The sequence below is a fragment of the Somniosus microcephalus genome, chromosome 5 (genome assembly GCF_052327205.1).
Source record: "Somniosus microcephalus isolate GS21.2 chromosome 5, FLI_Smic_1.0, whole genome shotgun sequence".
In the NCBI taxonomy this organism is placed as follows: domain Eukaryota; kingdom Metazoa; phylum Chordata; class Chondrichthyes; order Squaliformes; family Somniosidae; genus Somniosus; species Somniosus microcephalus.
In genome coordinates this window covers 224,449,628-224,521,147 of record NC_140991.1, presented here as the reverse complement: position 1 = coordinate 224,521,147, position 71,520 = coordinate 224,449,628, and positions in this window count along the sequence as shown.

Below are 71,520 nucleotides of genomic sequence, written 5' to 3'. Positions count from 1 at the left end.
AGGTAGAGTGGGACGTGTGAGGAGAATTAGAATGGGACGTGTGAGGAGAGGGAGAATGGGACATGTGAGGAGAGGTAGAATGGGACATGTGAGGAGAGGTAGAATGGAACATGTGAGGAGATGTAGAATGGGACGTGTGAGGAGAGGTAGAATGGGACGTGTGAGGAGAGGTAGAATGGGACGTGTGAGGAGAGGTTGAATGGGACGTGTGAGGAGAGGTAGAATGGGACATGTGTGGAGAGGTAGAGTGGGACGTGTGAGGAGAGGTAGAATGGGACATGTGAGGAGAGGTAGAGTGGGACGTGTGAGGAGAGGTAGAATGGGACCTGTGAGGAGAGGTAGAATGGGACATGTGAGGAGAGGTAGAATGGGATGTGTGAGGAGAGGTAGAATGGAACGTGTGAGGAGAGGTAGAATGGGACGTGTGAGGAGAGGTAGAATGGGACATGTGAGGAGAGGTTAAATGGGACATGTGAGGAGAGGTAGAATGGGACATGTGAGCAGATGTAGAATGGGCCCTCTGAGGAGAGGTAGAATGGGACATGTGAGGAGAGGTAGAATGGGACATGTGAGGAGAGGTAGAATGGGACCTGTGAGGAGAGGTAGAATGGGACGTGTGAGGAGAGGTAGAATGGGACATGTGAGGAGAGGTAGAATGGGACGTGTGAGGAGAGGTAGAATGGGACGTGTGAGGAGAGGTAGAATGGGACCTGTGAGGAGAGGTACAATGGGACATGTGAGGAGAGGTAGAATGGGACGTGTGAGGAGAGGTAGAATGGGACATGTGAGGAGAGGTAGAATGGGACGTGTGAGGAGAGGTAGAATGGGACGTGTGAGGAGAGGTAGAATGGGACCTGTGAGGAGAGGTAGAATCGGACGTGTGAGGAGAGGTAGAATGGGACGTGGGAGGAGAGGTAGAATGGGACGTGGGAGGAGAGGTAGAATGGGACATGTGAGCAGATGTAGAATGGGACCTCTGAGGAGAGGTAGAATGGGACATGTGAGGAGAGGTAGAGTGGGACATGTGAGGAGAGGTAGAATGGGACCTGTGAGGAGAGGTAGAATGGGACGTGTGAGGAGAGGTAGAATGGGACATGTGAGGAGAGGTAGAATGGGACTTGTGAGGAGAGGTAGAATGGGATGTGTGAGGAGAGGTAGAATGGGACCTGTGAGGAGAGGTAGAATGGGACATGTGAGGAGAGGTAGAATGGGACGTGTGAGGAGAGATAGAATGGGACGTGTGAGGAGAGGTAGAATCGGACGTGTGAGGAGAGGTAGAATGGGACGTGTGAGGAGAGGTAGAATGGGACGTGTGAGGAGAGGTAGAATGGGACGTGTGAGGAGAGGTAGAATGGGACTTGTGAGAAGAGGTAGAATGGGACGTGTGAGGAGAGGTAGAATGGGAGGTGTGAGGAGAGGTAGAATGGGACGTGTGAGGAGAGGTAGAATGGGACGTGTGAGGAGAGGTAGAATGGGACGTGTGAGGAGAGGTTGAATGGGACGTGTGAGGAGAGGTAGAATGGGACGTGTGAGGAGAGGTAGAATGGGACGTGTGAGGAGAGGTAGAATGGGACGTGTGAGGAGAGGTAGAATGGGACGTGTGAGGAGAGGTAGAATGGGACGTGTGAGGAGAGGTAGAATGGGACGTGTGAGGAGAGGTAGAATGGGACGTGTGAGGAGAGCTGGAATGGGACGTGTGAGGAGAGGTAAAATGGGACGTGTGAGGAGAGGTAGAATGGGACGTGTGAGGAGAGGTAGAATGGGACGTGTGAGGGGAGGTAGAATGGGACGTGTGAGGAGATGTAGAATGGGACGTGTGAGGAGAGGTAGAATGGGACGTGTGAGGAGATGTAGAATGGGACGTGTGAGGAGAGGTAGAATGGGACGTGTGAGGAGAAGTAGAATGGGACGTGTGAGGAGAAGTAGAATGGGACGTGTGAGGAGAGGTAGAATGGGACGTGTGAGGAGAGGTAGAATGGGACGTGTGAGGAGAGGTGGAATTGGATGTGTGAGGAGAGGTAGAATAGGACGTGTGAGGAGAGGTAGAATGGGACGTGTGAGGAGAGGTAGAATGGAACGTGTGAGGAGAGGTAGAATGGGACGTGTGAGGAGAGGTAGAATGGGACATGTGAGGAGAAGTAGAATGGGACATGTGAGGAGAGGTTGATTGGGCCGAGTGAGGAGAGGTAGAATGGGACATGTGAGGAGAGTTTGATTGGGACGTGTGAGGAGAGGTAGAATGGGACATGTGAGGAGAGGTAGAATGGGACATGTGAGGAGAGGTAGAATGGGACATGTGAGGAGAGTTAGAATGGGACTTGTGAGGAGAGGTAGAAGGGGACGTGTGAGGAGAGATAGAATGGGACGTGTGAGGAGAGGTAGAATGGGACGTGTGAGGAGAGGTAGAATGGGACGTGTGAGGAGAGGGAGAATGGAACGTGTGAGGAGACGTAGAATGGGACATGTGAGGAGAGGTAGAATGGAACATGTGAGGAGAGGTAGAATGGGACGTGTGAGGAGAGGTAGAATGGGACATGTGAGGAGAGGTAGAATGGGACGTGTGAGGAGAGGTAGAATGGGACGTGGGAGGAGAGGTAGAACGGGACATGCGAGGAGAGGTAGAATGGGACGTGTGAGGAGAGGTAGAATGGGACGTGTGAGGAGAGGTAGAATGGGACGTGTCAGGAGAGGTAGAATGGGACGTGTGAGGAGAGGTAGAATGGGACGTGTGAGGAGAGGTAGAATGGGACGTGTGAGGAGAGGTAGAATGGGACTTGTGAGGAGATGTACAATGGGACATGTGAGGAGAGGTAGAATGGGACATGTGAGGAGAGGTAGAATGGGATGTGTGAGGAGAGGTAGAATGGAACGTGTGAGGAGAGGTAGAATGGGACGTGTGAGGAGAGGTAGAATGGGACATGTGAGGAGAGGTAAAATGGGACATGTGAGGAGAGGTAGAATGGGACGTGTGAGGAGAGGTAGAATGGGACGTGGGAGGAGAGGTAGAATGGGACGTGGGAGGAGAGGTAGAATGGGACATGTGAGCAGATGTAGAATGGGACCTCTGAGGAGAGGTAGAATGGGACATGTGAGGAGAGGTAGAGTGGGACATGTGAGGAGAGGTAGAATGGGACCTGTGAGGAGAGGTAAAATGGGACGTGTGAGGAGAGGTAGAATGGGACATGTGAGGAGAGGTAGAATGGGACGTGTGAGGAGAGGTAGAATGGGATGTGTGAGGAGAGGTAGAATGGGACCTGTGAGGAGAGGTAGAATGGGACATGTGAGGAGAGGTAGAATGGGACGTGTGAGGAGAGATAGAATGGGACGTGTGAGGAGAGGTAGAATCGGACGTGTGAGGAGAGGTAGAATGGGACGTGTGAGGAGAGGTAGAATGGGACGTGTGAGGAGAGGTAGAATGGGACGTGTGAGGAGAGGTAGAATGGGACTTGTGAGGAGAGGTAGAATGGGACATGTGAGGAGAGGTAGAATGGGAGGTGTGAGGAGAGGTAGAATGGGACTTGTGAGGAGAGGTAGAATGGGACGTGTGAGGAGAGGTAGAATGGGACGTGTGAGGAGAGGTAGAATGGGACGTGTGAGGAGAGGTAGAATGGGACGTGTGAGGAGAGGTAGAATGGGACGTGTGAGGAGAGGTAGAATGGGACGTGTGAGGAGAGGTAGAATGGGACGTGTGAGGAGTGGTAGAATGGGACGTGTGAGGAGAGGTAGAATGGGACGTGTGAGGAGAGCTGGAATGGGACGTGTGAGGAGAGGTAGAATGGGACGTGTGAGGAGAGGTAGAATGGGACGTGTGAGGAGAGGTAGAATGGGACGTGTGAGGGGAGGTAGAATGGGACGTGTGAGGAGATGTAGAATGGGACGTGTGAGGAGAGGTAGAATGGGACGTGTGAGGAGATGTAGAATGGGACGTGTGAGGAGAGGTAGAATGGGACGTGTGAGGAGAAGTAGAATGGGACGTGTGAGGAGAAGTAGAATGGGACGTGTGAGGAGAGGTAGAATGGGACGTGTGAGGAGAGGTAGAATGGGACGTGTGAGGAGAGGTGGAATTGGATGTGTGAGGAGAGGTAGAATAGGACGTGTGAGGAGAGGTAGAATGGGACATGTGAGGAGAGGTAGAATGGGGCATGTGAGCAGAGGTAGAATGGGACGTGTGAGGAGAGGTAGAATGGGACAAGTGAGGAGAAGTAGAATGGGACATGTGAGGAGAGGTTGATTGGGCCGAGTGAGGAGAGGTAGAATGGGACATGTGAGGAGAGTTTGATTGGGACGTGTGAGGAGAGGTAGAATGGGACATGTGAGGAGAGGTAGAATGGGACATGTGAGGAGAGGTAGAATGGGACATGTGAGGAGAGTTAGAATGGGACTTGTGAGGAGAGGTAGAAGGGGACGTGTGAGGAGAGGTAGAATGGGACGTGTGAGGAGAGGTAGAATGGGACGTGTGAGGAGAGGTAGAATGGGACGTGTGAGGAGAGGGAGAATGGGACGTGTGAGGAGACGTAGAATGGGACATGTGAGGAGAGGTAGAATGGAACATGTGAGGAGAGGTAGAATGGGACGTGTGAGGAGAGGCAGAATGGGACATGTGAGGAGAGGTAGAATGGGACATGTGAGGAGAGGTAGAATGGGACGTGTGAGGAGAGGTAGAATGGGACGTGGGAGGAGAGGTAGAACGGGACATGCGAGGAGAGGTAGAATGGGACGTGTGAGGAGAGGTAGAATGGGACATGTGAGGAGAGGTAGAATGGGACGTGTGAGGAGAGGTAGAATGGGACATGTGAGGAGAGGTAGAATGGGACGTGTGAGGAGAGGTAGAATGGGACGTGTGAGGAAAGGTAGAATGGGACGTGTGGGAGAGGTAGAATGGAACGTGTGAGGAGAGGTTGAATGGGACGTGTGAGGAGAGGTAGAATGGGACATGTGTGGAGAGGTAGAATGGGACATGTGAGGAGAGGTAGAATGGGACGTGTGAGGAGAGGTAGAATGGGATGTGTGAGGAGAGGTAGAATGGGACATGTGAGGAGAGGTAGAATGGGACATGTGAGGAGAGGTAGAATGGGACGTGTGAGGAGAGGTAGAATGGGACGTGTGAGGAGAGCTGGAATGGGACGTGTGAGGAGAGGTAGAATGGGACGTGTGAGGAGCAGTAGAATGGGACGTGTGAGGAGAGGTAGAATGGGACGTGTGAGGAGAGGTAGAATGGGACGTGTGAGGAGATGTAGAATGGGACGTGTGAGGAGAGGTAGAATGGGACGTGTGAGGAGATGCAGAATGGGACATGTGAGGAGAGGTAGAATGGGACATGTGAGGAGAGGTAGAATGGGATGTGTGAGGAGAGGTAGAATGGAACGTGTGAGGAGAGGTAGAATGGGACGTGTGAGGAGAGGTAGAATGGGACATGTGAGGAGAGGTAAAATGGGACATGTGAGGAGAGGTAGAATGGGACGTGTGAGGAGAGGTAGAATGGGATGTGGGAGGAGAGGTAGAATGGGACGTGGGAGGAGAGGTAGAATGGGACATGTGAGCAGATGTAGAATGGGACCTCTGAGGAGAGGTAGAATGGGACATGTGAGGAGAGGTAGAATGGGACATGTGAGTAGAGGTAGAATGGGACCTGTGAGGAGAGGTAGAATGGGACGTGTGAGGAGAGGTAGAATGGGACATGTGAGGAGAGGTAGAATGGGACGTGTGAGGAGAGGTAGAATGGGACGTGTGAGGAGAGGTAGAATGGGACCTGTGAGGAGAGGTAGAATGGGACATGTGAGGAGAGGTAGAATGGGACGTGTGAGGAGAGATAGAATGGGACGTGTGAGGAGAGGTAGAATCGGACGTGTGAGGAGAGGTAGAATGGGACGTGTGAGGAGAGGTAGAATGGGACGTGTGAGGAGAGGTAGAATGGGACGTGTGAGGAGAGGTAGAATGGGACTTGTGAGGAGAGGTAGAATGGGACATGTGAGGAGAGGTAGAATGGGACGTGTGAGGAGAGGTAGAATGGGACGTGTGAGGAGAGGTAGAATGGGACGTGTGAGGAGAGCTGGAATGGGACGTGTGAGGAGAGGTAGAATGGGACGTGTGAGGAGAGGTAGAATGGGACGTGTGAGGAGAGGTAGAATGGGACGTGTGAGGAGAGGTAGAATGGGACGTGTGAGGAGATGTAGAATGGGACGTGTGAGGAGAGGTAGAATGGGACGTGTGAGGAGATGTAGAATGGGACATGTGAGGAAAGGTAGAATGGGACATGTGAGGAGAGGTAGAATGGGATGTGTGATGAGAGGTAGAATGGAACGTGTGAGGAGAGGTAGAATGGGACGTGTGAGGAGAGGTAGAATGGGACATGTGAGGAGAGGTAAAATGGGACATGTGAGGAGAGGTAGAATGGGACGTGTGAGGAGAGGTAGAATGGGATGTGGGAGGAGAGGTAGAATGGGACGTGGGAGGAGAGGTAGAATGGGACATGTGAGCAGATGTAGAATGGGACCTCTGAGGAGAGGTAGAATGGGACATGTGAGGAGAGGTAGAATGGGACATGTGAGGAGAGGTAGAATGGGACATGTGAGCAGATGTAGAATGGGACCTCTGAGGAGAGGTAGAATGGGACATGTGAGGAGAGGTAGAATGGGACATGTGAGGAGAGGTAGAATGGGACCTGTGAGGAGAGGTAGAATGGGACATGTGAGGAGAGGTAGAATGGGACCTGTGAGGAGAGGTAGAATGGGACGTGTGAGGAGAGGTAGAATGGGACATGTGAGGAGAGGTAGAATGGGACGTGTGAGGAGAGGTAGAATGGGACGTGTGAGGAGAGGTAGAATGGGACCTGTGAGGAGAGGTAGAATGGGACATGTGAGGAGAGGTAGAATGGGACGTGTGAGGAGAGATAGAATGGGACGTGTGAGGAGAGGTAGAATCGGACGTGTGAGGAGAGGTAGAATGGGACGTGTGAGGAGAGGTAGAATGGGACGTGTGAGGAGAGGTAGAATGGGACGTGTGAGGAGAGGTAGAATGGGACTTGTGAGGAGAGGTAGAATGGGACATGTGAGGAGAGGTAGAATGGGAGGTGTGAGGAGTGGTAGAATGGGACGTGTGAGGAGAGGTAGAATGGGACGTGTGAGGAGAGGTAGAATGGGACGTGTGAGGAGAGGTAGAATGGGACGTGTGAGGAGAGGTAGAATGGGACGTGTGAGGAGAGGTAGAATGGGACGTGTGAGGAGAGGTAGAATGGGACATGTGAGGAGAGGTAGAATGGGACGTGTGAGGAGAGGTAGAATGGGACGTGTGAGGAGAGGTAGAATGGGACGTGTGAGGAGAGCTGGAATGGGACGTGTGAGGAGAGGTAGAATGGGACGTGTGAGGAGAGGTAGAATGGGACGTGTGAGGAGAGGTAGAATGGGACGTGTGAGGAGAGGTAGAATGGGACGTGTGAGGAGATGTAGAATGGGACGTGTGAGGAGAGGTAGAATGGGACGTGTGAGGAGATGTAGAATGGGACATGTGAGGAGAGGTAGAATGGGACATGTGAGGAGAGGTAGAATGGGATGTGTGAGGAGAGGTAGAATGGAACGTGTGAGGAGAGGTAGAATGGGACGTGTGAGGAGAGGTAGAATGGGACATGTGAGGAGAGCTAAAATGGAACATGTGAGGAGAGGTAGAATGGGACGTGTGAGGAGAGGTAGAATGGGATGTGGGAGGAGAGGTAGAATGGGACGTGGGAGGAGAGGTAGAATGGGACATGTGAGCAGATGTAGAATGGGACCTCTGAGGAGAGGTAGAATGGGACATGTGAGGAGAGGTAGAATGGGACATGTGAGGAGAGGTAGAATGGGACCTGTGAGGAGAGGTAGAATGGGACGTGTGAGGAGAGGTAGAATGGGACATGTGAGGAGAGGTAGAATGGGACGTGTGAGGAGAGGTAGAATGGGACGTGTGAGGAGAGGTAGAATGGGACCTGTGAGGAGAGGTACAATGGGACATGTGAGGAGAGGTAGAATGGGACGTGTGAGGAGAGATAGAATGGGACGTGTGAGGAGAGGTAGAATCGGACGTGTGAGGAGAGGTAGAATGGGACGTGTGAGGAGAGGTAGAATGGGACGTGTGAGGAGAGGTAGAATGGGACGTGTGAGGAGAGGTAGAATGGGACTTGTGAGGAGAGGTAGAATGGGACATGTGAGGAGAGGTAGAATGGGAGGTGTGAGGAGAGGTAGAATGGGACGTGTGAGGAGAGGTAGAATGGGACGTGTGAGGAGAGGTAGAATGGGACGTGTGAGGAGAGGTAGAATGGGACGTGTGAGGAGAGGTAGAATGGGACGTGTGAGGAGAGGTAGAATGGGACGTGTGAGGAGAGGTAGAATGGGACCTGTGAGGAGAGGTAGAATGGGACGTGTGAGGAGAGATAGAATGGGACGTGTGAGGAGAGGTAGAATGGGACGTGTGAGGAGAGCTGGAATGGGACGTGTGAGGAGAGGTAGAATGGGACGTGTGAGGAGAGGTAGAATGGGACGTGTGAGGAGAGGTAGAATGGGACGTGTGAGGGGAGGTAGAATGGGACGTGTGAGGAGATGTAGAATGGGACGTGAGAGGAGAAGTAGAATGGGACGTGTGAGGAGAAGTAGAATGGGACGTGTGAGGAGAGGTAGAATGGGACGTGTGAGGAGAGGTAGAATGGGACGTGTGAGGAGAGGTGGAATTGGATGTGTGAGGAGAGGTAGAATAGGACGTGTGAGGTGAGGTAGAATGGGACATGTGAGGAGAGGTAGAATGGGGCATGTGAGCAGAGGTAGAATGGGACGTGTGAGGAGAGGTAGAATGGGACATGTGAGGAGAAGTAGAATGGGACATGTGAGGAGAGGTTGATTGGGCCGAGTGAGGAGAGGTAGAATGGGACATGTGAGGAGAGTTTGATTGGGACGTGTGAGGAGAGGTAGAATGGGACATGTGAGGAGAGGTAGAATGGGACATGTGAGGAGAGGTAGAATGGGACATGTGAGGAGAGTTAGAATGGGACTTGTGAGGAGAGGTAGTAGGGGACGTGTGAGGAGAGGTAGAATGGGACGTGTGAGGAGAGGTAGAATGGGACGTGTGAGGAGAGGTAGAATGGGACGTGTGAGGAGAGGGAGAATGGGACGTGTGAGGAGACGTAGAATGGGACATGTGAGGAGAGGTAGAATGGAACATGTGAGGAGAGGTAGAATGGGACGTGTGAGGAGAGGTAGAATGGGACATGTGAGGAGAGGTAGAATGGGACATGTGAGGAGAGGTAGAATGGGACGTGTGAGGAGAGCTAGAATGGGACGTGGGAGGAGAGGTAGAACGGGACATGCGAGGAGAGGTAGAATGGGACGTGTGAGGAGAGGTAGAATGGGACGTGTGAGGAGAGGTAGAATGGGACGTGTGAGGAGAGGTAGAATGGGACGTGTGAGGAGAGGTAGAATGGGACGTCTGAGGAAAGGTAGAATGGGACGTGTGGGAGAGGTAGAATGGGACGTGTGAGGAGAGATTGAATGGGACGTGTGAGGAGAGGTAGAATGGGACGTGTGAGGAGAGGTAGAATGGGACGTGTGAGGAGAGGTAGAATGGGACATGTGAGGAGAGGTAGAATGGGACGTGTGAGGAGAGGTAGAATGGGACGTGTGAGGAGAGGTAGAATGGGACGTGTGAGGAGAGGTAGAATGGGACGTGTGAGGAGAGGTAGAATGGGACGTGTGAGGAGAGGTAGAATGGGACGTGTGAGGAGAGGTAAATGGGACGTGTGAGGAGAGGTAGAATGGGACGTGTGAGGAGAGGTAGAATGGGACGTGTGAGGAGAGGTAGAATGGGACGTGTGAGGAGAGCTGGAATGGGACGTGTGAGGAGAGGTAGAATGGGACGTGTGAGGAGAGGTAGAATGGGACGTGTGAGGAGAGGTAGAATGGGACGTGTGAGGGGAGGTAGAATGGGACGTGTGAGGAGATGTAGAATGGGACGTGTGAGGAGAGGTAGAATGGGACGTGTGAGGAGATGTAGAATGGGACGTGTGAGGAGAGGTAGAATGGGACGTGTGAGGAGAAGTAGAATGGGACGTGTGAGGAGAAGTAGAATGGGACGTGTGAGGAGAGGTAGAATGGGACGTGTGAGGAGAGGTAGAATGGGACGTGTGAGGAGAGGTGGAATTGGATGTGTGAGGAGAGGTAGAATAGGACGTGTGAGGAGAGGTAGAATGGGACATGTGAGGAGAGGTAGAATGGGGCATGTGAGCAGAGGTAGAATGGGACGTGTGAGGAGAGGTCGAATGGGACATGTGAGGAGAAGTAGAATGGGACATGTGAGGAGAGGTTGATTGGGCCGAGTGAGGAGAGGTAGAATGGGACATGTGAGGAGAGTTTGATTGGGACGTGTGAGGAGAGGTAGAATGGGACATGTGAGGAGAGGTAGAATGGGACATGTGAGGAGAGGTAGAATGGAACATGTGAGGAGAGGTAGAATGGGACATGTGAGGAGAGGTAGAATGGGACATGTGAGGAGAGGTAGAATGGGACATGTGAGGAGAGGTAGAATGGGACGTGTGAGGAGAGGTAGAATGGGACGTGGGAGGAGAGGTTGAATGGGACGTGTGAGGAGAGGTAGAATGGGACATGTGTGGAGAGGTAGAGTGGGACGTGTGAGGAGAGGTAGAATGGGACATGTGAGGAGAGGTAGAGTGGGACGTGTGAGGAGAATTAGAATGGGACGTGTGAGGAGAGGGAGAATGGGACATGTGAGGAGAGGTAGAATGGGACATGTGAGGAGAGGTAGAATGGAACATGTGAGGAGATGTAGAATGGGACGTGTGAGGAGAGGTAGAATGGGACGTGTGAGGAGAGGTAGAATGGGACGTGTGAGGAGAGGTTGAATGGGACGTGTGAGGAGAGGTAGAATGGGACATGTGTGGAGAGGTAGAGTGGGACGTGTGAGGAGAGGTAGAATGGGACATGTGAGGAGAGGTAGAGTGGGACGTGTGAGGAGAGGTAGAATGGGACCTGTGAGGAGAGGTAGAATGGGACATGTGAGGAGAGGTAGAATGGGATGTGTGAGGAGAGGTAGAATGGAACGTGTGAGGAGAGGTAGAATGGGACGTGTGAGGAGAGGTAGAATGGGACATGTGAGGAGAGGTTAAATGGGACATGTGAGGAGAGGTAGAATGGGACATGTGAGCAGATGTAGAATGGGCCCTCTGAGGAGAGGTAGAATGGGACATGTGAGGAGAGGTAGAATGGGACATGTGAGGAGAGGTAGAATGGGACCTGTGAGGAGAGGTAGAATGGGACGTGTGAGGAGAGGTAGAATGGGACATGTGAGGAGAGGTAGAATGGGACGTGTGAGGAGAGGTAGAATGGGACGTGTGAGGAGAGGTAGAATGGGACCTGTGAGGAGAGGTACAATGGGACATGTGAGGAGAGGTAGAATGGGACGTGTGAGGAGAGATAGAATGGGACGTGTGAGGAGAGGTAGAATCGGACGTGTGAGGAGAGGTAGAATGGGACGTGTGAGAGGTAGAATGGGACGTGTGAGGAGAGGTAGAATGGGACGTGTGAGGAGAGGTAGAATGGGACTTGTGAGGAGAGGTAGAATGGGACATGTGAGGAGAGGTAGAATGGGAGGTGTGAGGAGAGGTAGAATGGGACGTGTGAGGAGAGGTAGAATGGGACGTGTGAGGAGAGGTAGAATGGGACGTGTGAGGAGAGGTAGAATGGGACGTGTGAAGAGAGGTAGAATGGGACGTGTGAGGAGAGGTAGAATGGGACGTGTGAGGAGAGGTAGAATGGGACCTGTGAGGAGAGGTAGAATGGGACGTGTGAGGAGAGGTAGAATGGGACGTGTGAGGAGAGGTAGAATGGGACGTGTGAGGAGAGCTGGAATGGGACGTGTGAGGAGAGGTAGAATGGGACGTGTGAGGAGAGGTAGAATGGGACGTGTGAGGAGAGGTAGAATGGGACGTGTGAGGGGAGGTAGAATGGGACGTGTGAGGAGATGTAGAATGGGACGTGAGAGGAGAAGTAGAATGGGACGTGTGAGGAGAAGTAGAATGGGACGTGTGAGGAGAGGTAGAATGGGACGTGTGAGGAGAGGTAGAATGGGACGTGTGAGGAGAGGTGGAATTGGATGTGTGAGGAGAGGTAGAATAGGACGTGTGAGGTGAGGTAGAATGGGACATGTGAGGAGAGGTAGAATGGGGCATGTGAGCAGAGGTAGAATGGGACGTGTGAGGAGAGGTAGAATGGGACATGTGAGGAGAAGTAGAATGGGACATGTGAGGAGAGGTTGATTGGGCCGAGTGAGGAGAGGTAGAATGGGACATGTGAGGAGAGTTTGATTGGGACGTGTGAGGAGAGGTAGAATGGGACATGTGAGGAGAGGTAGAATGGGACATGTGAGGAGAGGTAGAATGGGACATGTGAGGAGAGTTAGAATGGGACTTGTGAGGAGAGGTAGTAGGGGACGTGTGAGGAGAGGTAGAATGGGACGTGTGAGGAGAGGTAGAATGGGACGTGTGAGGAGAGGTAGAATGGGACGTGTGAGGAGAGGGAGAATGGGACGTGTGAGGAGAGGTAGAATGGGACGTGTGAGGAGAGGTAGAATGGAACATGTGAGGAGAGGTAGAATGGGACGTGTGAGGAGAGGTAGAATGGGACATGTGAGGAGAGGTAGAATGGGACATGTGAGGAGAGGTAGAATGGGACGTGTGAGGAGAGCTAGAATGGGACGTGGGAGGAGAGGTAGAACGGGACATGCGAGGAGAGGTAGAATGGGACGTGTGAGGAGAGGTAGAATGGGACGTGTGAGGAGAGGTAGAATGGGACGTGTGAGGAGAGGTAGAATGGGACGTGTGAGGAGAGGTAGAATGGGACGTCTGAGGAAAGGTAGAATGGGACGTGTGGGAGAGGTAGAATGGGACGTGTGAGGAGAGATTGAATGGGACGTGTGAGGAGAGGTAGAATGGGACGTGTGAGGAGAGGTAGAATGGGACGTGTGAGGAGAGGTAGAATGGGACTTGTGAGGAGAGGTAGAATGGGACGTGTGAGGAGAGGTAGAATGGGACGTGTGAGGAGAGGTAGAATGGGACGTGTGAGGAGAGGTAGAATGGGACGTGTGAGGAGAGGTAGAATGGGACGTGTGAGGAGAGGTAGAATGGGACGTGTGAGGAGAGGTAGAATGGGACATGTGAGGAGAGGTAGAATGGGACGTGTGAGGAGAGGTAGAATGGGACGTGTGAGGAGAGGTAGAATGGGACGTGTGAGGAGAGCTGGAATGGGACGTGTGAGGAGAGGTAGAATGGGACGTGTGAGGAGAGGTAGAATGGGACGTGTGAGGAGAGGTAGAATGGGACGTGTGAGGGGAGGTAGAATGGGACGTGTGAGGAGATGTAGAATGGGACGTGTGAGGAGAGGTAGAATGGGACGTGTGAGGAGATGTAGAATGGGACGTGTGAGGAGAGGTAGAATGGGACGTGTGAGGAGAAGTAGAATGGGACGTGTGAGGAGAAGTAGAATGGGACGTGTGAGGAGAGGTAGAATGGGACGTGTGAGGAGAGGTAGAATGGGACGTGTGAGGAGAGGTGGAATTGGATGTGTGAGGAGAAGTAGAATAGGACGTGTGAGGAGAGGTAGAATGGGACATGTGAGGAGAGGTAGAATGGGGCATGTGAGCAGAGGTAGAATGGGACGTGTGAGGAGAGGTAGAATGGGACATGTGAGGAGAAGTAGAATGGGACATGTGAGGAGAGGTTGATTGGGCCGAGTGAGGAGAGGTAGAATGGGACATGTGAGGAGAGTTTGATTGGGACGTGTGAGGAGAGGTAGAATGGGACATGTGAGGAGAGGTAGAATGGGACATGTGAGGAGAGGTAGAATGGAACATGTGAGGAGAGGTAGAATGGGACATGTGAGGAGAGGTAGAATGGGACATGTGAGGAGAGGTAGAATGGGACATGTGAGGAGAGGTAGAATGGGACGTGTGAGGAGAGGTAGAATGGGACGTGGGAGGAGAGGTTGAATGGGACGTGTGAGGAGAGGTAGAATGGAACATGTGTGGAGAGGTAGAGTGGGACGTGTGAGGAGAGGTAGAATGGGACATGTGAGGAGAGGTAGAGTGGGACGTGTGAGGAGAATTAGAATGGGACGAGTGAGGCGAGGGAGAATGGGACATGTGAGGAGAGGTAGAATGGGACATGTGAGGAGAGGTAGAATGGAACATGTGAGGAGATGTAGAATGGGACGTGTGAGGAGAGGTAGAATGGGACATGTGAGGAGAGGTAGAATGGGACATGTGAGGAGAGGTAGAATGGGACGTGTGAGGAGAGGTTGAATGGGACGTGTGAGGAGAGGTAGAATGGGACATGTGTGGAGAGGTAGAGTGGGACGTGTGAGGAGAGGTAGAATGGGACATGTGAGGAGAGGTAGAGTGGGACGTGTGAGGAGAGGTAGAATGGGACGTGTGAGGAGAGGTAGAATGGAACAAGTGAGGAGAGGTAGAATGGGACGTGTGAGGAGAGGTAGAATGGGACATGTGAGGAGAGGTAGAATGGAACTTGTGAGGAGATGTAGAATGGGACGTGTGAGGAGAGGTAGAATGGGACGTGTGATGAGATGTAGAATGGGACGTGTGAGGAGAGGTAGAATGGGACGTGTGAGGAGAAGTAGAATGGGACGTGTGAGGAGAAGTAGAATGGGACGTGTGAGGAGAGGTAGAATGGGACGGGTGAGGAGAGGTAGAATGGGACGTGTGAGGAGAGGTGGAATTGGACGTGTGAGGAGAGGTAGAATGGGACGTGTGAGGAGAGGTAGAATGGGACATGTGAGCAGAGGTAGAATGGGACATGTGAGCAGAGGTAGAATGGGACATGTGAGGAGAGGTAGAATGGGACATGTGAGGAGAAGTAGAATGGGACATGTGAGGAGAGGTTGATTGGGCCGTGTGAGGAGAGTTAGAATGGGACATGTGAGGAGAGGTTGATTGGGACGTGTGAGGAGAGGTAGAATGGAACATGTGAGGAGAGGTAGAATGGGACATGTGAGGAGAGGTAGAATGGGACATGTGAGGAGAGGTAGAATGGGACTTGTGAGGAGAGGTAGAAGGGGACGTGTGAGGAGAGGTAGAATGGGACGTGTGAGGAGAGGTAGAATGGGACGTGTGAGGAGAGGTAGAATGGGACGTGTGAGGAGAGGTAGAATGGGACATGTGAGGAGAGGTAGAATGGAACATGCGAGGAGAGGTAGAATGGGACGTGTGAGGAGAGGTAGAATGGGACATGGGAGGAGAGGTAGAACGGGACATGCGAGGAGAGGTAGAATGGGACGTGTGAGGAGAGGTAGAATGGGACATGTGAGGAGAGGTAGAATGGGACGTGTGAGGAGAGGTAGAATGGGACGTGTGAGGAGAGGTAGAATGGGACATGTGAGGAGAGGTAGAATGGGACATGTGAGGAGAGGTAGAATGGGACGTGTGAGGAGAGGTAGAATGCGACGTGTGAGGAGACGTAGAATGGGACGTGTGAGGAGAGGTAGAATGGGACGTGTGAGGAGAGGTAGAATGGGATGTGTGAGGAGAGGTAGAATGGGACGTGTGAGGAGAGGTAGAATGGGACATGTGAGGAGAGGTAGATTGGGACGTGTGAGGAGAGGTAGAATGGGACGTGTGAGGAGAGCTGGAATGGGACGTGTGAGGAGAGGTAGAATGGGACGTGTGAGGAGAAGTAGAATGGGACGTGTGAGGAGAGGTAGAATGGGACGTGTGAGGAGAGGTAGAATGGGACGTGTGAGGAGATGTAGAATGGGACGTGTGAGGAGAGGTCGAATGGGACGTGTGAGGAGATGTACAATGGGACATGTGAGGAGAGGTAGAATGGGACATGTGAGGAGAGGTAGAATGGGATGTGTGAGGAGAGGTAGAATGGAACATGTGAGGAGAGGTAGAATGGGACGTGTGAGGAGAGGTAGAATGGGACATGTGAGGAGAGGTAAAATGGGACATGTGAGGAGAGGTGGAATGGGACGTGTGAGGAGAGGTAGAATGGGACGTGGGAGGAGAGGTAGAATGGGACGTGGGAGGAGATGTAGAATGGGACATTTGAGCAGATGTAGAATGGGACCTCTGAGGAGAGGTAGAATGGGACATGTGAGGAGAGGTAGAATGGGACATGTGAGGAGAGGTAGAATGGGACCTGTGAGGAGAGGTAGAATGGGACGTGTGAGGAGAGGTAGAATGGGACATGTGAGGAGAGGTAGAATGGGACGTGTGAGGAGAGGTAGAATGGGATGTGTGAGGAGAGGTAGAATGGGACCTGTGAGGAGAGGTAGAATGGGACATGTGAGGAGAGGTAGAATGGGACGTGTGAGGAGAGATAGAATGGGACGTGTGAGGAGAGGTAGAATCGGACGTGTGAGGAGAGGTAGAATGGGACGTGTGAGGAGAGGTAGAATGGGACGTGTGAGGAGAGGTAGAATGGGACGTGTGAGGAGAGGTAGAATGGGACTTGTGAGGAGAGGTAGAATGGGACATGTGAGGAGAGGTAGAATGGGAGGTGTGAGGAGAGGTAGAATGGGACGTGTGAGGAGAGGTAGAATGGGACGTGTGAGGAGAGGTAGAATGGGACGTGTGAGGAGAGGTAGAATGGGACGTGTGAGGAGAGGTAGAATGGGACGTGTGAGGAGAGGTAGAATTGGACGTGTGAGGAGAGGTAGAATGGGACGTGTGAGGAGAGGTAGAATGGGACGTGTGAGGAGAGGTAGAATGGGACGTGTGAGGAGAGGTAGAATGGGACGTGTGAGGAGAGCTGGAATGGGACGTGTGAGGAGAGGTAGAATGGGACGTGTGAGGAGAGGTAGAATGGGATGTGTGAGGAGAGGTAGAATGGGACGTGTGAGGGGAGGTAGAATGGGACGTGTGAGGAGATGTAGAATGGGACGTGTGAGGAGAGGTAGAATGGGACGTGTGAGGAGATGTAGAATGGGACGTGTGAGGAGAGGTAGAATGGGACGTGTGAGGAGAAGTAGAATGGGACGTGTGAGGAGAAGTAGAATGGGACGTGTGAGGAGAGGTAGAATGGGACGTGTGAGGAGAGGTAGAATGGGACGTGTGAGGAGAGGTGGAATTGGATGTGTGAGGAGAGGTAGAATAGGACGTGTGAGGAGAGGTAGAATGGGACATGTGAGGAGAGGTAGAATGGGGCATGTGAGCAGAGGTAGAATGGGACGTGTGAGGAGAGGTAGAATGGGACATGTGAGGAGAAGTAGAATGGGACATGTGAGGAGAGGTTGATTGGGCCGAGTGAGGAGAGGTAGAATGGGACATGTGAGGAGAGTTTGATTGGGACGTGTGAGGAGAGGTAGAATGGGACATGTGAGGAGAGGTAGAATGGGACATGTGAGGAGAGGTAGAATGGGACATGTGAGGAGAGTTAGAATGGGACTTGTGAGGAGATGTAGAAGGGGACGTGTGAGGAGAGGTAGAATGGGACGTGTGAGGAGAGGTAGAATGGGACGTGTGAGGAGAGGTAGAATGGGACGTGTGAGGAGAGGGAGAATGGGACGTGTGAGGAGACGTAGAATGGGACATGTGAGGAGAGGTAGAATGGAACATGTGAGGAGAGGTAGAATGGGACGTGTGAGGAGAGGCAGAATGGGACATGTGAGGAGAGGTAGAATGGGACATGTGAGGAGAGGTAGAATGGGACGTGTGAGGAGAGGTAGAACGGGACGTGGGTGGAGAGGTAGAACGGGACATGCGAGGAGAGGTAGAATGGGACGTGTGAGGAGAGGTAGAATGGGACGTGTGAGGAGAGGTAGAATGGGACATGTGAGGAGAGGTAGAATGGGACATGTGAGGAGAGGTAGAATGGGACGTGGGAGGAGAGGTAGAATGGGACGTGTGAGGAGAGCTGGAATGGGACGTGTGAGGAGAGGTAGAATGGGACGTGTGAGGAGCAGTAGAATGGGACGTGTGAGGAGAGGTAGAATGGGACGTGTGAGGAGAGGTAGAATGGGACGTGTGAGGAGATGTAGAATGGGACGTGTGAGGAGAGGTAGAATGGGACGTGTGAGGAGATGTAGAATGGGACATGTGAGGAGAGGTAGAATGGGACATGTGAGGAGAGGTAGAATGGGATGTGTGAGGAGAGGTAGAATAGAACGTGTGAGGAGAGGTAGAATGGGACGTGTGAGGAGAGGTAGAATGGGACATGTGAGGAGAGGTAAAATGGGACATGTGAGGAGAGGTAGAATGGGACGTGTGAGGAGAGGTAGAATGGGATGTGGGAGGAGAGGTAGAATGGGACGTGGGAGGAGAGGTAGAATGGGACATGTGAGCAGATGTAGAATGGGACCTGTGAGGAGAGGTAGAATGGGACATGTGAGGAGAGGTAGAATGGGACATGTGAGGAGAGGTAGAATGGGACCTGTGAGGAGAGGTAGAATGGGACGTGTGAGGAGAGGTAGAATGGGACATGTGAGGAGAGGTAGAATGGGACGTGTGAGGAGAGGTAGAATGGGACGTGTGAGGAGAGGTAGAATGGGACCTGTGAGGAGAGGTAGAATGGGACATGTGAGGAGAGGTAGAATGGGACGTGTGAGGAGAGATAGAATGGGACGTGTGAGGAGAGGTAGAATCGGACGTGTGAGGAGAGGTAGAATGGGACGTGTGAGGAGAGGTAGAATGGGACGTGTGAGGAGAGGTAGAATGGGACGTGTGAGGAGAGGTAGAATGGGACTTGTGAGGAGAGGTAGAATGGGACATGTGAGGAGAGGTAGAATGGGAGGTGTGAGGAGAGGTAGAATGGGACGTGTGAGGAGAGGTAGAACGGGACGTGTGAGGAGAGGTAGAATGGGACGTGTGAGGAGAGGTAGAATGGGACGTGTGAGGAGAGGTAGAATGGGACGTGTGAGGAGAGGTAGAATGGGACGTGTGAGGAGAGGTAGAATGGGACATGTGAGGAGAGGTAGAATGGGACGTGTGAGGAGAGGTAGAATGGGACGTGTGAGGAGAGGTAGAATGGGACGTGTGAGGAGAGCTGGAATGGGACGTGTGAGGAGAGGTAGAATGGGACGTGTGAGGAGAGGTAGAATGGGACGTGTGAGGAGAGGTAGAATGGGACGTGTGAGGGGAGGTAGAATGGGTCGTGTGAGGAGATGTAGAATGGGACGTGAGAGGAGAAGTAGAATGGGACGTGTGAGGAGAAGTAGAATGGGATGTGTGAGGAGAGGTAGAATGGGACGTGTGAGGAGAGGTAGAATGGGACGTGTGAGGAGAGGTGGAATTGGATGTGTGAGGAGAGGTAGAATAGGACGTGTGAGGTGAGGTAGAATGGGACATGTGAGGAGAGGTAGAATGGGGCATGTGAGCAGAGGTAGAATGGGACGTGTGAGGAGAGGTAGAATGGGACATGTGAGGAGAAGTAGAATGGGACATGTGAGGAGTGGTTGATTGGGCCGAGTGAGGAGAGGTAGAATGGGACATGTGAGGAGAGTTTGATTGGGACGTGTGAGGAGAGGTAGAATGGGACGTGTGAGGAGAGCTGGAATGGGACGTGTGAGGAGAGGTACAATGGGACATGTGAGGAGAGGTAGAATGGGACATGTGAGGAGAGGTAGAATGGGACGTGTGAGGAGAGGTAGAATGGGACGTGTGAGGAGAGGTAGAATGGGACGTGTGAGGAGAGGTAGAATGGGACGTGTGAGGAGAGGTAGAATGGGACGTGTGAGGAGAGGTAGAATGGGACGTGTGAGGAGAGGGAGAATGGGACATGTGAGGAGAGGTAGAATGGGACGTGTGAGGAGAGGTAGAATGGGACGTGTGAGGAGAGGTAGAATGGGACGTGTGAGGAGAGCTGGAATGGGACGTGTGAGGAGAGGTAGAATGGGACGTGTGAGGAGAGGTAGAATGGGACGTGTGAGGAGAGGTAGAATGGGACGTGTGAGGGGAGGTAGAATGGGACGTGTGAGGAGATGTAGAATGGGACGTGTGAGGAGAGGTAGAATGGGACGTGTGAGGAGATGTCGAATGGAACGTGTGAGGAGAGGTAGAATGGGACGTGTGAGGAGAAGTAGAATGGGACGTGTGAGGAGAAGTAGAATGGGACGTGTGAGGAGAGGTAGAATGGGACGTGTGAGGAGAGGTAGAATGGGACGTGTGAGGAGAGGTGGAATTGGATGTGTGAGGAGAGGTAGAATGGGACGTGTGAGGAGAGGTAGAATGGAACATGTGAGGAGAGGTAGAATGGGGCATGTGAGCAGAGGTAGAATGGGACGTGTGAGGAGAGGTAGAATGGGACATGTGAGGAGAAGTAGAATGGGACATGTGAGGAGAGGTTGATTGGGCCGAGTGAGGAGAGGTAGAATGGGACATGTGAGGAGAGTTTGATTGGGACGTGTGAGGAGAGGTAGAATGGGACATGTGAGGAGAGGTAGAATGGGACATGTGAGGAGAGGTAGAATGGGACATGTGAGGAGAGTTAGAATGGGACTTGTGAGGAGAGGTAGAAGGGGACGTGTGAGGAGAGGTAGAATGGGACGTGTGAGGAGAGGTAGAATGGGACGTGTGAGGAGAGGTAGAATGGGACGTGTGAGGAGAGGGAGAATGGGACGTGTGAGGAGACGTAGAATGGGACATGTGAGGAGAGGTAGAATGGAACATGTGAGGAGAGGTAGAATGGGACGTGTGAGGAGAGGTAGAATGGGACATGTGAGGAGAGGTAGAATGGGACATGTGAGGAGAGGTAGAATGGGACGTGTGAGGAGAGCTAGAATGGGACGTGGGAGGAGAGGTAGAACGGGACATGCGAGGAGAGGTAGAATGGGACGTGTGAGGAGAGGTAGAATGGGACGTGTGAGGAGAGGTAGAATGGGACGTGTGAGGAGAGGTAGAATGGGACGTGTGAGGAGAGGTAGAATGGGACGTCTGAGGAAAGGTAGAATGGGACGTGTGGGAGAGGTAGAATGGGACGTGTGAGGAGAGGTTGAATGGGACGTGTGAGGAGAGGTAGAATGGGACGTGTGAGGAGAGGTAGAATGGGACGTGTGAGGAGAGGTAGAATGGGACGTGTGAGGAGAGGTAGAATGGGACGTGTGAGGAGAGGTAGAATGGGACGTGTGAGGAGAGGTAGAATGGGACGTGTGAGGAGAGGTAGAATGGGACGTGTGAGGAGAGGTAGAATGGGACGTGTGAGGAGAGGTAGAATGGGACGTGTGAGGAGAGGTAGAATGGGACATGTGAGGAGAGGTAGAATGGGACGTGTGAGGAGAGGTAGAATGGGACGTGTGAGGAGAGGTAGAATGGGACGTGTGAGGAGAGGTAGAATGGGACGTGTGAGGAGAGGTAGAATGGGACATGTGAGGAGAGGTAGAATGGGAGGTGTGAGGAGAGGTAGAATGGGACGTGTGAGGAGAGGTAGAATGGGACGTGTGAGGAGAGGTAGAATGGGACGTGTGAGGAGAGGTAGAATGGGACGTGTGAGGAGAGGTAGAATGGGACGTGTGAGGAGAGCTGGAATGGGACGTGTGAGGAGAGGTAGAATGGGACGTGTGAGGAGAGGTAGAATGGGACGTGTGAGGAGAGGTAGAATGGGACGTGTGAGGGGAGGTAGAATGGGACGTGTGAGGAGATGTAGAATGGGACGTGTGAGGAGAGGTAGAATGGGACGTGTGAGGAGATGTAGAATGGGACGTGTGAGGAGAGGTAGAATGGGACGTGTGAGGAGAAGTAGAATGGGACGTGTGAGGAGAAGTAGAATGGGACGTGTGAGGAGAGGTAGAATGGGACGTGTGAGGAGAGGTAGAATGGGACGTGTGAGGAGAGGTGGAATTGGATGTGTGAGGAGAGGTAGAATAGGACGTGTGAGGAGAGGTAGAATGGGACATGTGAGGAGAGGTAGAATGGGGCATGTGAGCAGAGCTAGAATGGGACGTGTGAGGAGAGGTAGAATGGGACATGTGAGGAGAAGTAGAATGGGACATGTGAGGAGAGGTTGATTGGGCCGAGTGAGGAGAGGTAGAATGGGACATGTGAGGAGAGTTTGATTGGGACGTGTGAGGAGAGGTACAATGGGACATGTGAGGAGAGGTAGAATGGGACATGTGAGGAGAGGTAGAATGGGACATGTGAGGAGAGTTAGAATGGGACTTGTGAGGAGAGGTAGAAGGGGACGTGTGAGGAGAGGTAGAATGGGACGTGTGAGGAGAGGTAGAATGGGACGTGTGAGGAGAGGTAGAATGGGACGTGTGAGGAGAGGGAGAATGGGACGTGTGAGGAGAGGTAGAATGGGACATGTGAGGAGAGGTAGAATGGGACGTGTGAGGAGAGGTAGAATGGGACGTGTGAGGAGAGGTAGAATGGGACTTGTGAGGAGACGTAGAATGGGACATGTGAGGAGAGGTAGAATGGAACATGTGAGGAGAGGTAGAATGGGACGTGTGAGGAGAGGCAGAATGGGACATGTGAGGAGAGGTAGAACGGGACATGCGAGGAGAGGTAGAATGGGACGTGTGAGGAGAGGTAGAATGGGACGTGTGAGGAGAGGTAGAATGGGACGTGTGAGGAGAGGTAGAATGGGACGTGTGAGGAGAGGTAGAATGGGACGTGTGAGGAAAGGTAGAATGGGACGTGTGGGAGAGGTAGAATGGAACGTGTGAGGAGAGGTTGAATGGGACGTGTGAGGAGAGGTAGAATGGGACATGTGTGGAGAGGTAGAATGGGACATGTGAGGAGAGGTAGAATGGGACGTGTGAGGAGAGGTAGAATGGGATGTGTGAGGAGAGGTAGAATGGGATATGTGAGGAGAGGTAGAATGGGACATGTGAGGAGAGGTAGAATGGGACGTGTGAGGAGAGGTAGAATGGGACGTGTGAGGGGAGGTAGAATGGGACGTGAGAGGAGAAGTAGAATGGGACGTGTGAGGAGAAGTAGAATGGGACGTGTGAGGAGAGGTAGAATGGGACGTGTGAGGAGAGGTAGAAAGGGACGTGTGAGGAGAGGTGGAATTGGATGTGTGAGGAGAGGTAGAATAGGACGTGTGAGGTGAGGTAGAATGGGACATGTGAGGAGAGGTAGAATGGGGCATGTGAGCAGAGGTAGAATGGGACGTGTGAGGAGAGGTAGAATGGGACATGTGAGGAGAAGTAGAATGGGACATGTGAGGAGAGGTTGATTGGGCCGAGTGAGGAGAGGTAGAATGGGACATGTGAGGAAAGTTTGATTGGGACGTGAGAGGAGAGGTAGAATGGGACATGTGAGGAGAGGTAGAATGGGACATGTGAGGAGAGGTAGAATGGGACATGTGAGGAGAGTTAGAATGGGACTTGTGAGGAGAGGTAGAAGGGGACGTGTGAGGAGAGGTAGAATGGGACGTGTGAGGAGAGGTAGAATGGGACGTGTGAGGAGAGGTAGAATGGGACGTGTGAGGAGAGGGAGAATGGGACGTGTGAGGAGATGTAGAATGGGACATGTGAGGAGAGGTAGAATGGAACATGTGAGGAGAGGTAGAATGGGACGTGTGAGGAGAGGTAGAATGGGACATGTGAGGAGAGGTAGAATGGGACATGTGAGGAGAGGTAGAACGGGACGTGTGAGGAGAGCTAGAACGGGACGTGGGAGGAGAGGTAGAACGGGACATGCGAGGAGAGGTAGAATGGGACGTGTGAGGAGAGGTAGAATGGGACGTGTGAGGAGAGGTAGAATGGGACGTGTGAGGAGAGGTAGAATGGGACGTGTGAGGAGAGGTAGAATGGGACGTGTGAGGAAAGGTAGAATGGGACGTGTGGGAGAGGTAGAATGGGACGTGTGAGGAGAGGTTGAATGGGACGTGTGAGGAGAGGTAGAATGGGACATGTGTGGAGAGGTAGAGTGGGACGTGTGAGGAGAGGTAGAATGGGACATGTGAGGAGAGGTAGAGTGGGACGTGTGAGGAGAGGTAGAATGGGACGTGTGAGGAGAGGTAGAATGGAACAAGTGAGGAGAGGTAGAATGGGACGTGTGAGGAGAGGTAGAATGGGACATGTGAGGAGAGGTAGAATGGAACGTGTGAGGAGATGTAGAATGGGACGTGTGAGGAGAGGTAGAATGGGACGTGTGAGGAGATGTAGAATGGGACGTGTGAGGAGAGGTAGAATGGGACGTGTGAGGAGAGGTACAATGGGACATGTGAGGAGAGGTAGAATGGGACATGTGAGGAGAGGTAGAATGGGACGTGTGAGGAGAGCTAGAATGGGACGTGTGAGGAGAGGTAGAATGGGACGTGTGAGGAGAGGTAGAATGGGACGTGTGAGGAGAGGTAGAATGGGACGTGTGAGGAGAGGTAGAATGGGACGTGTGAGGAGAGGGAGAATGGGACATGTGAGGAGAGGTAGAATGGGACGTGTGAGGAGAGGTAGAATGGGACGTGTGAGGAGAGGTAGAATGGGACGTGTGAGGAGAGCTGGAATGGGACGTGTGAGGAGAGGTAGAATGGGACGTGTGAGGAGAGGTAGAATGGGACGTGTGAGGAGAGGTAGAATGGGACGTGTGAGGGGAGGTAGAATGGGACGTGTGAGGAGATGTAGAATGGGACGTGTGAGGAGAGGTAGAATGGGACGTGTGAGGAGATGTCGAATGGAACGTGTGAGGAGAGGTAGAATGGGACGTGTGAGGAGAAGTAGAATGGGACGTGTGAGGAGAAGTAGAATGGGACGTGTGAGGAGAGGTAGAATGGGACGTGTGAGGAGAGGTAGAATGGGACGTGTGAGGAGAGGTGGAATTGGATGTGTGAGGAGAGGTAGAATAGGACGTGTGAGGAGAGGTAGAATGGGACATGTGAGGAGAGGTAGAATGGGGCATGTGAGCAGAGGTAGAATGGGACGTGTGAGGAGAGGTAGAATGGGACATGTGAGGAGAAGTAGAATGGGACATGTGAGGAGAGGTTGATTGGGCCGAGTGAGGAGAGGTAGAATGGGACATGTGAGGAGAGTTTGATTGGGACGTGTGAGGAGAGGTAGAATGGGACATGTGAGGAGAGGTAGAATGGGACATGTGAGGAGAGGTAGAATGGGACATGTGAGGAGAGTTAGAATGGGACTTGTGAGGAGAGGTAGAAGGGGACGTGTGAGGAGAGGTAGAATGGGACGTGTGAGGAGAGGTAGAATGGGACGTGTGAGGAGAGGTAGAATGGGACGTGTGAGGAGAGGGAGAATGGGACGTGTGAGGAGACGTAGAATGGGACATGTGAGGAGAGGTAGAATGGAACATGTGAGGAGAGGTAGAATGGGACGTGTGAGGAGAGGTAGAATGGGACATGTGAGGAGAGGTAGAATGGGACATGTGAGGAGAGGTAGAATGGGACGTGTGAGGAGAGCTAGAATGGGACGTGGGAGGAGAGGTAGAACGGGACATGCGAGGAGAGGTAGAATGGGACGTGTGAGGAGAGGTAGAATGGGACGTGTGAGGAGAGGTAGAATGGGACGTGTGAGGAGAGGTAGAATGGGACGTGTGAGGAGAGGTAGAATGGGACGTCTGAGGAAAGGTAGAATGGGACGTGTGGGAGAGGTAGAATGGGACGTGTGAGGAGAGGTTGAATGGGACGTGTGAGGAGAGGTAGAATGGGACGTGTGAGGAGAGGTAGAATGGGACGTGTGAGGAGAGGTAGAATGGGACGTGTGAGGAGAGGTAGAATGGGACGTGTGAGGAGAGGTAGAATGGGACGTGTGAGGAGAGGTAGAATGGGACGTGTGAGGAGAGGTAGAATGGGACGTGTGAGGAGAGGTAGAATGGGACGTGTGAGGAGAGGTAGAATGGGACGTGTGAGGAGAGGTAGAATGGGACATGTGAGGAGAGGTAGAATGGGACGTGTGAGGAGAGGTAGAATGGGACGTGTGAGGAGAGGTAGAATGGGACGTGTGAGGAGAGGTAGAATGGGACGTGTGAGGAGAGGTAGAATGGGACGTGTGAGGAGAGGTAGAATGGGAGGTGTGAGGAGAGGTAGAATGGGACGTGTGAGGAGAGGTAGAATGGGACGTGTGAGGAGAGGTAGAATGGGACGTGTGAGGAGAGGTAGAATGGGACGTGTGAGGAGAGGTAGAATGGGACGTGTGAGGAGAGCTGGAATGGGACGTGTGAGGAGAGGTAGAATGGGACGTGTGAGGAGAGGTAGAATGGGACGTGTGAGGAGAGGTAGAATGGGACGTGTGAGGGGAGGTAGAATGGGACGTGTGAGGAGATGTAGAATGGGACGTGTGAGGAGAGGTAGAATGGGACGTGTGAGGAGATGTAGAATGGGACGTGTGAGGAGAGGTAGAATGGGACGTGTGAGGAGAAGTAGAATGGGACGTGTGAGGAGAAGTAGAATGGGACGTGTGAGGAGAGGTAGAATGGGACGTGTGAGGAGAGGTAGAATGGGACGTGTGAGGAGAGGTGGAATTGGATGTGTGAGGAGAGGTAGAATAGGACGTGTGAGGAGAGGTAGAATGGGACATGTGAGGAGAGGTAGAATGGGGCATGTGAGCAGAGGTAGAATGGGACGTGTGAGGAGAGGTAGAATGGGACATGTGAGGAGAAGTAGAATGGGACATGTGAGGAGAGGTTGATTGGGCCGAGTGAGGAGAGGTAGAATGGGACATGTGAGGAGAGTTTGATTGGGTCGTGTGAGGAGAGGTACAATGGGACATGTGAGGAGAGGTAGAATGGGACATGTGAGGAGAGGTAGAATGGGACATGTGAGGAGAGTTAGAATGGGACTTGTGAGGAGAGGTAGAAGGGGACGTGTGAGGAGAGGTAGAATGGGACGTGTGAGGAGAGGTAGAATGGGACGTGTGAGGAGAGGTAGAATGGGACGTGTGAGGAGAGGGAGAATGGGACGTGTGAGGAGAGGTAGAATGGGACATGTGAGGAGAGGTAGAATGGGACGTGTGAGGAGAGGTAGAATGGGACGTGTGAGGAGAGGTAGAATGGGACTTGTGAGGAGACGTAGAATGGGACATGTGAGGAGAGGTAGAATGGAACATGTGAGGAGAGGTAGAATGGGACGTGTGAGGAGAGGCAGAATGGGACATGTGAGGAGAGGTAGAACGGGACATGCGAGGAGAGGTAGAATGGGACGTGTGAGGAGAGGTAGAATGGGACGTGTGAGGAGAGGTAGAATGGGACGTGTGAGGAGAGGTAGAATGGGACGTGTGAGGAGAGGTAGAATGGGACGTGTGAGGAAAGGTAGAATGGGACGTGTGGGAGAGGTAGAATGGAACGTGTGAGGAGAGGTTGAATGGGACGTGTGAGGAGAGGTAGAATGGGACATGTGTGGAGAGGTAGAATGGGACATGTGAGGAGAGGTAGAATGGGACGTGTGAGGAGAGGTAGAATGGGATGTGTGAGGAGAGGTAGAATGGGATATGTGAGGAGAGGTAGAATGGGACATGTGAGGAGAGGTAGAATGGGACGTGTGAGGAGAGGTAGAATGGGACGTGTGAGGGGAGGTAGAATGGGACGTGTGAGGAGATGTAGAATGGGACGTGAGAGGAGAAGTAGAATGGGACGTGTGAGGAGAAGTAGAATGGGACGTGTGAGGAGAGGTAGAATGGGACGTGTGAGGAGAGGTAGAAAGGGACGTGTGAGGAGAGGTGGAATTGGATGTGTGAGGAGAGGTAGAATAGGACGTGTGAGGTGAGGTAGAATGGGACATGTGAGGAGAGGTAGAATGGGGCATGTGAGCAGAGGTAGAATGGGACGTGTGAGGAGAGGTAGAATGGGACATGTGAGGAGAAGTAGAATGGGACATGTGAGGAGAGGTTGATTGGGCCGAGTGAGGAGAGGTAGAATGGGACATGTGAGGAAAGTTTGATTGGGACGTGAGAGGAGAGGTAGAATGGGACATGTGAGGAGAGGTAGAATGGGACATGTGAGGAGAGGTAGAATGGGACATGTGAGGAGAGTTAGAATGGGACTTGTGAGGAGAGGTAGAAGGGGACGTGTGAGGAGAGGTAGAATGGGACGTGTGAGGAGAGGTAGAATGGGACGTGTGAGGAGAGGTAGAATGGGACGTGTGAGGAGAGGGAGAATGGGACGTGTGAGGAGATGTAGAATGGGACATGTGAGGAGAGGTAGAATGGAACATGTGAGGAGAGGTAGAATGGGACGTGTGAGGAGAGGTAGAATGGGACATGTGAGGAGAGGTAGAATGGGACATGTGAGGAGAGGTAGAACGGGACGTGTGAGGAGAGCTAGAACGGGACGTGGGAGGAGAGGTAGAACGGGACATGCGAGGAGAGGTAGAATGGGACGTGTGAGGAGAGGTAGAATGGGACGTGTGAGGAGAGGTAGAATGGGACGTGTGAGGAGAGGTAGAATGGGACGTGTGAGGAGAGGTAGAATGGGACGTGTGAGGAAAGGTAGAATGGGACGTGTGGGAGAGGTAGAATGGGACGTGTGAGGAGAGGTTGAATGGGACGTGTGAGGAGAGGTAGAATGGGACATGTGTGGAGAGGTAGAGTGGGACGTGTGAGGAGAGGTAGAATGGGACATGTGAGGAGAGGTAGAGTGGGACGTGTGAGGAGAGGTAGAATGGGACGTGTGAGGAGAGGTAGAATGGAACAAGTGAGGAGAGGTAGAATGGGACGTGTGAGGAGAGGTAGAATGGGACATGTGAGGAGAGGTAGAATGGAACGTGTGAGGAGATGTAGAATGGGACGTGTGAGGAGAGGTAGAATGGGACGTGTGAGGAGATGTAGAATGGGACGTGTGAGGAGAGGTAGAATGGGACGTGTGAGGAGAAGTAGAATGGGACGTGTGAGGAGAAGTAGAATGGGACGTGTGAGGAGAGGTAGAATGGGACGGGTGAGGAGAGGTAGAATGGGACATGTGAGGAGAGGTGGAATTGGACATGTGAGGAGAGGTAGAATGGGACGTGTGAGGAGAGGTAGAATGGGACATGTGAGGAGAGGTAGAACGGGACATGCGAGGAGAGGTAGAATGGGACGTGTGAGGAGAGGTAGAATGGGACGTGTGAGGAGAGGTAGAATGGGACGTGTGAGGAGAGGTAGAATGGGACGTGTGAGGAGAGGTAGAATGGGACGTGTGAGGAAAGGTAGAATGGGACGTGTGGGAGAGGTAGAATGGAACGTGTGAGGAGAGGTTGAATGGGACGTGTGAGGAGAGGTAGAATGGGACATGTGTGGAGAGGTAGAATGGGACATGTGAGGAGAGGTAGAATGGGATGTGTGAGGAGAGGTAGAATGGGACATGTGAGGAGAGGTAGAATGGGACATGTGAGGAGAGGTAGAATGGGACGTGTGAGGAGAGGTAGAATGGGACGTGTGAGGGGAGGTAGAATGGGACGTGTGAGGAGATGTAGAATGGGACGTGAGAGGAGAAGTAGAATGGGACGTGTGAGGAGAAGTAGAATGGGACGTGTGAGGAGAGGTAGAATGGGACGTGTGAGGAGAGGTAGAAAGGGACGTGTGAGGAGAGGTGGAATTGGATGTGTGAGGAGAGGTAGAATAGGACGTGTGAGGTGAGGTAGAATGGGACATGTGAGGAGAGGTAGAATGGGGCATGTGAGCAGAGGTAGAATGGGACGTGTGAGGAGAGGTAGAATGGGACATGTGAGGAGAAGTAGAATGGGACATGTGAGGAGAGGTTGATTGGGCCGAGTGAGGAGAGGTAGAATGGGACATGTGAGGAAATTTTGATTGGGACGTGAGAGGAGAGGTAGAATGGGACATGTGAGGAGAGGTAGAATGGGACATGTGAGGAGAGGTAGAATGGGACATGTGAGGAGAGTTAGAATGGGACTTGTGAGGAGAGGTAGAAGGGGACGTGTGAGGAGAGGTAGAATGGGACGTGTGAGGAGAGGTAGAATGGGACGTGTGAGGAGAGGTAGAATGGGACGTGTGAGGAGAGGGAGAATGGGACGTGTGAGGAGATGTAGAATGGGACATGTGAGGAGAGGTAGAATGGAACATGTGAGGAGAGGTAGAATGGGACGTGTGAGGAGAGGTAGAATGGGACATGTGAGGAGAGGTAGAATGGGACATGTGAGGAGAGGTAGAATGGGACGTGTGAGGAGAGCTAGAACGGGACGTGGGAGGAGAGGTAGAACGGGACATGCGAGGAGAGGTAGAATGGGACGTGTGAGGAGAGGTAGAATGGGACGTGTGAGGAGAGGTAGAATGGGACGTGTGAGGAGAGGTAGAATGGGACGTGTGAGGAGAGGTAGAATGGGACGTGTGAGGAAAGGTAGAATGGGACGTGTGGGAGAGGTAGAATGGGACGTGTGAGGAGAGGTTGAATGGGACGTGTGAGGAGAGGTAGAATGGGACGTGTGTGGAGAGGTAGAGTGGGACGTGTGAGGAGAGGTAGAATGGGACATGTGAGGAGAGGTAGAGTGGGACGTGTGAGGAGAGGTAGAATGGGACGTGTGAGGAGAGGTAGAATGGAACGAGTGAGGAGAGGTAGAATGGGACGTGTGAGGAGAGGTAGAATGGGACATGTGAGGAGAGGTAGAATGGAACGTGTGAGGAGATGTAGAATGGGACGTGTGAGGAGAGGTAGAATGGGACGTGTGAGGAGATGTAGAATGGGACGTGTGAGGAGAGGTAGAATGGGACGTGTGAGGAGAAGTAGAATGGGACGTGTGAGGAGAAGTAGAATGGGACGTGTGAGGAGAGGTAGAATGGGACGGGTGAGGAGAGGTAGAATGGGACATGTGAGGAGAGGTGGAATTGGACATGTGAGGAGAGGTAGAATGGGACGTGTGAGGAGAGGTAGAATGGGACATGTGAGGAGAGGTAGAATGGGACATGTGAGCAGAGGTAGAATGGGACGTGTGAGGAGAGGTAGAATGGGACATGTGAGGAGAGGTAGAATGGGACATGTGAGGAGAGGTAGAATGGGACGTGTGAGGAGAGGTAGAATGGGATGTGGGAGGAGAGGTAGAACGGGACATGGGAGGAGAGGTAGAATGGGACGTGTGAGGAGAGGTAGAATGGGACATGTGAGGAGAGGTAGAATGGGACGTGTGAGGAGAGGTAGAATGGGACGTGTGAGGAGAGGTAGAATGGGACGTGTGAGGAGAGGTAGAATGGGACGTGTGAGGAGAGGTAGAATGGGACGTGTGAGGAGAGGTAGAATGGGACGTGTGGGAGAGGTAGAATGGGACGTGTGAGGAGAGGTTGAATGGGACGTGTGAGGAGAGGTAGAATGGGACATGTGTGGAGAGGTATAGTGGGACGTGTGAGGAGAGGTAGAATGGGACATGTGAAGAGAGGTAGAGTGGGACGTGTGAGGACAGGTAGAATGGGACGTGTGAGGAGAGGTAGAATGGAACAAGTGAGGAGAGGTAGAATGGGACGTGTGAGGAGAGGTAGAATGGGACATGTGAGGAGAGGTAGAATGGAACGTGTGAGGAGATGTAGAATGGGACGTGTGAGGAGAGGTAGAATGGGACGTGTGAGGAGAGGTGGAATTGGATGTGTGAGGAGAGGTAGAATAGGACGTGTGAGGAGAGGTAGAATGGGACATGTGAGGAGAGGTAGAATGGGGCATGTGAGCAGAGGTAGAATGGGACGTGTGAGGAGAGGTAGAATGGGACATGTGAGGAGAAGTAGAATGGGACATGTGAGGAGAGGTTGATTGGGCCGAGTGAGGAGAGGTAGAATGGGACATGTGAGGAGAGTTTGATTGGGACGTGTGAGGAGAGGTAGAATGGGACATGTGAGGAGAGGTAGAATGGGACATGTGAGGAGAGGTAGAATGGGACATGTGAGGAGAGTTAGAATGGGACTTGTGAGGAGAGGTAGAAGGGGACGTGTGAGGAGAGGTAGAATGGGACGTGTGAGGAGAGGTAGAATGGGACGTGTGAGGAGAGGTAGAATGGGACGTGTGAGGAGAGGGAGAATGGGACGTGGGAGGAGAGGTAGAATGGGACATGTGAGGAGAGGTAGAATGGGACATGTGAGGAGAGGTAGAATGGGACGTGTGAGGAGAGGTAGAATGGGACGTGGGAGGAGAGGTAGAACGGGACATGCGAGGAGAGGTAGAATGGGACGTGTGAGGAGAGGTAGAATGGGACGTGTGAGGAGAGGTAGAATGGGACGTGTGAGGAGAGGTAGAATGGGACGTGTGAGGAGAGGTAGAATGGGACGTGGGAGGAGAGGTAGAATGGGACGGGTGAGGAGAGGTAGAATGGGACATGTGAGGAGAGGTGGAATTGGACATGTGAGGAGAGGTAGAATGGGACGTGTGAGGAGAGGTAGAATGGGACATGTGAGGAGAGGTAGAATGGGACATGTGAGCAGAGGTAGAATGGGACGTGTGAGGAGAGGTAGAATGGGACATGTGAGGAGAGGTAGAATGGGACATGTGAGGAGAGGTAGAATGGGACGTGTGAGGAGAGGTAGAATGGGATGTGGGAGGAGAGGTAGAACGGGACATGGGAGGAGAGGTAGAATGGGACGTGTGAGGAGAGGTAGAATGGGACATGTGAGGAGAGGTAGAATGGGACGTGTGAGGAGAGGTAGAATGGGACGTGTGAGGAGAGGTAGAATGGGACGTGTGAGGAGAGGTAGAATGGGACGTGTGAGGAGAGGTAGAATGGGACGTGTGAGGAGAGGTAGAATGGGACGTGTGAGGAGAGGTAGAATGGGACGTGTGAGGAGAGGTAGAATGGGACGTGTGGGAGAGGTAGAATGGGACGTGTGAGGAGAGGTTGAATGGGACGTGTGAGGAGAGGTAGAATGGGACATGTGTGGAGAGGTATAGTGGGACGTGTGAGGAGAGGTAGAATGGGACATGTGAAGAGAGGTAGAGTGGGACGTGTGAGGACAGGTAGAATGGGACGTGTGAGGAGAGGTAGAATGGAACAAGTGAGGAGAGGTAGAATGGGACGTGTGAGGAGAGGTAGAATGGGACATGTGAGGAGAGGTAGAATGGAACGTGTGAGGAGATGTAGAATGGGACGTGTGAGGAGAGGTAGAATGGGACGTGTGAGGAGAGGTGGAATTGGATGTGTGAGGAGAGGTAGAATAGGACGTGTGAGGAGAGGTAGAATGGGACATGTGAGGAGAGGTAGAATGGGGCATGTGAGCAGAGGTAGAATGGGACGTGTGAGGAGAGGTAGAATGGGACATGTGAGGAGAAGTAGAATGGGACATGTGAGGAGAGGTTGATTGGGCCGAGTGAGGAGAGGTAGAATGGGACATGTGAGGAGAGTTTGATTGGGACGTGTGAGGAGAGGTAGAATGGGACATGCTTAAGAATTACATCAAATTTATAAAAAAGGGCGAAAACCATATGTGGCTCAAACTTGAGAGGGAGATTATCTCAAACACCCAAGATGTTTACATTTGCGCACTTTATATCCCTCCAATCGATTCCCCGTACTTTAAAGAGGACACCTTCTCCAACATGGAGGGGGAAATTATCCAATACCAGGCCCAGGGGAACGTGTTGATCTGTGGGGACCTCAATTCAAGAACGGGCGAAGAACCAGACTTCACCAATAATCAGGGAAACAATTACGTTTTCGGGAATAACCACTTTGACATCCCTTCCCTTCCATACAGGCATAACTGCGACAAGCAGTCAAATACCAACGGAAAACAGCTACTACAGCTCTGTCGAAACCTGGGTCTGTACATTGTCAATGGTAGGTTCATAGGAGACCTCCTAGGAAGATCGACCTATTGCTCACCTCTTGGCTGCAGCGCAGTAGACTATATGATTACAGACTTAGACCCATCCTCTTTCAGAGCATTCACAGTCAAACCACAAACAACACTGTCAGATCACAATCAAATTACTATGTTCCTCAAAAAGACAGAAACAAACAACATAGAAACACAACCCAGTAAACTGTACAACACCAAAAAATCGTACAGATGGGCCAAAAACGACACGGAAAAATACCAGAAAACAATTAGCAATGCATCAACTCAAGCTCTCTTAGACACCTTTCTGGATAACATATACACTCACAATAAAGAAGGCGTAAACCGGGCAGTTAGTAAACTAAACAATATTTTTGATAATTTGGCAACAAATGCAAACTTGAAAGCTCGCAAGAACAAACCCAAAACAAAAAACTATGAAAAATGGTTTGACCGAGATTGCCATAACATGAGGAAAAAACTTAGAAAAATATCAAACCAAAAACACAGACATCCAGAAAACGAGGAACTACGCCTTACTTATTGTCAGACACTAACACAATACAGAAACACACTCAGAACCAAAAAAGAGCAATATATTAAGAATACACTCAGCTCCATGGAGGAATCCATTGATTCCAATTGTTTCTGGGAAAACTTGAAAACACTACACAAAAAACAACACGACGATTTGGCCATTCAAAATGGGGACACATGGGTAAACCACTTTGAAAAATTATACCAGAAAAACACACTAAGACCAGAGCAACACCAAATATGCAAAAAACTGGAAAAGCTAGAAATGGCCATAAAAGATAACCAAAACCCGCTGGACGCCATAATAACAGAAAAAGAACTTCTTGAAAAACTCAAGGTCCTGCGACCAGGAAAAGCCTGCGGGACAGACGGCATACTAAACGAGATGATTAAACACACAGACAACAAAATGAAACTGGCTATCCTAAAACTCTTCAACTTGGTTCTGAGTGTCGGTTATTTCCCTGATATCTGGAACAAAGGACTCATAACGCCCATATACAAAAGTGGGGACAAAATTGACCCAAACAACTATCGAGGCATCTGTGTAAACAGTAACCTGGGGAAGGTATTCTGTAGCATCATAAACAAAAGACTTATAAACTTCCTTGAGGAGCACAATGTCTTGAGTAAAAGCCAAATTGGATTCCTGCCAAACTATAGAACATCCGATCATATCTTCACCCTACAGACCCTAATTGACAAACACGTTCACCATAACAAAAGCAAAATCTACGCATGCTTTGTAGATTTCCAGAAGGCTTTCGACTCCATCTGGCATGACGGTTTATTCCTGAAACTTATCGAAAGTGGGGTAGGAGGGAAAACATATGATGTAATTAAATCAATGTATACAAACAACAAATGTGCAGTTAAAATTGGAGACAAACAAACAAAATACTTCCCACAGGGGCGGGGGGTGACGCAGGGCTCGCCAATCTCACCGACACTCTTTAATATTTACATAAATGGATTGGCAAAACTACTTGAACAATCTACAGCACCCGGCCTCACCCTATATGAATCCAAGGTTAAATTCCTCCTCTATGCAGACGACCTGGTTCTGCTGTCACCTACTAAAGAGGGGCTACAGCAAAACCTGGACCTGCTGGAGTCGTACTGCCAGACTTGGGCCCTGACAATAAATCCCCAAAAAACCAAAGTCCTTGTGTTCCAGCAAAGATCCAAACATCAGGGACCCAAAATAAATTTCACAGTAGGAACAACCAAAATTGAACAAACCACTAACTACACATACTTGGGCTTAAAAATCAGTTCTACGGGAAACTTCAAACTGGCTGTGAATGAACTGAAAGAGAAAGCAAGAAGGGCTTTCTATGCCATCAAAAAATCAATCCAAATAGAAATCCCAATTAGCATTTGGCTCAAAATTTTCAAATCAGTAATTGAACCAATTGCACTCTATGGCAGTGAGGTATGGGGACCGCTAACTCAACAAGAATTTGCAAAATGGGACAAACACCCAATTGAGATCCTACATGCAGAATTCTGTAAAAGTATCCTCCGGACTCAAAGGAAAACAGTAAACAATGCATGCAGGGCGGAACTAGGCCAATATCCATTAATAATCACTATCCAAAAAAGAGCCACCAAATTTTGGAATCACCTACAAATGAGCAATCCCCAATGCTATCACTACGACGCCCTGAAATGCCAAGAGCTGACCATAAAGAAGAATACCCTCAGTCAACTAGTCCTGGGACTCAGTGAAGTAACTACTAACAATACTAACAATAACCAGCCCCAGGACAGTGACAGGGTAACACAAAGAATTCGACCCAACACAATCGTCGCTAAGCAAAAGGAAAAATATCTGACATATTGGGCAGAAACAACAAAAACCCAAAGCAAACTCAATTGCTACTTGGCCCTAAACAGACAATACAACATAGCTGATTACCTGACCATGGTAAAGGATAACAAACTGAGAAGAACCTTGACAAGGTACAGACTTAGCGAACATAGCCTAGCGATCGAAAAAGGCAGACACAGGCAGACCAGGCTGCCAAGAGAGGACAGGATATGCTCTCACTGCAGTCAGGGAGTGGTGGAGACAGAGATGCACTTCCTCACAGCTTGTGGAAAATATCAGGGCATCAGGGAGAATTTCTACCAAAAATTCTCACAAATATGCCCTGATTTCAGAAATCTGAATGACAACCAAAAACTCCCATTCCTACTGGGAGAGGAGAGAAGCTGTATAACACTGGCGGCGCACTATGTTACAGCTTGCCATGAACAGAGGGACAACCAGTAAACTAAGAAAAAAAATATATATAAACAATGCGAATGTATATTTATACACTCAGGGATATACCTGTTTATACACTGTATGAATAGAACTGCGTTTATGTGCTAAACCATAAATGTATTTTGATGCTTTGGCAACATAAGATGTAACTTATCATGCCAATAAAGCGATTTAAATTGTAAATTGTAAATTGTGAGGAGAGGTAGAATGGGACATGTGAGGAGAGGTAGAATGGGACATGTGAGGAGAGTTAGAATGGGACTTGTGAGGAGAGGTAGAAGGGGACGTGTGAGGAGAGGTAGAATGGGACGTGTGAGGAGAGGTAGAATGGGACGTGTGAGGAGAGGTAGAATGGGACGTGTGAGGAGAGGGAGAATGGGACGTGGGAGGAGAGGTAGAATGGGACATGTGAGGAGAGGTAGAATGGGACATGTGAGGAGAGGTAGAATGGGACGTGTGAGGAGAGGTAGAATGGGACGTGGGAGGAGAGGGAGAACGGGACATGCGAGGAGAGGTAGAATGGGACGTGTGAGGAGAGGTAGAATGGGACGTGTGAGGAGAGGTAGAATGGGACGTGTGAGGAGAGGTAGAATGGGACGTGTGAGGAGAGGTAGAATGGGACGTGGGAGGAGAGGTAGAACGGGACATGCGAGGAGAGGTAGAATGGGACGTGTGAGGAGAGGTAGAATGGGACATGTGAGGAGAGGTAGAATGGGACTTGTGAGGAGAGGCAGAATGGGACATGTGAGGAGAGGTAGAATGGGACATGTGAGGAGAGGTAGAATGGGACGTGTGAGGAGAGGTAGAATGGGACGTGGGAGGAGAGGTAGAACGGGACATGCGAGGAGAGGTAGAATGGGACGTGTGAGGAGAGGTAGAATGGGACGTGTGAGGAGAGGTAGAATGGGACGTGTGAGGAGAGGTAGAATGGGACGTGTGAGGAGAGGTAGAATGGGACGTGTGAGGAAAGGTAGAATGGGACGTGTGGGAGAGGTAGAATGGAACGTGTGAGGAGAGGTTGAATGGGACGTGTGAGGAGAGGTAGAATGGGACATGTGTGGAGAGGTAGAATGGGACATGTGAGGAGAGGTAGAATGGGACGTGTGAGGAGAGGTAGAATGGGATGTGTGAGGAGAGGTAGAATGGGACATGTGAGGAGAGGTAGAATGGGACTTGTGAGGAGAGGTAGAATGGGACGTGTGAGGAGAGGTAGAATGGGACGTGTGAGGAGAGCTGGAATGGGACGTGTGAGGAGAGGTAGAATGGGACGTGTGAGGAGAAGTAGAATGGGACGTGTGAGGAGCGGTAGAATGGGACGTGTGAGGAGAGGTAGAATGGGACGTGTGAGGAGAGGTAGAATGGGACATGTGAGGAGAGGTAGAATGGGACATGTGAGCAGAGGTAGAATGGGACGTGTGAGGAGAGGTAGAATGGGACATGTGAGGAGAGGTAGAATGGGACATGTGAGGAGAGGTAGAATGGGACGTGTGAGGAGAGGTAGAATGGGATGTGGGAGGAGAGGTAGAACGGGACATGGGAGGAGAGGTAGAATGGGACGTGTGAGGAGAGGTAGAATGGGACATGTGAGGAGAGGTAGAATGGGACGTGTGAGGAGAGGTAGAATGGGACGTGTGAGGAGAGGTAGAATGGGACGTGTGAGGAGAGGTAGAATGGGACGTGTGAGGAGAGGTAGAATGGGACGTGTGAGGAGAGGTAGAATGGGACGTGTGGGAGAGGTAGAATGGGACGTGTGAGGAGAGGTTGAATGGGACGTGTGAGGAGAGGTAGAATGGGACATGTGTGGAGAGGTATAGTGGGACGTGTGAGGAGAGGTAGAATGGGACATGTGAAGAGAGGTAGAGTGGGACGTGTGAGGACAGGTAGAATGGGACGTGTGAGGAGAGGTAGAATGGAACAAGTGAGGAGAGGTAGAATGGGACGTGTGAGGAGAGGTAGAATGGGACATGTGAGGAGAGGTAGAATGGAACGTGTGAGGAGATGTAGAATGGGACGTGTGAGGAGAGGTAGAATGGGACGTGTGAGGAGAGGTGGAATTGGATGTGTGAGGAGAGGTAGAATAGGACGTGTGAGGAGAGGTAGAATGGGACATGTGAGGAGAGGTAGAATGGGGCATGTGAGCAGAGGTAGAATGGGACGTGTGAGGAGAGGTAGAATGGGACATGTGAGGAGAAGTAGAATGGGACATGTGAGGAGAGGTTGATTGGGCCGAGTGAGGAGAGGTAGAATGGGACATGTGAGGAGAGTTTGATTGGGACGTGTGAGGAGAGGTAGAATGGGACATGTGAGGAGAGGTAGAATGGGACATGTGAGGAGAGGTAGAATGGGACATGTGAGGAGAGTTAGAATGGGACTTGTGAGGAGAGGTAGAAGGGGACGTGTGAGGAGAGGTAGAATGGGACGTGTGAGGAGAGGTAGAATGGGACGTGTGAGGAGAGGTAGAATGGGACGTGTGAGGAGAGGGAGAATGGGACGTGGGAGGAGAGGTAGAATGGGACATGTGAGGAGAGGTAGAATGGGACATGTGAGGAGAGGTAGAATGGGACGTGTGAGGAGAGGTAGAATGGGACGTGGGAGGAGAGGTAGAACGGGACATGCGAGGAGAGGTAGAATGGGACGTGTGAGGAGAGGTAGAATGGGACGTGTGAGGAGAGGTAGAATGGGACGTGTGAGGAGAGGTAGAATGGGACGTGTGAGGAGAGGTAGAATGGGACGTGGGAGGAGAGGTAGAATGGGACGGGTGAGGAGAGGTAGAATGGGACATGTGAGGAGAGGTGGAATTGGACATGTGAGGAGAGGTAGAATGGGACATGTGAGGAGAGGTAGAATGGGACATGTGAGGAGAGGTAGAATGGGACATGTGAGCAGAGGTAGAATGGGACGTGTGAGGAGAGGTAGAATGGGACATGTGAGGAGAGGTAGAATGGGACATGTGAGGAGAGGTAGAATGGGACGTGTGAGGAGAGGTAGAATGGGATGTGGGAGGAGAGGTAGAACGGGACATGGGAGGAGAGGTAGAATGGGACGTGTGAGGAGAGGTAGAATGGGACATGTGAGGAGAGGTAGAATGGGACGTGTGAGGAGAGGTAGAATGGGACGTGTGAGGAGAGGTAGAATGGGACGTGTGAGGAGAGGTAGAATGGGACGTGTGAGGAGAGGTAGAATGGGACGTGTGAGGAGAGGTAGAATGGGACGTGTGAGGAGAGGTAGAATGGGACGTGTGGGAGAGGTAGAATGGGACGTGTGAGGAGAGGTTGAATGGGACGTGTGAGGAGAGGTAGAATGGGACATGTGTGGAGAGGTATAGTGGGACGTGTGAGGAGAGGTAGAATGGGACATGTGAAGAGAGGTAGAGTGGGACGTGTGAGGACAGGTAGAATGGGACGTGTGAGGAGAGGTAGAATGGAACAAGTGAGGAGAGGTAGAATGGGACGTGTGAGGAGAGGTAGAATGGGACATGTGAGGAGAGGTAGAATGGAACGTGTGAGGAGATGTAGAATGGGACGTGTGAGGAGAGGTAGAATGGGACGTGTGAGGAGAGGTGGAATTGGATGTGTGAGGAGAGGTAGAATAGGACGTGTGAGGAGAGGTAGAATGGGACATGTGAGGAGAGGTAGAATGGGGCATGTGAGCAGAGGTAGAATGGGACGTGTGAGGAGAGGTAGAATGGGACATGTGAGGAGAAGTAGAATGGGACATGTGAGGAGAGGTTGATTGGGCCGAGTGAGGAGAGGTAGAATGGGACATGTGAGGAGAGTTTGATTGGGACGTGTGAGGAGAGGTAGAATGGGACATGTGAGGAGAGGTAGAATGGGACATGTGAGGAGAGGTAGAATGGGACATGTGAGGAGAGTTAGAATGGGACTTGTGAGGAGAGGTAGAAGGGGACGTGTGAGGAGAGGTAGAATGGGACGTGTGAGGAGAGGTAGAATGGGACGTGTGAGGAGAGGTAGAATGGGACGTGTGAGGAGAGGGAGAATGGGACGTGGGAGGAGAGGTAGAATGGGACATGTGAGGAGAGGTAGAATGGGACATGTGAGGAGAGGTAGAATGGGACGTGTGAGGAGAGGTAGAATGGGACGTGGGAGGAGAGGGAGAACGGGACATGCGAGGAGAGGTAGAATGGGACGTGTGAGGAGAGGTAGAATGGGACGTGTGAGGAGAGGTAGAATGGGACGTGTGAGGAGAGGTAGAATGGGACGTGTGAGGAGAGGTAGAATGGGACGTGGGAGGAGAGGTAGAACGGGACATGCGAGGAGAGGTAGAATGGGACGTGTGAGGAGAGGTAGAATGGGACATGTGAGGAGAGGTAGAATGGGACTTGTGAGGAGAGGCAGAATGGGACATGTGAGGAGAGGTAGAATGGGACATGTGAGGAGAGGTAGAATGGGACGTGTGAGGAGAGGTAGAATGGGACGTGGGAGGAGAGGTAGAACGGGACATGCGAGGAGAGGTAGAATGGGACGTGTGAGGAGAGGTAGAATGGGACGTGTGAGGAGAGGTAGAATGGGACGTGTGAGGAGAGGTAGAATGGGACGTGTGAGGAGAGGTAGAATGGGACGTGTGAGGAAAGGTAGAATGGGACGTGTGGGAGAGGTAGAATGGAACGTGTGAGGAGAGGTTGAATGGGACGTGTGAGGAGAGGTAGAATGGGACATGTGTGGAGAGGTAGAATGGGACATGTGAGGAGAGGTAGAATGGGACGTGTGAGGAGAGGTAGAATGGGATGTGTGAGGAGAGGTAGAATGGGACATGTGAGGAGAGGTAGAATGGGACTTGTGAGGAGAGGTAGAATGGGACGTGTGAGGAGAGGTAGAATGGGACGTGTGAGGAGAGCTGGAATGGGACGTGTGAGGAGAGGTAGAATGGGACGTGTGAGGAGAAGTAGAATGGGACGTGTGAGGAGCGGTAGAATGGGACGTGTGAGGAGAGGTAGAATGGGACGTGTGAGGAGATGTAGAATGGGACGTGTGAGGAGAGGTAGAATGGGACGTGTGAGGAGATGTAGAATGTGACGTGTGAGGAGAGGTAGAATGGGATGTGTGAGGAGAGGTAGAATGGAACGTGTGAGGAGAGGTAGAATGGGACGTGTGAGGAGAGGTAGAATGGGACGTGTGAGGAGAGGTAGAATGGGACATGTGAGGAGAGGTAGAATGGGACATGTGAGGAGAGGTAGAATGGGACTTGTGAGGAGAGGTAGAAGGGGACGTGTGAGGAGAGGTAGAATGGGACGTGTGAGGAGAGGTAGAATGGGACGTGTGAGGAGAGGTAGAATGGGACGTGTGAGGAGAGGTAGAATGGGACATGTGAGGAGAGGTAGAATGGGACGTGTGAGGAGAGGTAGAATGGGACGTGGGAGGAGAGGTAGAACGGGACATGCGAGGAGAGGTAGAATGGGACGTGTGAGGAGAGGTAGAATGGGACGTGTGAGGAGAGGTAGAATGGGACGTGTGAGGAGAGGTAGAATGGGACGTGTGAGGAGAGGTAGAATGGGACGTGTGAGGAGAGGTAGAATGGGACGTGTGAGGAGAGGTAGAATGGGACGTGTGAGGAGAGGTAGAATGGGACGTGTGAGGAGAGGTAGAATGGGACATGTGAGGAGAGGTAGAATGGGACGTGTGAGGAGAGGTAGAATGGGACGTGTGAGAAGAGGTAGAATGGGACGTGTGAGGAGAGCTGGAATGGGACGTGTGAGGAGAGGTAGAATGGGACGTGTGAGGAGAGGTAGAATGGGACGTGTGAGGAGAGGTAGAATGGGACATGTGAGGGGAGGTAGAATGGGACGTGTGAGGAGATGTAGAATGGGACGTGAGAGGAGAAGTAGAATGGGACGTGTGAGGAGAAGTAGAATGGGACGTGTGAGGAGAGGTAGAATGGGACGTGTGAGGAGAGGTAGAAAGGGACGTGTGAGGAGAGGTGGAATTGGATGTGTGAGGAGAGGTAGAATAGGACGTGTGAGGTGAGGTAGAATGGGACATGTGAGGAGAGGTAGAATGGGGCATGTGAGCAGAGGTAGAATGGAACGTGTGAGGAGAGGTAGAATGGGACATGTGAGGAGAAGTAGAATGGGACTTGTGAGGAGAGGTTGATTGGGCCGAGTGAGGAGAGGTAGAATGGGACATGTGAGGAGAGTTTGATTGGGACGTGAGAGGAGAGCTAGAACGGGACGTGGGAGGAGAGGTAGAACGGGACATGCGAGGAGAGGTAGAATGGGACGTGTGAGGAGAGGTAGAATGGGACGTGTGAGGAGAGGTAGAATGGGACGTGTGAGGAGAGGTAGAATGGGACGTGTGAGGAGAGGTAGAATGGGACGTGTGAGGAAAGGTAGAATGGGACGTGTGGGAGAGGTAGAATGGGACGTGTGAGGAGAGGTTGAATGGGACGTGTGAGGAGAGGTAGAATGGGACATGTGTGGAGAGGTAGAGTGGGACGTGTGAGGAGAGGTAGAATGGGACATGTGAGGAGAGGTAGAGTGGGACGTGTGAGGAGAGGTAGAATGGGACGTGTGAGCAGAGGTAGAATGGAACAAGTGAGGAGAAGTAGAATGGAACGTGTGAGGAGAGGTAGAATGGGACATGTGAGGAGAGGTAGAATGGAACGTGTGAGGAGATGTAGAATGGGACGTGTGAGGAGAGGTAGAATGGGACGTGTGAGGAGATGTAGAATGGGACGTGTGAGGAGAGGTAGAATGGGACGTGTGAGGAGAAGTAGAATGGGACGTTTGAGGAGAAGTAGAATGGGACGTGTGAGGAGAGGTAGAATGGGACGGGTGAGGAGAGGTAGAATGGGACATGTGAGGAGAGGTGGAATTGGACGTGTGAGGAGAGGTAGAATGGGACGTGTGAGGAGAGGTAGAATGGGACATGTGAGGAGAGGTAGAATGGGACATGTGAGCAGAGGTAGAATGGGACGTGTGAGGAGAGGTAGAATGGGACATGTGAGGAGAGGTAGAATGGGACATGTGAGGAGAGGTAGAATGGGACGTGTGAGGAGAGGTAGAATGGGACGTGGGAGGAGAGGTAGAACGGGACATGGGAGGAGAGGTAGAATGGGACGTGTGAGGAGAGGTAGAATGGGACATGTGAGGAGAGGTAGAATGGGACGTGTGAGGAGAGGTAGAATGGGACGTGTGAGGAGAGGTAGAATGGGACGTGTGAGGAGAGGTAGAATGGGACGTGTGAGGAGAGGTAGAATGGGACGTGTGAGGAGAGGTAGAATGGGACGTGTGAGGAGAGGTAGAATGGGACGTGTGAGGAGAGGTAGAATGGGACGTGTGGGAGAGGTAGAATGGGACGTGTGAGGAGAGGTTGAATGGGACGTGTGAGGAGAGGTAGAATGGGACATGTGTGGAGAGGTATAGTGGGACGTGTGAGGAGAGGTAGAATGGGACATGTGAAGAGAGGTAGAGTGGGACGTGTGAGGACAGGTAGAATGGGACGTGTGAGGAGAGGTAGAATGGAACAAGTGAGGAGAGGTAGAATGGGACGTGTGAGGAGAGGTAGAATGGGACATGTGAGGAGAGGTAGAAGGGAACGTGTGAGGAGATGTAGAATGGGACGTGTGAGGAGAGGTAGAATGGGATGTGTGAGGAGATGTAGAATGGGACGTGGGAGGAGAGGTAGAATGGGACGTGTGAGGAGAAATAGAATGGGACGTGTGAGGAGAAGTAGAATGGGACGTGTGAGGAGAGGTAGAATGGGACGGGTGAGGAGAGGTAGAATGGGACGTGTGAGGAGAGGTGGAATTGGACGTGTGAGGAGAGGTAGAATGGGACGTGTGAGGAGAGGTAGAATGGGACATGTGAGGAGAGGTAGAATGGGACATGTGAGCAGAGGTAGAATGGGACGTGTGAGGAGAAGTAGAATGGGACATGTGAGGAGAAGTAGAATGGGACATGTGAGGAGAGGTTGATTGGGCCGTGTGAGGAGAGTTAGAATGGGACATGTGAGGAGAGGTTGATTGGGACGTGTGAGGAGAGGTAGAATGGGACATGTGAGGAGAGGTAGAATGGGACATGTGAGGAGAGGTAGAATGGGACGTGTGAGGAGAGGTAGAATGGGACTTGTGAGGAGAGGAAGAAGGGGACGTGTGAGGAGAGGTAGAATGGGACGTGTGAGGAGAGGTAGAATGGGACGTGTGAGGAGAGGTAGAATGGGACGTGTGAGGAGAGGTAGAATGGGACATGTGAGGAGAGGTAGAATGGAACATGTGAGGAGAGGTCGAATGGGACGTGTGAGGAGAGGTAGAATGGGACATGTGAGTAGAGGTAGAATGGGACATGTGAGGAGAGGTAGAATGGGCCATGTGAGGAGAAGTAGAATGGGACATGTGAGGAGAGGTTGATTGGGCCGAGTGAGGAGAGGTAGAATGGGACGTGTGAGGGGAGGTAGAATGGGACGTGTGAGGAGATGTAGAATGGGACGTGAGAGGAGAAGTAGAATGGGACGTGTGAGGAGAAGTAGAATGGGACGTGTGAGGAGAGGTAGAATGGGACGTGTGAGGAGAGGTAGAAAGGGACGTGTGAGGAGAGGTGGAATTGGATGTGTGAGGAGAGGTAGAATAGGACGTGTGAGGTGAGGTAGAATGGGACATGTGAGGAGAGGTAGAATGGGGCATGTGAGCAGAGGTAGAATGGGACGTGTGAGGAGAGGTAGAATGGGACATGTGAGGAGAAGTAGAATGGGACATGTGAGGAGAGGTTGATTGGGCCGAGTGAGGAGAGGTAGAATGGGACATGTGAGGAGAGTTTGATTGGGACGTGAGAGGAGAGCTAGAACGGGACGTGGGAGGAGAGGTAGAACGGGACATGCGAGGAGAGGTAGAATGGGACGTGTGAGGAGAGGTAGAATGGGACGTGTGAGGAGAGGTAGAATGGGACGTGTGAGGAGAGGTAGAATGGGACGTGTGAGGAGAGGTAGAATGGGACGTGTGAGGAAAGGTAGAATGGGACGTGTGGGAGAGGTAGAATGGGACGTGTGAGGAGAGGTTGAATGGGACGTGTGAGGAGAGGTAGAATGGGACATGTGTGGAGAGGTAGAGTGGGACGTGTGAGGAGAGGTAGAATGGGACATGTGAGGAGAGGTAGAGTGGGACGTGTGAGGAGAGGTAGAATGGGACGTGTGAGCAGAGGTAGAATGGGACATGTGAGGAGAGGTAGAATGGAACGTGTGAGGAGATGTAGAATGGGACGTGTGAGGAGAGGTAGAATGGGACGTGTGAGGAGATGTAGAATGGGACGTGTGAGGAGAGGTAGAATGGGACGTGTGAGGAGAGGTAGAATGGGACATGTGAGGAGAGGTAGAATGGAACGTGTGAGGAGATGTAGAATGGGACGTGTGAGGAGAGGTAGAATGGGACGTGTGAGGAGATGTAGAATGGGACGTGTGAGGAGAGTTAGAATGGGACGTGTGAGGAGAAGTAGAATGGGACGTGTGAGGAGAAGTAGAATGGGACGTGTGAGGAGAGGTAGAATGGGACGGGTGAGGAGAGGTAGAATGGGACATGTGAGGAGAGGTGGAATTGGACGTGTGAGGAGAGGTAGAATGGGACGTGTGAGGAGAGGTAGAATGGGACATGTGAGGAGAGGTAGAATGGGACATGTGAGCAGAGGTAGAATGGGACGTGTGAGGAGAGGTAGAATGGGACATGTGAGGAGAGGTAGAATGGGACATGTGAGGAGAGGTAGAATGGGACGTGTGAGGAGAGGTAGAATGGGACGTGGGAGGAGAGGTAGAACGGGACATGGGAGGAGAGGTAGAATGGGACGTGTGAGGAGAGGTAGAATGGGACATGTGAGGAGAGGTAGAATGGGACGTGTGAGGAGAGGTAGAATGGGACGTGTGAGGAGAGGTAGAATGGGACGTGTGAGGAGAGGTAGAATGGGACGTGTGAGGAGAGGTAGAATGGGACGTGTGAGGAGAGGTAGAATGGGACGTGTGAGGAGAGGTAGAATGGGACGTGTGAGGAGAGGTAGAATGGGACGTGTGGGAGAGGTAGAATGGGACGTGTGAGGAGAGGTTGAATGGGACGTGTGAGGAGAGGTAGAATGGGACATGTGTGGAGAGGTATAGTGGGACGTGTGAGGAGAGGTAGAATGGGACATGTGAAGAGAGGTAGAGTGGGACGTGTGAGGACAGGTAGAATGGGACGTGTGAGGAGAGGTAGAATGGAACAAGTGAGGAGAGGTAGAATGGGACGTGTGAGGAGAGGTAGAATGGGACATGTGAGGAGAGGTAGAAGGGAACGTGTGAGGAGATGTAGAATGGGACGTGTGAGGAGAGGTAGAATGGGACGTGTGAGGAGATGTAGAATGGGACGTGGGAGGAGAGGTAGAATGGGACGTGTGAGGAGAAATAGAATGGGACGTGTGAGGAGAAGTAGAATGGGACGTGTGAGGAGAGGTAGAATGGGACGGGTGAGGAGAGGTAGAATGGGACGTGTGAGGAGAGGTGGAATTGGACGTGTGAGGAGAGGTAGAATGGGACGTGTGAGGAGAGGTAGAATGGGACATGTGAGGAGAGGTAGAATGGGACATGTGAGCAGAGGTAGAATGGGACGTGTGAGGAGAAGTAGAATGGGACATGTGAGGAGAAGTAGAATGGGACATGTGAGGAGAGGTTGATTGGGCCGTGTGAGGAGAGTTAGAATGGGACATGTGAGGAGAGGTTGATTGGGACGTGTGAGGAGAGGTAGAATGGGACATGTGAGGAGAGGTAGAATGGGACATGTGAGGAGAGGTAGAATGGGACGTGTGAGGAGAGGTAGAATGGGACTTGTGAGGAGAGGTAGAAGGGGATGTGTGAGGAGAGGTAAAATGGGACGTGTGAGGAGAGGTAGAATGGGATGTGTGAGGAGAGGTAGAATGGGACGTGTGAGGAGAGGTAGAATGGGACATGTGAGGAGAGGTAGAATGGAACATGTGAGGAGAGGTCGAATGGGACGTGTGAGGAGAGGTAGAATGGGACATGTGAGTAGAGGTAGAATGGGACATGTGAGGAGAGGTAGAATGGGCCATGTTAGGAGAGGTAGAATGGGACATGTGAGGAGAGGTAGAAAGGAACGTGTGAGGAGAGGTAGAATGGGACGTGTGAGGAGAGGTAGAATGGGACGTGTGAGGAGAGGTAGAATGGGACGTGTGAGGAGAGGTAGAATGGGACGTGTGAGGAGAGGTAGAATGGGACGTGTGAGGAGAGGTAGAATGGGACGTGCGAGGAGAGGTAGAATGGGACGTGTGAGGAGAGGTAGAATGGGACGTGTGAGGAGAGGTAGAATGGGATGTGTGAGGAGAGGTAGAATGGGACGTGTGAGGAGAAGTAGAATGGGATGTGTGAGGAGAAGTAGAATGGGACGTGTGAGGAGAGGTAGAATGGGACGTGTGAGGAGAGGTAGAATGGGACGTGTGAGGAGAGGTGGAATTGGACGTGTGAGGAGAGGTAGAATGGGACGTGTGAGGAGAGGTAGAATGGGACATGTGAGGAGAGGTAGAATGGGACATGTGAGCAGAGTTAGAATGGGATGTGTGAGGAGATGTAGAATGGGACATGTGAGGAGAAGTGGAATGGGACATGTGAGGAGAGGTTGATTGGGCCGTGTGAGGAGAGATAGAGTGGGACATGTGAGGAGAGGTTGATTGGGACGTGTGAGGAGAGGTAGAATGGGACATGTGAGGAGAGGTAGAATGGGACATGTGAGGAGAGGTAGAATGGGACATGTGAGGAGAGGTAGAATGGGACTTGTGAGGAGAGGTAGAAGGGGACGTGTGAGGAGAGGTAGAATGGGACGTGTGAGGAGAGGTAGAATGGGACGTGTGAGGAGAGGTAGAATGGGACATGTGAGGAGAGGTAGAATGGAACATGTGAGGAGAGGTAGAATGGGACGTGTGAGGAGAGGTAGAATGGGACATGTGAGGAGAGGTAGAATGGGACTTGTGAGGAGAGGTAGAATGGGACGTGTGAGGAGAGGTAGAATGGGACGTGGGAGGAGAGGTAGAACGGGACATGCGAGGAGAGGTAGAATGGGACGTGTGAGGAGAGGTAGAATGGGACGTGTGAGGAGAGGTAGAATGGGACGTGTGAGGAGAGGTAGAATGGGACGTGTGAGGAGAGGTAGAATGGGACGTGTGAGGAGAGGTAGAATGGGACGTGTGGGAGAGGTAGAATGGGACGTGTGAGGAGAGGTTGAATGGGACGTGTGAGGAGAGGTAGAATGGGACATGTGTGGAGAAGTATAGTGGGACGTGTGAGGAGAGGTAGAATGGGACATGTGAAGAGAGGTAGAGTGGGACGTGTGAGTACAGGTAGAATGGGACGTGTGAGGAGAGGTAGAATGGAACAAGTGAGGAGAGGTAGAATGGGACGTGTGAGGAGAGGTAGAATGGGACATGTGAGGAGAGGTAGAATGGAGCGTGTGAGGAGATGTAGAATGGGACGTGTGAGGAGAGGTAGAATGGGACGTGTGAGGAGATGTAGAATGGGACGTGGGAGGAGAGGTAGAATGGGACGTGTGAGGAGAAGTAGAATGGGACGTGTGAGGAGAAGTAGAATGGGACGTGTGAGGAGAGGTAGAATGGAACGGGTGAGGAGAGGTAGAATGGGACGTGTGAGGAGAGGTGGAATTGGACGTGTGAGGAGAGGTAGAATGGGACGTGTGAGGAGAGGTCGAATGGGACATGTGAGGAGAGGTAGAATGGGACATGTGAGGAGAGGTAGAATGGGACGTGTGAGGAGAGGTAGAATGGGACGTGTGAGGAGAGCTGGAATGGGACGTGTGAGGAGAGGTAGAATGGGACGTGTGAGGAGAGGTAGAATGGGACGTGTGAGGAGAAGTAGAATGGGACGTGTGAGGAGAGGTAGAATGGGACGTGTGAGGAGAGGTAGAATGGGACGTGTGAGGAGATGTAGAATGGGACGTGTGAGGAGAGGTAGAATGGGACGTGTGAGGAGATGTAGAATGGGACGTGTGAGGAGAGGTAGAATGGGACGTGTGAGGAGAAGTAGAATGGGATGTGTGAGGAGAAGTAGAATGGGACGTCTGAGGAGAGGTAGAATGGGACGTGTGAGGAGAGGTAGAATGGGACGTGTGAGGAGAGGTAGAATGGGACATGTGAGGAGAGGTAGAATGGAACATGTGAGGAGAGGTAGAATGGGACGTGTGAGGAGAGGTAGAATGGGACATGTGAGTAGAGGTAGAATGGGACATGTGAGGAGAGGTAGAATGGGCCATGTGAGGAGAGGTAGAATGGGACATGTGAGGAGAGGTAGAATGGAACATGTGAGGAGAGGTAGAATGGGACGTGTGAGGAGAGGTAGAATGGGACGTGGGAGGAGAGGTAGAACGGGACATGCGAGGAGAGGTAGAATGGGACGTGTGAGGAGAGGTGGAATGGGACATGTGAGGAGAGGTAGAATGGGACGTGTGAGGAGAGGTAGAATGGGACGTGTGAGGAGAGGTAGAATGGGACGCGTGAGGAGAGGTAGAATGGGACGTGTGAGGAGAGGTAGAATGGGACGTGCGAGGAGAGGTAGAATGGGACGTGCGAGGAGAGGTAGAATGGGACGTGTGAGGAGAGGTAGAATGGGACGTGTGAGGAGATGTAGAATGGGACGTGTGAGGAGAGGTAGAATGGGACGTGTGAGGAGAAGTAGAATGGGATGTGTGAGGAGAAGTAGAATGGGACGTGTGAGGAGAGGTAGAATGGGACGTGTGAGGAGAGGTAGAATGGGACGTGTGAGGAGAGGTAGAATGGGACATGTGAGGAGAGGTAGAATGGAACATGTGAGGAGAGATAGAATGGGACGTGTGAGGAGAGGTAGAATGGGACATGTGAGTAGAGGTAGAATGGGACATGTGAGGAGAGGTAGAATGGGCCATGTGAGGAGAGGTAGAATGGGACATGTGAGGAGAGGTAGAATGGAACATGTGAGGAGAGGTAGAATGGGACGTGTGAGGAGAGGTAGAATGGGACGTGGGAGGAGAGGTAGAACGGGACATGCGAGGAGAGGTAGAATGGGACGTGTGAGGAGAGGTGGAACGGGACATGTGAGGAGAGGTAGAATGGGACGTGTGAGGAGAGGTAGAATGGGACGTGTGAGGAGAGGTAGAATGGGACGCGTGAGGAGAGGTAGAATGGGACGTGTGAGGAGAGGTAGAATGGGACGTGCGAGGAGAGGTAGAATGGGACGTGCGAGGAGAGGTAGAATGGGACGTGTGAGGAGAGGTAGAATGGGACGTGTGAGGAGAGGTAGAATGGGATGTGTGAGGAGAGGTAGAATGGGACCTGTGAGGAGAGGTAGAATGGGACATGTGAGGAGAGGTAGAATGGGACGTGTGAGGAGAGGTAGAATGGGACGTGTGAGGAGAGCTGGAATGGGACGTGTGAGGAGAGGTAGAATGGGACGTGTGAGGAGAAGTAGAATGGGACGTGTGAGGAGAGGTAGAATGGGACGTGTGAGGAGAGGTAGAATGGGACGTGTGAGGAGATGTAGAATGGGACGTGTGAGGAGAGGTAGAATGGGACGTGTGAGGAGATGTAGAATGGGACGTGTGAGGAGAGGTAGAATGGGACGTGTGAGGAGATGTAGAATGGGACGTGTGAGGAGAGGTAGAATGGGACGTGTGAGGAGAAGTAGAATGGGACATGTGAGGAGAAGTAGAATGGGACGTGTGAGGAGAGGTAGAATGGGACGTGTGAGGAGAGGTGGAATTGGACGTGTGAGGAGAGGTAGAATGGGACGTGTGAGGAGAGGTAGAATGGGACATGTGAGGAGAGGTAGAATGGGACATGTGAGCAGAGTTAGAATGGGACGTGTGAGGAGAGGTAGAATGGGACATGTGAGGAGAAGTAGAATGGGACATGTGAGGAGAGGTTGATTGGGCCGTGTGAGGAGAGGTAGAATGGGACATGTGAGGAGAGGTTGATTGGGACGTGTGAGGAGAGGTAGAATGGGACATGTGAGGAGAGGTAGAATGGGACATGTGAGGAGAGGTAGAATGGGACATGTGAGGAGAGGTAGAATGGGACTTGTGAGGAGAGGTAGAAGGGGACGTGTGAGGAGAGGTAGAATGGGACGTGTGAGGAGAGGTAGAATGGGACGTGTGAGGAGAGGTAGAATGGGACGTGTGAGGAGAGGTAGAATGGGACATGTGAGGAGAGGTAGAATGGGACATGTGAGGAGAGGTAGAATGGAACATGTGAGGAGAGGTAGAATGGGACATGTGGGGAGAGGTAGAATGGGACATGTGAGGAGAGGTAGAATGGGACTTGTGAGGAGAGGGAGAATGGGACGTGTGAGGAGAGGTAGAATGGGACGTGGGAGGAGAGGTAGAACGGGACATGCGAGGAGAGGTAGAATGGGACGTGTGAGGAGAGGTAGAATGGGACATGTGAGGAGAGGTAGAATGGGACGTGTGAGGAGAGGTAGAATGGGACGTGTGAGGAGAGGTAGAATGGGACGTGTGAGGAGAGGTAGAATGGGACGTGGGAGGAGAGGTAGAATGGGACGTGTGAGGAGAGGTAGAATGGGACGTGTGAGGAGAGGTAGAATGGGATGTGTGAGGAGAGGTAGAATGGGATGTGTGAGGAGAGGTAGAATGGGACGTGTGAGGAGAGGTAGAATGGGACGTGTGAGGAGAGGTTGAATGGGACGTGTGAGGAGAGGTAGAATGGAACAAGTGAGGAGAGGTAGAATGGGACGTGTGAGGAGAGGTAGAATGGGACATGTGAGGAGAGGTAGAATGGGACGTGTGAGGAGAGGTTGAATGGGACATGTGAGGAGAGGTAGAATGGAACAAGTGAGGAGAGGTAGAATGGGACGTGTGAGGAGAGGTAGAATGGGACATGTGAGGAGAGGTAGAATGGGACATGTGAGGAGAGGTAGAATGGGACATGTGAGGAGAGGTAGAATGGGACGTGTGAGGAGAGGTAGAATGGGACGTGGGAGGAGAGGTAGAACGGGACATGGGAGGAGAGGTAGAATGGGACGTGTGAGGAGAGGTAGAATGGGACGTGTGAGGAGAGGTAGAATGGGACGTGTGAGGAGAGGTAGAATGGGACGTGTGAGGAGAGGTAGAATGGGACGTGTGAGGAGAGGTAGAATGGGACGTGTGAGGAGAGTTAGAATGGGACGTGTGAGGAGAGGTAGAATGGGACGTGTGAGGAGAGGTAGAATGGGACGTGTGAGGAGAGGTAGAATGGGACGTGTGGGAGAGGTAGAATGGGACGTGTGAGGAGAGGTTGAATGGGACGTGTGAGGAGAGGTAGAATGGGACATGTGTGGAGAGGTATAGTGGGACGTGTGAGGAGAGGTAGAATGGGACATGTGAAGAGAGGTAGAGTGGGACGTGTGAGGACAGGTAGAATGGGACGTGTGAGGAGAGGTAGAATGGAACAAGTGAGGAGAGGTAGAATGGGACGTGTGAGGAGAGGTAGAATGGGACATGTGAGGAGAGGTAGAAGGGAACGTGTGAGGAGATGTAGAATGGGACGTGTGAGGAGAGGTAGAATGGGACGTGTGAGGAGATGTAGAATGGGACGTGGGAGGAGAGGTAGAATGGGACGTGTGAGGAGAAATAGAATGGGACGTGTGAGGAGAAGTAGAATGGGACGTGTGAGGAGAGGTAGAATGGGACGGGTGAGGAGAGGTAGAATGGGACGTGTGAGGAGAGGTGGAATTGGACGTGTGAGGAGAGGTAGAATGGGACGTGTGAGGAGAGGTAGAATGGGACATGTGAGGAGAGGTAGAATGGGACATGTGAGCAGAGGTAGAATGGGACGTGTGAGGAGAAGTAGAATGGGACATGTGAGGAGAAGTAGAATGGGACATGTGAGGAGAGGTTGATTGGGCCGTGTGAGGAGAGTTAGAATGGGACATGTGAGGAGAGGTTGATTGGGACGTGTGAGGAGAGGTAGAATGGGACATGTGAGTAGAGGTAGAATGGGACATGTGAGGAGAGGTAGAATGGGCCATGTGAGGAGAAGTAGAATGGGACATGTGAGGAGAGGTTGATTGGGCCGAGTGAGGAGAGGTAGAATGGGACGTGTGAGGGGAGGTAGAATGGGACGTGTGAGGAGATGTAGAATGGGACGTGAGAGGAGAAGTAGAATGGGACGTGTGAGGAGAAGTAGAATGGGACGTGTGAGGAGAGGTAGAATGGGACGTGTGAGGAGAGGTAGAAAGGGACGTGTGAGGAGAGGTGGAATTGGATGTGTGAGGAGAGGTAGAATAGGACGTGTGAGGTGCGGTAGAATGGGACATGTGAGGAGAGGTAGAATGGGGCATGTGAGCAGAGGTAGAATGGGACGTGTGAGGAGAGGTAGAATGGGACATGTGAGGAGAAGTAGAATGGGACATGTGAGGAGAGGTTGATTGGGCCGAGTGAGGAGAGGTAGAATGGGACATGTGAGGAGAGTTTGATTGGGACGTGAGAGGAGAGCTAGAACGGGACGTGGGAGGAGAGGTAGAACGGGACATGCGAGGAGAGGTAGAATGGGACGTGTGAGGAGAGGTAGAATGGGACGTGTGAGGAGAGGTAGAATGGGACGTGTGAGGAGAGGTAGAATGGGACGTGTGAGGAGAGGTAGAATGGGACGTGTGAGGAAAGGTAGAATGGGACGTGTGGGAGAGGTAGAATGGGACGTGTGAGGAGAGGTTGAATGGGACGTGTGAGGAGAGGTAGAATGGGACATGTGTGGAGAGGTAGAGTGGGACGTGTGAGGAGAGGTAGAATGGGACATGTGAGGAGAGGTAGAGTGGGACGTGTGAGGAGAGGTAGAATGGGACGTGTGAGCAGAGGTAGAATGGAACAAGTGAGGAGAAGTAGAATGGGACGTGTGAGGAGAGGTAGAATGGGACATGTGAGGAGAGGTAGAATGGAACGTGTGAGGAGATGTAGAATGGGACGTGTGAGGAGAGGTAGAATGGGACGTGTGAGGAGATGTAGAATGGGACGTGTGAGGAGAGGTAGAATGGGACGTGTGAGGAGAAGTAGAATGGGACGTGTGAGGAGAAGTGGAATGGGACGTGTGAGGAGAGGTAGAATGGGACGGGTGAGGAGAGGTAGAATGGGACATGTGAGGAGAGGTGGAATTGGACGTGTGAGGAGAGGTAGAATGGGACGTGTGAGGAGAGGTAGAATGGGACATGTGAGGAGAGGTAGAATGGGACATGTGAGCAGAGGTAGAATGGGACGTGTGAGGAGAGGTAGAATGGGACATGTGAGGAGAGGTAGAATGGGACATGTGAGGAGAGGTAGAATGGGACGTGTGAGGAGAGGTAGAATGGGACGTGGGAGGAGAGGTAGAACGGGACATGGGAGGAGAGGTAGAATGGGACGTGTGAGGAGAGGTAGAATGGGACATGTGAGGAGAGGTAGAATGGGACGTGTGAGGAGAGGTAGAATGGGACGTGTGAGGAGAGGTAGAATGGGACGTGTGAGGAGAGGTAGAATGGGACGTGTGAGGAGAGGTAGAATGGGACGTGTGAGGAGAGGTAGAATGGGACGTGTGAGGAGAGGTAGAATGGGACGTGTGAGGAGAGGTAGAATGGGACGTGTGGGAGAGGTAGAATGGGACGTGTGAGGAGAGGTTGAATGGGACGTGTGAGGAGAGGTAGAATGGGACATGTGTGGAGAGGTATAGTGGGACGTGTGAGGAGAGGTAGAATGGGACATGTGAAGAGAGGTAGAGTGGGACGTGTGAGGACAGGTAGAATGGGACGTGTGAGGAGAGGTAGAATGGAACAAGTGAGGAGAGGTAGAATGGGACGTGTGAGGAGAGGTAGAATGGGACATGTGAGGAGAGGTAGAATGGAACGTGTGAGGAGATGTAGAATGGGACGTGTGAGGAGAGGTAGAATGGGACGTGTGAGGAGATGTAGAATGGGACGTGGGAGGAGAGGTAGAATGGGACGTGTGAGGAGAAATAGAATGGGACGTGTGAGGAGAAGTAGAATGGGACGTGTGAGGAGAGGTAGAATGGGACGGGTGAGGAGAGGTAGAATGGGACGTGTGAGGAGAGGTGGAATTGGACGTGTGAGGAGAGGTAGAATGGGACGTGTGAGGAGAGGTAGAATGGGACATGTGAGGAGAGGTAGAATGGGACATGTGAGCAGAGGTAGAATGGGACGTGTGAGGAGAAGTAGAATGGGACATGTGAGGAGAAGTAGAATGGGACATGTGAGGAGAGGTTGATTGGGCCGTGTGAGGAGAGTTAGAATGGGACATGTGAGGAGAGGTTGATTGGGACGTGTGAGGAGAGGTAGAATGGGACATGTGAGGAGAGGTAGAATGGGACATGTGAGGAGAGGTAGAATGGGACGTGTGAGGAGAGGTAGAATGGGACTTGTGAGGAGAGGTAGAAGGGGACGTGTGAGGAGAGGTAAAATGGGACGTGTGAGGAGAGGTAGAATGGGACGTGTGAGGAGAGGTAGAATGGGACGTGTGAGGGGAGGTAGAATGGGACATGTGAGGAGAGGTAGAATGGAACATGTGAGGAGAGGTCGAATGGGACGTGTGAGGAGAGGTAGAATGGGACATGTGAGTAGAGGTAGAATGGGACATGTGAGGAGAGGTAGAATGGGCCATGTGAGGAGAGGTAGAATGGGACATGTGAGGAGAGGTACAAAGGAACATGTGAGGAGAGGTAGAATGGGACGTGTGAGGAGAGGTAGAATGGGACGTGTGAGGAGAGGTAGAATGGGACGTGTGAGGAGAGGTAGAATGGGACGTGTGAGGAGAGGTAGAATGGGACGTGGGAGGAGAGGTAGAATGGGACGTGCGAGGAGAGGTAGAATGGGACGTGTGAGGAGAGGTAGAATGGGACGTGTGAGGAGAGGTAGAATGGGATGTGTGAGGAGAGGTAGAATGGGACGTGTGAGGAGAAGTAGAATGGGATGTGTGAGGAGAAGTAGAATGGGACGTGTGAGGAGAGGTAGAATGGGACGTGTGAGGAGAGGTAGAATGGGACGTGTGAGGAGAGGTGGAATTGGACGTGTGAGGAGAGGTAGAATGGGACGTGTGAGGAGAGGTAGAATGGGACATGTGAGGAGAGGTAGAATGGGACATGTGAGCAGAGTTAGAATGGGATGTGTGAGGAGAGGTAGAATGGGACATGTGAGGAGAAGTAGAATGGGACATGTGAGGAGAGGTTGATTGGGCCGTGTGAGGAGAGGTAGAATGGGACATGTGAGGAGAGGTTGATTGGGACGTGTGAGGAGAGGTAGAATGGGACATGTGAGGAGAGGTAGAAAGGGACATGTGAGGAGAGGTAGAATGGGACATGTGAGGAGAGGTAGAATGGGACTTGTGAGGAGAGGTAGAAGGGGACGTGTGAGGAGAGGTAGAATGGGACGTGTGAGGAGAGGTAGAATGGGACGTGTGAGGAGAGGTAGAATGGGACATGTGAGGAGAGGTAGAATGGAACATGTGAGGAGAGGTAGAATGGGACGTGTGAGGAGAGGTAGAATGGGACATGTGAGGAGAGGTAGAATGGGACTTGTGAGGAGAGGTAGAATGGGACGTGTGAGGAGAGGTAGAATGGGACGTGGGAGGAGAGGTAGAACGGGACATGCGAGGAGAGGTAGAATGGGACGTGTGAGGAGAGGTAGAATGGGACATGTGAGGAGAGGTAGAATGGGACGTGTGAGGAGAGGTAGAATGGGACGTGTGAGGAGAGGTAGAATGGGACGTGTGAGGAGAGGTAGAATGGGACGTGTGAGGAGAGGTAGAATGGGACGTGTGAGGAGAGGTAGAATGGGACGTGTGAGGAGAGGTAGAATGGGACGTGTGAGGAGAGGTAGAATGGGACGTGTGAGGAGAGGTAGAATGGGACATGTGAGGAGAGGTAGAATGGGACGTGTGAGGAGAGGTAGAATGGGACGTGTGAGGAGAGGTAGAATGGGACGTGTGAGGAGAGGTGGAATGGGACGTGTGAGGAGAGGTAGAATGGGACGTGTGAGGAGAGGTAGAATGGGACGTGTGAGGAGAGGTAGAATGGGACGTGTGAGGAGAGGTAGAATGGGACGTGTGGGAGAGGTAGAATGGGACGTGTGAGGAGAGGTTGAATGGGACGTGTGAGGAGAGGTAGAATGGGACATGTGTGGAGAAGTATAGTGGGACGTGTGAGGAGAGGTAGAATGGGACATGTGAAGAGAGGTAGAGTGGGACGTGTGAGTACAGGTAGAATGGGACGTGTGAGGAGAGGTAGAATGGAACAAGTGAGGAGAGGTAGAATGGGACGTGTGAGGAGAGGTAGAATGGGACATGTGAGGAGAGGTAGAATGGAGCGTGTGAGGAGATGTAGAATGGGACGTGTGAGGAGAGGTAGAATGGGACGTGTGAGGAGATGTAGAATGGGACGTGGGAGGAGAGGTAGAATGGGACGTGTGAGGAGAAGTAGAATGGGACGTGTGAGGAGAAGTAGAATGGGACGTGTGAGGAGAGGTAGAATGGAACGGGTGAGGAGAGGTAGAATGGGACGTGTGAGGAGAGGTGGAATTGGACGTGTGAGGAGAGGTGGAATTGGACGTGTGAGGAGAGGTAGAATGGGACGTGTGAGGAGAGGTCGAATGGGACATGTGAGGAGAGGTAGAATGGGACATGTGAGGAGAGGTAGAATGGGACGTGTGAGGAGAGGTAGAATGGGACGTGTGAGGAGAGCTGGAATGGGACGTGTGAGGAGAGGTAGAATGGGACGTGTGAGGAGAGTTAGAATGGGACGTGTGAGGAGAAGTAGAATGGGACGTGTGAGGAGAGGTAGAATGGGACGTGTGAGGAGAGGTAGAATGGGACGTGTGAGGAGATGTAGAATGGGACGTGTGAGGAGAGGTAGAATGGGACGTGTGAGGAGATGTAGAATGGGACGTGTGAGGAGAGGTAGAATGGGACGTGTGATGAGAAGTAGAATGGGATGTGTGAGGAGAAGTAGAATGGGACGTGTGAGGAGAGGTAGAATGGGACGTGTGAGGAGAGGTAGAATGGGACGTGTGAGGAGAGGTAGAATGGGACATGTGAGGAGAGGTAGAATGGAACATGTGAGGAGAGGTAGAATGGGACGTGTGAGGAGAGGTAGAATGGGACATGTGAGTAGAGGTAGAATGGGACATGTGAGGAGAGGTAGAATGGGCCATGTGAGGAGAGGTAGAATGGGACATGTGAGGAGAGTTAGAATGGAACATGTGAGGAGAGGTAGAATGGGACGTGTGAGGAGAGGTAGAATGGGACGTGGGAGGAGAGGTAGAACGGGACATGCGAGGAGAGGTAGAATGGGACGTGTGAGGAGAGGTGGAATGGGACATGTGAGGAGAGGTAGAATGGGACGTGTGAGGAGAGGAAGAATGGGACGTGTGAGGAGAGGTAGAATGGGACGCGTGAGGAGAGGTAGAATGGGACGTGTGAGGAGAGGTAGAATGGGACGTGCGAGGAGAGGTAGAATGGGACGTGCGAGGAGAGGTAGAATGGGACGTGTGAGGAGAGGTAGAATGGGACGTGTGAGGAGAGGTAGAATGGGATGTGTGAGGAGAGGTAGAATGGGACCTGTGAGGAGAGGTAGAATGGGACATGTGAGGAGAGGTAGAATGGGACGTGTGAGGAGAGGTAGAATGGGACGTGTGAGGAGAGCTGGAATGGGACGTGTGAGGAGAGGTAGAATGGGACGTGTGAGGAGAAGTAGAATGGGACGTGTGAGGAGAGGTAGAATGGGACGTGTGAGGAGAGGTAGAATGGGACGTGTGAGGAGATGTAGAATGGGACGTGTGAGGAGAGGTAGAATGGGACGTGTGAGGAGAAGTAGAATGGGACATGTGAGGAGAAGTAGAATGGGACGTGTGAGGAGAGGTAGAATGGGACGTCTGAGGAGAGGTGGAATTGGACGTGTGAGGAGAGGTAGAATGGGACGTGTGAGGAGAGGTAGAATGGGACATGTGAGGAGAGGTAGAATGGGACATGTGAGCAGAGTTAGAATGGGACGTGTGAGGAGAGGTAGAATGGGACATGTGAGGAGAAGTAGAATGGGACATGTGAGGAGAGGTTGATTGGGCCGTGTGAGGAGAGGTAGAATGGGACATGTGAGGAGAGGTTGATTGGGACGTGTGAGGAGAGGTAGAATGGGACATGTGAGGAGAGGTAGAATGGGACATGTGAGGAGAGGTAGAATGGGACATGTGAGGAGAGGTAGAATGGGACTTGTGAGGAGAGGTAGAAGGGGACGTGTGAGGAGAGGTAGAATGGGACGTGTGAGGAGAGGTAGAATGGGACGTGTGAGGAGAGGTTGAATGGGACGTGTGAGGAGAGGTAGAATGGAACAAGTGAGGAGAGGTAGAATGGGACGTGTGAGGAGAGGTAGAATGGGACATGTGAGGAGAGGTAGAATGGGACGTGTGAGGAGAGGTTGAATGGGACATGTGAGGAGAGGTAGAATGGAACAAGTGAGGAGAGGTAGAATGGGACGTGTGAGGAGAGGTAGAATGGGACGTGTGAGGAGAGGTAGAATGGAACGTGTGAGGAGATGTAGAATGGGACGTGTGAGGAGAGGTAGAATGGGACGTGTGAGGAGATGTAGAATGGGACGTGTGAGGAGAGGTAGAATGGGACGTGTGAGGAGAGGTAGAATGGGACGTGTGAGGAGAGGTAGAATGGGACGTGTGAGGAGAGGTAGAATGGGACGTGTGAGGAGAGTTAGAATGGGACGTGTGAGGAGAGGTAGAATGGGACGTGTGAGGAGAGCTGGAATGGGACGTGTGAGGAGAGGTAGAATGGGACGTGTGAGGAGAGGTAGAATGGGACGTGTGAGGAGAGGTAGAATGGGACGTGTGAGGAGAGGTAGAATGGGACGTGTGAGGAGATGTAGAATGGGACGTGTGTGGAGAGGTAGAATGGGACGTGTGAGGAGATGTAGAATGGGATGTGTGAGGAGAGGTAGAATGGGACGTGTGAGGAGAAGTAGAATGGGACGTGTGAGGAGAAATAGAATGGGATGTGTGAGGAGAGGTAGAATGGGACGTGTGAGGAGAGGTAGAATGGGACGTGTGAGGAGAGGTGGAATTGGATGTGTGAGGAGAGGTAGAATAGGACGTGTGAGGAGAGGTAGAATGGGACATGTGAGGAGAGGTAGAATGGGACGTGGGAGGAGAGGTAGAATGGGACATGTGAGGAGAAGTAGAATGGGACATGTGAGGAGAGGTTGATTGGGCCGTGTGAGGAGAGGTAGAATGGGACATGTGAGGAGAGTTTGATTGGGACGTGTGAGGAGAGGTAGAATGGGACATGTGAGGAGAGGTAGAATGGGACATGTGAGGAGAGGTAGAATGGGACATGTGAGGAGAGTTAGAATGGGACTTGTGAGGAGAGGTAGAAGGGGATGTGTGAGGAGAGGTACAATGGGACGTGTGAGGAGAGGTAGAATGGGACGTGTGAGGAGAGGTAGAATGGGACGTGTGAGGAGAGGGAGAATGGGACGTGTGAGGAGACGTAGAATGGGACATGTGAGGAGAGGTAGAATGGGACGTGTGAGGAGAGTGTAGAATGGGACGTGTGAGGAGAGGTAGAATGGGACGTGTGAGGAGAGGTAGAATGGGACGTGTGAGGAGAGGTAGAATGGGACGTGTGAGGAAAGGTAGAATGGGACGTGTGGGAGAGGTAGAATGGGACGTGTGAGGAGAGGTTGAATGGGACGTGTGAGGAGAGGTAGAATGGGACATGTGTGGAGAGGTAGAGTGGGACGTGTGAGGAGAGGTAGAATGGGACATGTGAGGAGAGGTAGAGTGGGACGTGTGAGGAGAGGTAGAATGGGACGTGTGAGGAGAGGTAGAATGGAACAAGTGAGGAGAGGTAGAATGGGACGTGTGAGGAGAGGTAGAATGGGACATGTGAGGAGAGGTACAATGGAACGTGTGAGGAGATGTAGAATGGGACGTGTGAGGAGAGGTAGAATGGGACGTGTGAGGAGATGTAGAATGGGACGTGTGAGGAGAGGTAGAATGGGACGTGTGAGGAGAAGTAGAATGGGACGTGTGAGGAGAAGTAGAATGGGACGTGTGAGGAGAGGTAGAATGGGACGGGTGAGGAGAGGTAGAATGGGACATGTGAGGAGAGGTGGAATTGGACGTGTGAGGAGAGGTAGAATGGGACGTGTGAGGAGAGGTAGAATGGGACATGTGAGGAGAGGTAGAATGGGACATGTGAGCAGAGGTAGAATGGGACGTGTGAGGAGAGGTAGAATGGGACATGTGAGGAGAGGTAGAATAGGACATGTGAGGAGAGGTAGAATGGGACGTGTGAGGAGAGGTAGAATGGGACGTGGGAGGAGAGGTAGAACGGGACATGCGAGGAGAGGTAGAATGGGACGTGTGAGGAGAGGTAGAATGGGACATGTGAGGAGAGGTAGAATGGGACGTGTGAGGAGAGGTAGAATGGGACGTGTGAGGAGAGGTAGAATGGGACGTGTGAGGAGAGGTAGAATGGGACGTGTGAGGAGAGGTAGAATGGGACGTGTGAGGAGAGGTAGAATGGGACGTGTGAGGAGAGGTAGAATGGGACGTGTGAGGAGAGGTAGAATGGGACGTGTGGGAGAGGTAGAATGGGACGTGTGAGGAGAGGTTGAATGGGACGTGTGAGGAGAGGTAGAATGGGACATGTGTGGAGAGGTATAGTGGGACGTGTGAGGAGAGGTAGAATGGGACATGTGAAGAGAGGTAGAGTGGGACGTGTGAGGACAGGTAGAATGGGACGTGTGAGGAGAGGTAGAATGGAACAAGTGAGGAGAGGTAGAATGGGACGTGTGAGGAGAGGTAGAATGGGACATGTGAGGAGAAGTAGAATGGAACGTGTGAGGAGATGTAGAATGGGACGTGTGAGGAGAGGTAGAATGGGACGTGTGAGGAGATGTAGAATGGGACGTGTGAGGAGAGGTAGAATGGGACGTGTGAGGAGAAGTAGAATGGGACGTGTGAGGAGAAGTAGAATGGGACTTGTGAGGAGAGGTAGAATGGGACGGGTGAGGAGAGGTAGAATGGGACGTGGGAGGAGAGGTAGAATGGGACGTGTGAGGAGAGGTAGAATGGGACGTGTGAGGAGAGGTGGAATTGGACGTGTGAGGAGAGGTGGAATTGGACGTGTGAGGAGAGGTAGAATGGGACGTGTGAGGAGAGGTAGAATGGGACGTGTGAGGAGAGGTGGAATTGGACGTGTGAGGAGAGGTAGAATGGGACGTGTGAGGAGAGGTGGAATTGGACGTGTGAGGAGAGGTAGAATGGGACGTGTGAGGAGAGGTCGAATGGGACATGTGAGGAGAGGTCGAATGGGACATGTGAGCAGAGGTAGAATGGGACGTGTGAGGAGATGTCGAATGGGACATGTGAGGTGAAGTAGAATGGGACATGTGAGGAGAGGTTGATTGGGCCGTGTGAGGAGAGGTAGAATGGGACATGTGAGGAGAGGTAGAATGGGACATGTGAGGAGAGGTAGAATGGGACGTGTGAGGAGAGGTAGAATGGGACTTGTGAGGAGAGGTAGAATGGGACGTGTGAGGAGAGGTAGAATGGGACGTGTGAGGAGAGGTAGAATGGGACGTGTGAGGAGAGGTAGAATGGGACGTGTGAGGAGAGATAGAATGGGATGTGTGAGGAGAGGTAGAATGGGACGTGTGAGGAGAGGTAGAATGGGACATGTGAGGAGAGGTAGAATGGGACATGTGAGGAGAGGTAGAATGGAACATGTGAGGAGAGGTAGAATGGGACGTGTGAGGAGAGGTAGAATGGGACATGTGAGTAGAGGTAGAATGGGACATGTGAGGAGAGGTAGAATGGGCCATGTGAGGAGAGGTAGAATGGGACATGTGAGGAGAGGTAGAATGGAACATGTGAGGAGAGGTAGAATGGGACGTGTGAGGAGAGGTAGAATGGGACGTGGGAGGAGAGGTAGAACGGGACATGCGAGGAGAGGTAGAATGGGACGTGTGAGGAGAGGTAGAATGGGACATGTGAGGAGAGGTAGAATGGGACGTGTGAGGAGAGGTAGAATGGGACGTGCGAGGAGAGGTAGAATGGGACGTGTGAGGAGAGGTAGAATGGGACGTGTGAGGAGAGGTAGAATGGGATGTGTGAGGAGAGGTAGAATGGGACCTGTGAGGAGAGGTAGAATGGGACATGTGAGGAGAGGTAGAATGGGACGTGTGAGGAGAGGTAGAATGGGACGTGTGAGGAGAGGTAGAATGGAACGTGTGAGGAGAGGTAGAATGGGACGTGTGAGGAGAAGTAGAATGGGACGTGTGAGGAGAGGTAGAATGGGACGTGTGAGGAGAGGTAGAATGGGACGTGTGAGGAGATGTAGAATGGGACGTGTGAGGAGAGGTAGAATGGGACGTGTGAGGAGAGGTAGAATGGGACGTGTGAGGAGAGGTAGAATGGGACGTGTGAGGAGAAGTAGAATGGGATGTGTGAGGAGAAGTAGAATGGGACGTGTGAGGAGAGGTAGAATGGGACGTGTGAGGAGAAGTAGAATGGGACGTGTGAGGAGAGGTAGAATGGGACGTGTGAGGAGAGGTAGAATGGGACATGTGAGGATAGGTAGAATGGGACTTGTGAGGAGAGGTAGAATGGAACATGTGAGGAGAGGTAGAATGGGACGTGTGAGGAGAGATAGAATGGGACATGTGAGGAGAGGTAGAATGGGACTTGTGAGGAGAGGTAGAATGGGACGTGTGAGGAGAGGTAGAATGGGACGTGGGAGGAGAGGTAGAACGGGACATGCGAGGAGAGGTAGAATAGGACGTGTGAGGAGAGGTAGAATGGGACATGTGAGGAGAGGTAGAATGGGACGTGTGAGGAGAGGTAGAATGGGACGTGTGAGGAGAGGTAGAATGGGACGTGTGAGGAGAGGTAGAATGGGACGTGTGAGGAGAGGTAGAATGGGACGTGTGAGGAGAGGTAGAATGGGACGTGTGAGGAGAGGTAGAATGGGACGTGTGAGGAGAGGTAGAATGGGATCTGTGAGGAGAGGTAGAATGGGACGTGTGAGGAGAGGTAGAATGGGACGTGTGAGGAGAGGTTGAATGGGACGTGTGAGGAGAGGTAGAATGGAAGAAGTGAGGAGAGGTAGAATGGGACGTGTGAGGAGAGGTAGAATGGGACATGTGAGGAGAGGTAGAATGGGACGTGTGAGGAGAGGTTGAATGGGACGTGTGAGGAGAGGTAGAATGGAACAAGTGAGGAGAGGTAGAATGGGACGTTTGAGGAGAGGTAGAATGGGACATGTGAGGAGAGGTAGAATGGGACGTGTGAGGAGAAGTAGAATGGGATGTGTGAGGAGAAGTAGAATGGGACGTGTGAGGAGAGATAGAATGGGACGTGTGAGGAGAGGTAGAATCGGACGTGTGAGGAGAGGTAGAATGGGACGTGTGAGGAGAGGTAAAATGGGACGTGTGAGGAGAGGTAGAATGGGACGTGTGAGGAGAGGTAGAATGGGACCTGTGAGGAGAGGTAGAATGGGACATGTGAGGAGAGGTAGAATGGGAGGTGTGAGGAGAGGTAGAATGGGACGTGTGAGGAGAGGTAGAATGGGACGTGTGAGGAGAGGTAGAATGGGACGTGTGAGGAGAGGTAGAATGGGACGTGTGAGGAGAGGTAGAATGGGACGTGTGAGGAGAGGTAGAATGGGACGTGTGAGGAGAGGTAGAATGGGACGTGTGAGGAGAGGTAGAATGGGACGTGTGAGGAGACGTAGAATGGGACGTGTGAGGAGAGGTAGAATGGGACGTGTGAGGAGAGGTAGAATGGGACATGTGAGGAGAGGTAGAATGGGACGTGTGAGGAGAGGTTGAATGGGACGTGTGAGGAGAGGTAGAATGGAACAAGTGAGGAGAGGTAGAATGGGACGTTTGAGGAGAGGTAGAATGGGACATGTGAGGAGAGGTAGAATGGAACGTGTGAGGAGATGTAGAATGGGACATGTGAGGAGAGGTAGAATGGGACGTGTGAGGAGATGTAGAATGGAACGTGTGAGGAGAGGTAGAATGGGACGTGTGAGGAGAAGTAGAATGGGATGTGTGAGGAGAAGTAGAATGGGACGTGTGAGGAGAGATAGAATGGGACGTGTGAGGAGAGGTAGAATCGGACGTGTGAGGAGAGGTAGAATGGGACGTGTGAGGAGAGGTAAAATGGGACGTGTGAGGAGAGGTAGAATGGGACGTGTGAGGAGAGGTAGAATGGGACGTGTGAGGAGAGGTAGAATGGGACATGTGAGGAGAGGTAGAATGGGACATGTGAGGAGAGGTAGAATGGGACGTGTGAGGAGAGGTAGAATGGGACGTGTGAGGAGAGATAGAATGGGACGTGTGAGGAGAGGTAGAATCGGACGTGTGAGGAGAGGTAGAATGGGACGTGTGAGGAGAGGTAAAATGGGACGTGTGAGGAGAGGTAGAATGGGACATGTGAGGAGAGGTAGAATGGGACATGTGAGGAGAGGTAGAATGGGAGGTGTGAGAAGAGGTAGAATGGGACGTGTGAGGAGAGGTAGAATGGGACGTGTGAGGAGAGGTAGAATGGGACGTGTGAGGAGAGGTAGAATGGGACGTGTGAGGAGAGGTAGAATGGGACGTGTGAGGAGAGGTAGAATGGGACGTGTGAGGAGAGGTAGAATGGGACGTGCAAGGAGACGTAGAATGGGACGTGTGAGGAGAGGTAGAATGGGACGTGTGAGGAGAGCTGGAATGGGACGTGTGAGGAGAGGTAGAATGGGACGTGTGAGGAGAGGTAGAATGGGACGTGTGAGGAGAGGTAGAATGGGACGTGTGAGGAGAGGTAGAATGGGACGTGTGAGGAGATGTAGAATGGGACGTGTGAGGAGAGGTAGAATGGGACGTGTGAGGAGATGTAGAATGGGACGTGTGAGGAGAGGTAGAATGGGACATGTGAGGAGAAGTAGAATGGGACGTGTGAGGAGAAGTAGAATGGGACGTGTGAGGAGAGGTAGAATGGGACGTGTGAGGAGAGGTAGAATGGGACGTGTGAGGAGAGGTGGAATTGGACGTGTGAGGAGAGGTAGAATAGGACGTGTGAGGAGAGGTAGAATGGGACATGTGAGGAGAGGTAGAATGGGACATGTGAGCAGAGGTAGAATGGGACGTGTGAGGAGAGGTAGAATGGGACATGTGAGGAGAAGTAGAATGGGACATGTGAGGAGAGGTTGATTGGGCCGTGTGAGGAGAGGTAGAATGGGACATGTGAGGAGAGGTAGAATGGGACATGTGAGGAGAGGTAGAATGGGACTTGTGAGGAGAGGTAGAAGGGGACGTGTGAGGAGAGGTAGAATGGGACGTGTGAGGAGAGGTAGAATGGGACGTGTGAGGAGAGGTAGAATGGGACGTGTGAGGAGAGGGAGAATGGGACATGTGAGGAGAGGTAGAATGGGACATGTGAGCAGAGGAAGAATGGAACATGTGAGGAGAGGTAGAATGGGACGTGTGAGGAGAGGTAGAATGGGACATGTGAGGAGAGATAGAATGGGACATGTGAGGAGAGGTAGAATGGGACGTGTGAGGAGAGGTAGAATGGGACGTGGGAGGAGAGGTTGAATGGGACGTGTGAGGAGAGGTAGAATGGGACATGTGTGGAGAGGTAGAGTGGGACGTGTGAGGAGAGGTAGAATGGGACATGTGAGGAGAGGTAGAGTGGGACGTGTGAGGAGAGGTAGAATGGGACGTGTGAGGAGAGGGAGAATGGGACATGTGAGGAGAGGTAGAATGGGACATGTGAGGAGAGGTAGAATGGAACATGTGAGGAGAGGTAGAATGGGACGTGTGAGGAGAGGTAGAATGGGACATGTGAGGAGAGGTAGAATGGGACATGTGAGGAGAGGTAGAATGGGACGTGTGAGGAGAGGTAGAATGGGACGTGTGAGGAGAGGTTGAATGGGACGTGTGAGGAGAGGTAGAATGGGACGTGTGAGGAGAGGTAGAATGGGACGTGTGAGGAGAGGTAGAATGGGACGTGTGAGGAGAGGTAGAATGGGACGTGTGAGGAGAGGTAGAATGGGACGTGTGAGGAGAGGTAGAATGGGACGTGTGAGGAGAGGTAGAATGGGACGTGTGAGGAGAGGTAGAATGGGACATGTGAGGAGAGGGAGAATGGGACATGTGAGGAGAGGTAGAATGGGACATGTGAGGAGAGGTAGAATGGAACATGTGAGGAGAGGTAGAATGGGACGTGTGAGGAGAGGTAGAATGGGACATGTGAGGAGAGGTAGAATGGGACATGTGAGGAGAGGTAGAATGGGACATGTGAAGAGAGGTAGAATGGGACGTGTGAGGAGAGGTAGAATGGGACGTGTGAGGAGAGGTAGAATGGGACGTGTGAGGAGAGGTAGAATGGGACGTGTGAGGAGAGGTAGAATGGGACGTGTGAGGAGAGGTAGAATGGGACGTGTGAGGAGAGGTAGAATGGGACGTGTGAGGAGAGGTAGAATGGGATCTGTGAGGAGAGGTAGAATGGGACGTGTGAGGAGAGGTAGAATGGGACGTGTGAGGAGAGGTTGAATGGGACGTGTGAGGAGAGGTAGAATGGAACAAGTGAGGAGAGGTAGAATGGGACATGTGAGGAGAGGTAGAATGGGACGTGTGAGGAGATGTAGAATGGGACGTGTGAGGAGAGGTAGAATGGGACGTCTGAGGAGAAGTAGAATGGGATGTGTGAGGAGAAGTAGAATGGGACGTGTGAGGAGAGATAGAATGGGACGTGTGAGGAGAGGTAGAATCGGACGTGTGAGGAGAGGTAGAATGGGACGTGTGAGGAGAGGTAAAATGGGACGTGTGAGGAGAGGTAGAATGGGACGTGTGAGGAGAGGTAGAATGGGACATGTGAGGAGAGGTAGAATGGGACATGTGAGGAGAGGTAGAATGGGAGGTGTGAGGAGAGGTAGAATGGGACGTGTGAGGAGAGGTAGAATGGGACGTGTGAGGAGAGGTAGAATGGGACGTGTGAGGAGAGGTAGAATGGGACGTGTGAGGAGAGGTAGAATGGGACGTGTGAGGAGAGGTAGAATGGGACGTGTGAGGAGAGGTAGAATGGGACGTGTGAGGAGAGGTAGAATGGGACGTGTGAGGAGAGGTAGAATGGGACATGTGAGGAGAGGTAGAATGGAACTTGTGAGGAGATGTAAAATGGGACGTGTGAGGAGAGGTAGAATGGGACGTGTGAGGAGATGTAGAATGGGACGTGTGAGGAGAGGTAGAATGGGACGTGTGAGGAGAAGTAGAATGGGACGTGTGAGGAGAGGTAGAATGGGACGTGTGAGGAGAAGTAGAATGGGACGTGTGAGGAGAAGTAGAATGGGACGTGTGAGGAGAGGTAGAATGGGACGGGTTAGGAGAGGTAGATTGGGATGTGTGAGGAGAGGTGGAATTGGACGTGTGAGGAGAGGTAGAATGGGACGTGTGAGGAGAGGTAGAATGGGACATGTGAGGAGAGGTAGAGTGGGACATGTGAGCAGAGGTAGAATGGGACGTGTGAGGAGAGGTAGAATGGGACATGTGAGGAGAAGTAGAATGGGACATGTGAGGAGAGGTTGATTGGGCCGTGTGAGGAGAGTTAGAATGGGACATGTGAGGAGAGGTTGATTGGGACGTGTGAGGAGAGGTAGAATGGAACATGTGAGGAGAGGTAGAATGGGGCATGTGAGGAGAGGTAGAATGGGACATGTGAGGAGAGGTAGAATGGGACTTGTGAGGAGAGGTAGAAGGGGACGTGTGAGGAGAGGTAGAATGGGACGTGTGAGGAGAGGTAGAATGGGACGTGTGAGGAGAGGTAGAATGGGACGTGTGAGGAGAGGTAGAATGGGACATGTGAGGAGAGGTAGAATGGAACATGTGAGGAGAGGTAGAATGGGACGTGTGAGGAGAGGTAGAATGGGACGTGGGAGGAGAGGTAGAACGGGACATGCGAGGAGAGGTAGAATGGGACGTGTGAGGAGAGGTAGAATGGGACGTGTGAGGAGAGGTAGAATGGGACGTGTGAGGAGAGGTAGAATGGGACATGTGAGGAGAGGTAGAATGGGACGTGTGAGGAGAGGTAGAATGGGACGTGTGAGGAGACGTAGAATGGGACGTGTGAGGAGAGGTAGAATGGGACGTGTGAGGAGAGGTAGGATGGGATGTGTGAGGAGAGGTAGAATGGGACATGTGAGGAGAGGTAGAATGGGACATGTGAGGAGAGGTAGAATGGGACGTGTGAGGAGAGGTAGAATGGGACGTGTGAGGAGAGCTGGAATGGGACGTGTGAGGAGAGGTAGAATGGGACGTGTGAGGAGAAGTAGAATGGGACGTGTGAGGAGAGGCAGAATGGGACGTGTGAGGAGAGGTAGAATGGGACGTGTGAGGAGATGTAGAATGGGACGTGTGAGGAGAGGTAGAATGGGACGTGTGAGGAGATGTAGAATGGGACATGTGAGGAGAGGTAGAATGGGACATGTGAGGAGAGGTAGAATGGGATGTGTGAGGAGAGGTAGAATGGAACATGTGAGGAGAGGTAGAATGGGACGTGGGAGGAGAGGTAGAATGCGACATATGAGGAGAGGTAGAATGGGAAGTGTGAGGAGAGGTAGAATGGGACATGTGAGGAGAGGTAAAATGGGACATGTGAGGAGAGGTAGAATGGGACGTGTGAGGAGAGGTAGAATGGGATGTGGGAGGAGAGGTAGAATGGGACGTGGGAGGAGAGGTAGAATGGGACATGTGAGGAGAGGTAGAATGGGACCTCTGAGGAGAGGTAGAATGGGACATGTGAGGAGAGGTAGAATGGGGCATGTGAGGAGAGGTAGAATGGGACATGTGAGGAGAGGTAGAATGAGACGCGTGAGGAGAGGTAGAATGGGACGTGTGAGGAGAGGTAGAATGGGACCTGTAAGGAGAGCTAGAATGGGACCTGTGAGGAGAGGTAGAATGGGACGTGTGAGGAGAGATAGAATGGGACGTGTGAGGAGAGGTAGAATCGGACGTGTGAGGAGAGGTAGAATGGGACGTGTGAGGAGAGGTAGAATGGGACGTGTGAGGAGAGGTAGAATGGGACGTGTGAGGAGAGGTAGAATGGGACTTGTGAGGAGAGGTAGAATGGGACTTGTGAGGAGAGGTAGAATGGGAGGTGTGAGGAGAGGTAGAATGGGACGTGTGAGGAGAGGTAGAATGGGACGTGTGAGGAGAGGTAGAATGGGACGTGTGAGGAGAGTTAGAATGGGACGTGTGAGGAGAGGTAGAATGGGACGTGTGAGCAGAGGTAGAATGGGACGTGTGAGGAGAGGTAGAATGGGACGTGTGAGGAGAGGGAGAATGGGACGTGTGAGGAGAGGTAGAATGGGACGTGTGAGGAGAGGTAGAATGGGACGTGTGAGGAGAGCTGGAATGGGACGTGTGAGGAGAGGTAGAATGGGACGTGTGAGGAGAGGTAGAATGGGACGTGTGAGGAGAGGTAGAATGGGACGTGTGAGGGGAGGTAGAATGGGACGTTTGAGGAGATGTAGAAGGGGACGTGTGAGGAGAGGTAGAATGGGACGTGTGAGGAGAGGTAGAATGGGACGTGTGAGGAGAGGTAGAATGGGACGTGTGAGGAGAGGGAGTATGGGACGTGTGAGGAGAGGTAGAATGGGACGTGTGAGGAGAGGTAGAATGGAACATGTGAGGAGAGGTAGAATGGGACGTGTGAGGAGAGGTAGAATGGGACATGTGAGGAGAGGTAGAATGGGACATGTGAGGAGAGGTAGAATGGGACGTGTGAGGAGAGGTAGAATGGGACGTGGGAGGAGAGGTAGAACGGGACATGCGAGGAGAGGTAGAATGGGACGTGTGAGGAGAGGTAGAATGGGACGTGTGAGGAGAGGTAGAATGGGACGTGTGAGGAGAGGTAGAATGGGACGTGTGAGGAGAGATAGAAGGGGACGTGTGAGGAAAGGTAGAATGGGACGTGTGGGAGAGGTAGAATGGGACGTGTGAGGAGAGGTTGAATGGGACGTGTGAGGAGAGGTAGAATGGGACGTGTGTGGAGAGGTGGAGTGGGACGTGTGAGGAGAGGTAGAATGGGACGTGTGAGGAGAGGTAGAGTGGGACGT